Raw genomic sequence first — 68,363 nt, forward strand, 5'->3', positions numbered from 1 at the left:
CAAGTGCTCCCATGATAATTTTTTTTACAGGTAATCTGTGCTAATGCAAAGGCACACAACCTGAAAAAAAAATTATTCACAATTGCTATTAATTGTTCCACGTTGAATCTGGGCTTAGTGCATGGGAAAATCCTGCATTAAGACATGCTAAGCGCAGATTGTAAGCCCTCCAGGAACAGGAAAATACCTACTGTACCTGTATGAAACTGAAAAAGGTGTAAACTCAAGCCTAAATCCCTTCCCCTTATGTATAAATTCTTTCCAACGTTTGTTAAGTTGGAAAGAATAAAACCCCAAAACGTGAGTTGTCATCCTGCCTGCAATACCAAGTGTTCAACAGAAGAGGGCGCTAATGCAATACTGCATGTTGCAAAAGTTTTCATTTTCTACTATCCTAGTTAAATGATAGTTATTTAATAGCCATACAAAACATATCATTACTTTTAGTTACTGAGATCCAGTTGGAGTCACCCTGGGACTATGACAGCCCTGGCCTCCAGGTTTGAGCAGTCGTATTGTCAAGAGAAAGTTTTCATAAACACAGAATACAAGAGATATTTTTCAATCAATCCCTAATCTATCACATTCTATCTGTTTGCACTTAGAAGTAATTACATATGCGTCTTTGGCATCATAGATGGCGTTGAGTGAATTGAACTGAAGTTTTTTGGCTGCATTTATAGATTCTGAAGAAGTGACAGGCAACGGGGCACCTCACAGAGCTGCAAACAATGTTATTTGCCACAGCTAAATGACTGATTATCAAACATATAAATGGCAAGTGACCGACTCACCTGCAAATGCGCAATACAGACTTCCCTCTCTGTCTCGCCCTCGCGTCAAGACGTGATGATGTCAGAGGGCGGAACAGAGAGGAAAACGGAATCGGACTGTCAGACACTGCCGCTGGAGCCTGGAAATGAACATCGCGCGCATCAACTTCCACCCTCCCCCATCCCCGCCGCTGCTCCCGCCCCCCTCCATATCGGGCCCCCTGCACTGACCTGACAGTGCCTCTCACCTCTGTGTGGAAGCGCTGAGGCGCTGTCAGGTCAGTGCAGGGGGCCCGGCACGGAGGGGGGAGGGAGCACCCGTTTTAATGGGCTTAACGGCTAGTTACATATATTTCACAAATTGATATGTGATTTTACTTTTTTGGATGCTTATTTTGGGGCACATTTTGAAACATAGTATTTGCTTTGTGGACACAAACACTGCATATTTGGAGATATATGTTTACAAGTGGAATTACAGGGATATGTGAACACAGTTGCCACTTTAAGCAAAAGCAGCCTTCAGCTCTATTTTGCTATATAAGGTACATATCGTACGCAAGAGTGGAGACACACTGAGTGATTCCGCATTTAACAAAAATATTTTTCATGTGAGATTAACATTACAGTGTTTGACCTTACACATCCCATAGGCGGTATAGAATATCAGAGAGTATTTTTTAAGTGGTTATGATATATTTTCTCCAAATCTGTTTTTCAAGTAATTACAAATGTAACAGACTGCCAAAATGTGCCTTTCATTGCAGTTGCAGTAAGAACCTTCTAGACCCCTGCTCCAGAAAGGTGACATTCAAATCTAAATGGGAGAGAAGTATAACACTCTTAAGGCATCCATGCAGGAAGCCAGATGGCAGAGCCCTATGCAGATGGGCTGAGCATGTGGTGTCCACTGCAAATTTAAACCACATGAAGAAGTAAGATGATCATTTCAAGTGTACGAAACTTGCATGCTAATTGGGGGAAGTCGGCAGGACAAATGCACACAATGCGGCTACTATTAAGATATGTTATTTTACTGTTAACCCAAGTTATTAGTAACTAGGTGTCATTGCATACAATAGGAACTGTGCTGAAATAGCACAAGTTAGTTGTAAAACAACATTTCCTAATGATAGCCCACATTGATAACTTCCCCCCTTAGTGTGAAGAGTTTGAGTCTCAGGTAACCAGAGGTGATATTGTGATGTCATAATGCCTCATTCCACCAATGCCTAAGAGCTGTCCTCATCAGTGATGTCACAATGGCTCGATTGTCCTTTACTTGGCTCACTTCTGATATTGTGATGTCATAATGCCTCATTTCACCAATGCCTAACAGCCGTCCTCATCAGTGATGTCACAGTGGCTTGATTGCCCTAGACTTGGATTATTTTTATTACTTATAGCAGTGATTTTGATTTCTCGAAACATCCTTTTTCTGTAATTGAGGGAAGTTATCAATTTGTGCTACTGTTAGGACGTGTTATTTTACTGTTAACTCCAGTTATTAATGTAACCCTATAGGTTAAAAAAAATTTTCATTTACCTGGCTCAGCAGCTCAGAGCTGAAGGGAGGGTTTCCGCAAGTCACACTGGGGAGCAGGAGCTGGCAAGTTGAAAACAGCAGTGCTGAGCCGGCAAGCAGCCGATGCTTCCTGCGGTGGAGAGACTGGGCCATATGTATGCATGCATAGTCTGGCATAGGGGCAGTAGAGGCAGGTGGCGCTGGGCCTGCCCTGCGTGACTGTGTATGTGCAGAAGTGCCGAGATTTCGGGCCTGAGTAGCATCGGTCCGATTTGCAGAGCAGGGTTGGTGAAAGGAGACGGACAGCCACAGATGAGGGTAGTGCTGGGGAGCACTCTGGAGAGCCTTCCTGAAGTTTTCGGGGGCAGAGTTTGGTGCAGATTGGGTCGACCGGGCGTGCATGCTCACCCAGTGGGGACAGAGGCAGAAGGGGCAGTGTGAGGAAGTCGGCACGCACCTGCCATTCTAGCTTGTGGCAGAGCCCTGCAGTGGTCGTGTGCTGATTAAAATAAAAGAGGTTCAATTCAACTCTGTGAAAGAAAAGGTATGTGGGTGAAAGGATGACAATGTATTTCAATTTAAATCAAAGAACGGATCATATTCAAAATCTGCACTTTAGTCCACAAAAATAAATATGGCGTAGTCCCAGGATACATGATAGACCTCATAGATCTACCAATAAGAAACAGAGTCAGGTCGTCAAGATCATACCAAAACCTACTCTACCCAAATTGCAAAGGACTGAAATACAAAACAACCTACGCATCCGGCTTCTCCTACATAAACGCACAACTACGGAATGGCCTCCCAAAAGCTGTGAAAACAATCCATGACCACCTGAACTTCAGGAAATCAACAGCTGCAAAACGGTCCTGGAACCTACTGCTTGGAGGGGGTATGCCCTGCCTATCCATGTGAGAGTGACCACAGCCCTAGCCTTTCTGGCAACTGGCATATTCCAAACACCTCTACGAGCTGCAGCAGGAATCTGCATCATCCCCACTTTCTTAAGGCCTTTTTGAAAAGGGGGCATCTTTTATACCTGGTTCCCCATACGTGAGGCAGAACTGCAAGAAACCTTGACTGTATTTTATGAGTTGGCCCAATTCCCCTCAGTGCTGGGTGCCATAGATTGAATGCATGTGACCCTCAGGCCATCTGCAGCCTCTGAGGCAGAATACAGAAATGGAAGATCCCATCACTCCCTTAACATATAGGTTGTCTGTAATGCAGCACTGGTGGTAACAACTGTGTGTGCCAACTTTCCCAGATCCTGCCATGATCCCTATATCCTTTGGAATTAAGCGGGAGGGAAGCTTAGGGATATCAAATTAGCTTTTCTTTTTGGGTAGCTAGTCAGGCTATCTCTAAACACCTTAGCTAGGAATGTAGGTTTCTCTCATTAATTTATGTTAAGTCAGGTCAGTAACATAGTAACATAGTAGATGATGGCAGAAAAAGACCTGCACGGTCCATCCAGTCTACCCAACAAGATAACTCATATGTGCCACATTTTGTGTATACCTTACCTTGATTTGTACCTTTCAGGGCACAGACCGTGTAAGTCTGCCCAGCACTATCCCCGCCTCCCACTGTGCCACTTTTTTGTGTATACCTTACCTTGATTTGTACCTGTCTTTTTCAGGGCACAGACTGTACAAGTCTGCGCAGCATTATTCCCCACCCCCCAACCACCAGCCTCGCCTCCCACCACCGGCTCTGGCACAGACCGTATAAGTCTGCCCAGCACTATCCCCGCCCCCCAACCACCAGCCCCGCCTCCCACCACCGGCTCTGGCACAGACCGTATAAGTCTGCCCAGCACTATCCCCGCCTCCCACTACCGGCTCTTGCCACCCAATCTCGGCTAAGCTCCTGAGTAGATACTCAAGAAGATACTCAAGAACTCTGTGATGTGGCAAAGAAGAGCACTGGTACCCAACACAAAGAAAGAAGACGAGAGAAGATTAATAAGAGCTGGAAGAAAGCTAAGTGACAACAATAAAGACTGAAACAGAGGGATAAGTACAGAAAAAAGATGCTGGAACAGAGAAATAGGTAGTTTAGAACTTGTACTTACCTGGTTTCAGGGTTATCCTCCTCTGGAATTCGATGAACCTTGAAAAAATATAATTTTAGCACAAAGTATCAATTCCTAAAAAGAAAAGTAGTCTAGAGGTTTACTCACTTTGGGTGGTGGGGCTAGTTACTACTACTACTACTTAACATTTCTAGAGCGCTACTAGGGTTACGCAGCGCTGTACAATTTAACAAAGAGAGACAGTCCGTGCTCAAAGAGCTTACAATCTAATAGATAAGAGTGAGACAAATATAGGACAATCAAGCCATTGTGACATCACTGATGAGGTTGGCTCTTAGGCATTGGTGGAATGAGGCATTATGACATCACAATCTCAGCTCTGGTTAAATCACTGCTATATGTAATACTACTACTACTACTTAACATTTCTAGAGCGCTACTAGGGTTACGCAGCGCTGTACAAATTAAACAAAGAAGGACGGTCCCTGCTCAAAGGAGCTTACAATCTAAAGAACAAAATGTCAAGTTGGGGCAGTCTAGATTTCCTGAGTAGAGGTGTAGTGGTTAGGTGCCGAAGGTGACATTGAAGAGGTGGGCTTTAAGCAGTAATTTGAAGATGGGCAGGGAGTTCTGGGCAAGACTTCTACGGTCTGTGTCCTGAAAATGGCAGATACAAATCAAGGTAAGGTATACACAAGAAGTAGCACATATGAGTTTATCTTGTTGGGCAGACTGGATGGACCGTGCAGGTCGTTTTCTGCCGTCATCTACTATGTTACTATGTGTAGTTTTATAGAGAAGGGAAACATATGCTCCTGAAATGTTGAAATTGTTTGAAAGATATGATGCTGGCTGAGAACACTGTGGAAAACAAAGTGAGTAAATATGGTTGTAAGCATGCATTAATGTTATAAAATAAAACTTATCTTTATTGTTAAACTCCCTGATTGGCATAGAGTATATTTGGGGAAACACCAAGACAAAAATTAACATCATTCTATTTATAGTGTAATACCTTGTTCCGCCACCAGGGGGCGTACAATAGTAACTAGTTTTCATTGCATAAAATGGGACCTGCGAAAAAATATCGCGAGTTAGTAGTAAAATGAAATGTTGCCTGTATTGATAACTACACACCTAAATGAAGAAGGAGAAAGGGTACTTTTCAATAACTTAAGATAATCCTACAAAACAATGATCGCACTTAAACAATGGATCTAAAACAAGTTTTGGGAAGACCTTTTTACTAAACCACAGTAAAATTTGCAGATCAGGATCAAGTCTCCTCAATGACCAGATCCCCCTTCCTTAGGGTACTCCATGCTTCAGAGGGCATCTTTTCACAAAAGGTGTTTCATACATTAAAATATGCAAAAAATGCCAGTGAATGCAAAAAAATAAAATTCAAATATTTCCGCAATTTTGTGTCTTAACATACAAAGTCCTTTTTGCAAAAATATTCTAAAAAATCAGTATAGTCAGTAGTAAACATTCACATGTAGGTGACTACTACTACTACTACTACTTAGCATTTCTATAGCGCTGCCAGGGTTACGCAGCGCTGTACAAGTTTAAACATGGGGAAGGACAGTCCCTGCTCAAGAGAGCTTACAATCTAAAGGTAAAAACTATGTAGTCAGTGTAGGTATCAGGAATGGGAAGGTGGTTAGGCACCAAAAGCAAGGGAGAAGAGATGGGCCTTGAGTAAGGACTTGAAAATGGGCAGGGAGGGCGCATGGCGTATGGGCTCAGGAAGTCTGTTCCAGGCATAAGGTTTATGAAAATCTTATATTAGTGAACTGTTGAGAAGCAAAATCATGCAAAGTTAGCTCATTAATGTGAACATTTGCAAATACTGGCACCTGAAAAGGCTTGCAGTTTCAATGAGGTGTGGTTATCTTTTCTCTTTGACCACCAGATGATAAAACTTAAAAAAGAGCTACAAGGTCACTGTGCCAGCCCCCCCCCCCCCCCCCCCACCAACACACACACACAAGGCAACAAATCCCTGGTAGGCTGGTCCCCCAAGTTCTTTCCCCAGTCTTACATGAAAATGACAAAAGCACCTCCACTAAACCATATCCCCAATATAATCCCCACTCCATAATACATTTATCCCCAGCACGCCACCAATACCCAATGCTGGCAAGCTTCCAGTAAAGAGGCAGGAGCGATATCTACCAGTTCCTAACCCTGCCGATGCCATCTTGGAAAAGGTGCCAGCTCATCTCTAGTGCAGATTTGCAATTGGAGTTGGGGGGAGAGGGGGGTCCCACCAGGTGCTTCCAAAATGTTTATTTTATAATGGGGAAGCTTACAACGGTGATGTTGCTGGCTGGGGGAATGTGTGCTTTTTTTAATTATTATTGTCACTTGGCATGGAGCTTGGGTGGGGGCCACTGGCCCACTAGACATTTCTTTTCCTAATGGAGGAGCTGCACAGCCCCCTTTAAGTTAAATCTGCCACTGCACAAAAGGGACAGTATTAAAAAAAATGTATTATTATTATTTTAACACACACACGCTGTGGCAATATTATGTGGGCAAATTTCTCAGGCTATTTAGCTATGTTGGCAATGAATGGAGCTTTTATTTCCATCTGTAGCTAAACTTTGTGCAGAATGGCTGCTAGTCTACAAAGTGGTTCGTGGCTTTTACTACATCAACCTCTTATCTTATAGATAGTGTGAATATTCAATGAAATGTTATTGTAAATCTGCAGCATTTTTATGATGCTGTTAGTTAAAGTGCAAAAGAGAGAATGAAGCCCAGTGCAAAGTCGGATTTTCCTTGCCCCACAGGGCTCCCACTTCATTATCACAGGGTGCTTGATTGCTTGCACTCACAGCACACCCGCTGTAATCTTTATGACAACTCAAGTGCAATATTACAGAGATTACAAGGTCAACACATTTGCACTGCATGGAGAGTAAATGAAATGTGAAATCTCTGAGCAGATGCTGCTCTACCTTTCTTTGGCAAAGATTGAAAAGTGAGATCAAGCACCGATTGCCCTATTGGCCAAGATATATGCCAGAAAGGGAGCCTAATTTGGGGAAAGAGAACATACCTACTAAGCCCATTTATTTGTTTCAGTGGCGTAGCCACAGGTGGGCCTGGGTGGGCCGGGGCCCACCCACTTAGGGCTCAGGCCCACCCAACAGTAGCACATGTTTAGCAGTAGCTAGTGGGGATTCCAAGCTCCGCCAGCTGAAGACTTCCCCCAGATGGTAATGAAAATGGTGTGCTCCACGGTACTGGCACCTGCGAATGCTCTGTTTTCAGCGCATGCCTGCTGAAGACTGCCAAGGTAGAGAGAAGCTTTTTTTTTTTTGTTACATTTCTACCCCGCGCTTTCCCACTCACGGCAGGCTCAATGCAGCAGGCAATGGAGGGTTAAGTGACTTGCCCAGAGTCACAAGGAGCTGCCTGTGCCTGCAGTGGGAATCAAACTCAGTTCCTCAGTTCCCCAGGACCAAAGTCTGCCACCCTAACCACTAGGCCACTCCTCCACAAAACATTTGGTGTCCACCCGCTTCTTGCCTAGGCCCACCCAAAATCTGCTGTCTGGCTACGCCCCTGATTTGTTTATTTGTTATGGAAAGTTGCTTCACAAACAACCTGATAGTGTGGTTGAGTCCTTTTGATTAGAAGTATTTGTTACGGAAGCCACACTAAGTGCAATTTACCCAGGTAAATTACTTTTAAAAAGTTACCTCCTCCCTTTTGTCAATGCAAACAGAGTTTTTCAGTGTGTCACCCACACAAACGGCAACTCTATAAACAGCTAAGCACCACCCCCCCCGGATTCTATATAAGGCGCAAATAGCGCACATTAAATTGTGCGCGCGCCACCAATTTACATAATTAGGGAACAAGCCAATTAGTGATAATTGGCCGATAACAACCAATTATCACTAACTGGCAATAATTGGAATGCATGCGTGCTTTTTAGGCGTATTCTAAAAAAAGGCATGCGTAAATTCCAACGCACATAGCTGAAAAGGGGGCACAGCTATGGGAGGAGTGTGGGCGTGTCAGGGGTGTCAATTGCATTTATGCATGTTGTTATATTATTCTGGGGAATGCGCATACATTTAGGCGTGGGTATTTACACCAGGTTTTCAGTGGTGTAACTGGCTGCACCTAAATGTATACAGGTTCCCCCAGCCGATGCGGTATTCTATAACCCATGTCTTAACATAGACGTGGTTTATAGAATAGAGCTAGGTGCGTTATTCCAAGGCAGACTTATACGGTCTGTGCCAGAGCTGGTGGTTGGGAGGAGGGGCTGGTGGTTGGGAGGTGGGGATAGTGCTGGGCAGACTTATTCGGTCTGTGCCCTGAAGAGCACAGGTACAAATCAAAGTAGGGTATACACAAAAAGCAGCAAATATGAGTTATCTTGTTGGGCAGACTGGATGGATCGTGCAGGTCTTTTTCTGCCATCATCTACTATGTTACTATGTTACAACCAGGGATAAGCAGTGACTTTTACAAGTCTACCTAGATAATAACTAGTTACAGACATTTTTCTCTGGGAATGTGTCTAAATCCCTTTTAAACCCAGCTATGTAAGAGCTAGGACCCATTCCACAGCTACATTGTTCACACCAAGTAAAAATGGAAAAAAAAATGCTTCTTCCATTTGTTTTAACTCTACTCCCTGTTAGTACAAAAGGAATGGTTATTTACTAGGGACTAGCAGATTCTCCATGGAACCATCAAAATGGCAGAAGAATCCTGTTTCCTGTCAGCCAGTCAACCATAAGTACATATAAGTACTGGGACAGGCCAAAGGTCCATCAAGCCCAGTATCCTGTTTCCAACAGTGGCCAATCTAGGTCACAAATACCTGGCAACATCCTCAAAAGTTCAATACATTTTATTCTGCTTATCCCAGAAATAAGCAGTGGATTTTCCCCATGTCATTTTAATAATGGTCTTTAGGAAGCCGTCCAGACCCTTTTAAAACCCCGCTAAGCTAACCACCTTTACCACATTCTCTGGCAACAAATTCCACAGTTTAATTACACGTTGAGTGAAGAAACCTTTTCTCCGATTCGTATTAAATTTACTACTTTGTAGCTTCATTACATGACCCCTAGTCCTAGTATTTCTGGAAAGAGTAAACAAACGATTCACGTCTACCCGCTCCACTCCACTCATTATTTTATAGACCTCTATCGTATCTTCCCTCAGTCGTCTTTTCGCCAAGCCGAAGAGACCCAGCCGCCTTGGCCTTTCCTCATAGGGAAGTCGTCCCATCCCCTTTATCATTTTCGTCGCCCTTCTCTAATTCCACTATATCTTTTTTGAGATGCGGCGACCAGTAATTGAACACAATATTCGAGGAACTGTCAATGCACATCATAGTCTTTCTCTTTGCAAGCTATTTCCTTTCCTAGCAGGCAGGAATTCGTTTACATGATTTTAACCTTTCCATATGTGTTAGTATTTAGCGTGTGCATGGTGGCACAGAAACTATTCATTATTCCCACATTCCTTGGTGGTTTTACTTCCTGTTCCGGGGCAGAGGGAGCATGAAAACGAAGAGCCGGCAGGCGCGCGGCACCCCCCCCAGCGGCGTGCACCCGGGGGGGTTCTTTCGCCGGGGGATCGGGGGTTCTTTCGCCAGGGGGGGCGTCACGCTGTTCCGGGGGGGCGCTGCACCCAGGGGCGGGGCGCATCGGCGATCCACCCCGGGTGTCAGCCCCCCTAGGAACGCCACTGGGGGAGACAGCAGGGTTGGGGGGGGGAGGCCATAGGAAAACAAAAAACTAGCCCGTTGTTATGGGCTTAACGGCTAGTCTGGCATAAGGAAAAACTCTGTGGAAATAAAATTGCATTTGGGAAATTATTTAGCCAGGGGTTCTTTTGAGACCTAATCGTTGTCTTCCTTTAAACCTGGCTGTTTGAGAATAGTTCATGATTTCTCCTACTATTTCATTTCATTCCTTCCCGCTGCACTACCATATCATGTCAATTCTTGTAAACAAAAAAAATAAAATCTTCACTTTTCAATACTGCTTTTAAATGCCAGTTGTTGGTACTCTCAAGGCTGATTAGTGGCAGTTGCAAGGCCCAGAGCAATCAGCCAGAAGACAGCCCTAATGATAACGCTGCCTATGTACAGTGCTACTGGATATCAATATTCTCGCTAATTTTACCAGCTCATGTGTACACGTTTTCAGCCTCGATTCAAATGTGTAGAGTACAGCCTATGTTCACAATAAAGTTTAGCAAACTCGGAGGAGCAGGCGCGCGCCGCGGCACCCACCCCAGCAGCGTGCACCCAGGGGAGGTGTCATCTAGCGGGGGGCACTCCCTTTCTGACACATACTTGCAAGGCTTAGAGGGAACACCTCTTGCTATACATGGTACTGCGCAATGGCGATCAGCTAGAAATGCTCTCTGCATCAAAGTGCTTGAAACAATGGGAGATAAGTTACTTGTCAAGGCCACAAGCTGTGCCAGTGAAGAATGTGGGGTTTGAGCTCTGGTTTCTCTGATTATTTATGTTCCCTCCCGAATGCATTTCCTCCCAAGGACTTTCACTAACTACACCCTCTCCAAAAGACATTACAGGGTGTGATACCCGCAAGCGAGCCTTCTCCGGAGTAGCCCCCACTCTCTGGAATGCATTGCCTGAAAGGCTCCGCTTAACACAAGACTATCTGTACTTCAGGAAGCAGGTGAAAGCTTGGCTCTTCAACCAAGCCTTTAACGGAAGAAGTAACTAACTTGTTAGTCTCACTCACACACACAAGGATTGAATCGGGCTGCACATACTGCAGCGGGACATGTTTATCCACTCCAACCCCAGCTGACCTCACGTGCAACTTTCTTCAAATCAATCGCCTTACTTTCTAATTCTTCCTACTTTCTTACTCATCTATATGTTACAACTTTGCCTTACCCTTCACTACCAATTATAATGTTCCAGTACATACTGTGTTGACATTGTAAGTAGTAGACTATCCTGCTTATAATCGAACGAGAAAAACGCCCAAGTTCCGACCTAAATCGGGAGATGGACGTTTATCTCACAAAAACGAATAAAGCGGTATAATCGAAAGCCGATTTTTGGACGTTTTCAACTGCACTCCGTCGCGGATGTGGACAAAGTTGATGGGGGCGTGTCAGAGGTGTGGCGAGGCGGAACTGGGGCGTGGTTATCTGCCGAACAAAGATGGGCGCATTTCACCGATAATGGGAAAAAAGTATGCGTTTTTAGCTAGAATTTAGGACACTTTTCCTGGACCCTGTTTTTTCACGAATAAGGCCCCAAAAAGTGCCCTAAATGACCAGATGACCACTGGAGGGAATCGGGGATGACCTCCCCTGACTCCCCCAGTGGTCACTAACCCCCTCCCACCACAAAAAATGATGTTTCACAACTTTTTATTTTCACCCTCAAATGTCATACCCAGCTCCCTGGCAGCAGTATGCAGGTCACTGGAGGAGTTGTTAGGGGGTGCAGTGGACTTCAGGCAGGTGGACCAGGCCCATCCCCCCTACCTGTTACAATTGTGCTGCTTAATGCTTATTAGTCGTCCAACCCCCCCAAACCCACTGTACCCACATGTAGGTGCCCCCCCTTCACCCCTTAGGGCTATAGTAATGGTGTAGACTTGTGGGCAGGGGTTTTGAGGGGGATTTGGGGGGCTCAACACACAAGGGAAGGGTGCTATGCACCTGGGAGCTCTTTTACCTGTTTTTTGGTTTTGTAAAAGTGCCCCCTAGGGTGCCCGGTTGATGTCCTGGCATGTGAGGGGGACCAGTGCACTACGAATCCTGGCCCCTCCCACGAATAACTGTCTTGGATTTATTCGTTTTTGAGCTGGGCGCTTTCATTTTCCATTATCGCTGAAAAACAAAAACGCCCAGCTCACACATTGCTGAATAAAACATGGGCGTCTATTTTTTCCCAAAATACGGTTCGGTCCGCCCCTTCACGGACCCGTTCTCGGAGATAAACGCCCATGGAGATAGGCGTTTTCGTTCAATTATGCCCCTCAATGCCATACTTTGTATTGTTGTTCAAATATTTTTACTGCTCTAATTGCCTACTGCTCATGTTTGATCTATTCTTACTGTACACCGCGAATTCCTTCAAAAAGGCGGTAAATAAATCGTAATAAATAAAAAAACAGATGGCTCTTTTTTCATATCAGACCACCTGTATTTGGAATAGTCTGCCTTTAAGTATTAGGGTACAATCTTCCTTTTAGAGACATATTTTTTTAAAAATTTTCTAACCATTCAGCCGACAGCGGTCAACAGTTTTTTTAAACACTGCCCATCACCAGCTAATTTAGCTGTGGAAATTCAGTGCCAGGCGATGTGCAGGCACCAGCACTGAACATCCAAGGCTAAATTGTGCCCCAGTGCCTGCCGGAGCTTATGTGGGTCCTGGACAATATTCAGCTGAATATCGCAGCAGCCATTTTCTCAAGCCAGCCGCAAGAGGCAGGAGCGAGGGGGCTTCACTCCTGCCCCCACCAGGGAGCAATGATAAGCCCGGGTAGCAATGTGGGCCCTGTTGTATTTGACTTCCTCTGGGGGTTCGCAATAGGGGTTATCAGTCAGCTCCTGAGGGGACAGCTATGGTCACCTATATTGAGAAGAGAGAAGATATTAGAGAATGTACACCCATCTCTTGTTGTGTGTTGACAGTTCCTACAAGTGCGTTCTGTGCTATCTTCCAGACCACTGGACCCACACTAGCCACACACCCATGGAGTAAAGAGACAGCTGTGGTTGATGATTAGAAGGGTGTACAGGTTTATTTATTTGTTGCATTTGTACCCCACATTTTCCCACCTATTTGCAGGCTCAATGTGGCTTACATAGTACCGTCAAAGGCGTTTGCCCAGTCCCTGGATAACAAATACAAAGTTGTACAGTGATCGTATGAGGTATAAGTGGAGGGTCGGAATGGATGAAGATTGCGTGATGTCCTGTTCGATCATAGTCATGCTGTGTTGGTAGGTGAAGAGGATTACGTAGGGTAGGCCTTTTTGAAGAGGTAGGTTTTCAGTGGTTTCCTGAAGTTCAAGTGGTCGTGGATTGTTTTCACAGCTTTTGGGAGCCCATTCCATGGTTGTAGTTTACACCTCACCTGGTAGCCATCCCCCTCTGATTTCTCCACTCTAAAAGGCATCGTGGATGGCAGAGCGTAAAAGGATATAGGGATCATGGCAGGATCTGGGAAAGTTGGCACACACAGTTGTTACCACCAGTGCTGCATTACAGACAACCTATATGTTAAGGGAGTGATGGGATCTTCCATTTCTGTATTCTGCCTCAGAGGCTGCAGATGGCCTGAGGGTCACATGCATTCAATCTATGGCACCCAGCACTGAGGGGGATTGGGCCAACTCATAAAATACAGTCAAGGTTTCTTGCAGTTCTGCCTCACGTATGGGGAACCAGGTGTAAAAGATGCCCCCTTTTCAAAAAGGCCTTAAGAAAGTGGGGATGTTGCGGATTCCTGCTGCAGCTCCTAAGAGGTGTTTGGAATATGCCAGTTGCCAGAAAGGCTAGGGCTGTGGTCACTCTCACATGGATAGGCAAGGCATACCCCCTCCAAGCAGTAGGTTCCAGGACCTCTTGCAGCTGTTCACTGAGGTGCAGTACGGTCTCTTTAGTAAAGCAGTAGCTAGCTACACATCCTTCATTAGTCAAGTCCAGGAACCTGGGACTGGGTCTGTACACCCTCTGCACCTTCTCTCAGCCTCTCCCTCTTCCTCAGTCTCCTCCTTCCCTTGAGTTCCATTAAGCAGCCAATGAAGAGCTCAGCCATTATTCTCAGCTGCAATCATAAACACACAAATAATGGGACAGCAACATTCACACAAACACATCAAAGATAGTCACAAGTAGATGCAGCACCATACACACTAGCACACTAAGAATGAGACACAAACACACCAACATGCATACATGGTGGTGGGAAGAACAAGAGGGGAATAGGGACAGCAGATATTGGGAGGGAAGGGAGGAACAGAAGTGGAGGACATAAAGGTGAGAAGGGAGCAGCAGGGCCAGAATTTAAATGAAATGGATACGACATAGGGCCAGATAACACACCAAGATCGCAAAATATCACCAGAAGCACCACAGAGCAAGCAAACACACTCTCTGGAGTGGAGGAGTAGCCTAGTGGTTAGTGCAGTGGACTTTGATCCTGGGGAACTGAGTTCAATTCCCACTGCAGCTCCTTGTGACACTCTGGGCAAGTCACTTAACCCTCCATTGCCCCTGGTACCAAATAACATAGTAACATAGTAGATGACGGCAGAAAAAGACCTGCACGGTCCATCCAGTCTGCCCAACAAGTACCTGATATATGTAAACCACTTTGAATGTAGCTGCAAAAATCTCAGAAAGGCAGCATATCAAGTCCCATTTCCCTATTTGAAGATTCTACATGGAATGTTGCTAGTGGAGGAGTAGCCTAGTGGTTAGTGCAGTGGACTTTGATCCTGGGGAACTGAGTTCAATTCCCACTGCAGCTCCTTGTGACTCTGGGCAAGTCACATAAACCTCCATTGCCCCTGGTACAAAATAAGTACCTGAATGTATGTAAACCGCTTTGAATGTAGTTGCAAAAACCTCCGAAAGGTGGTATATCATTTCCCTTTCCCATTTCCCCTAAAGACATTGATTACACTTGTGCACTAATCATAGCACCCTACAGAAATCAGCAACTGACATTAGGCATCATCTTTATAACTTCTATCGGGTGGAAGAAAGCGAAACAGATTAAAAAAAAAAAAAAAAAAAGTCATTAAGTCTTCGTATTTCAACTCTCAACTGCATTAGCTACATTGACCATCATTCTCATTCCCACAGCAGCAAAGACACGAAGAAAAGAAACCAACCAGCAGATGAACACATCAACCTCTCTTAAGTCCCGCACGCGCACAGAAAACTCCGCCCCCCACGCAGGCGACGCAGCCCTCTGCACCCCTCCCCCCCTCTTCCCTCCAGCACGCGCACAGAAAACTCCGCCCCCCACGCAGGCGACGCAGCCCTCTGCACCCCTCTCTTCCCTCCAGCACGCGCTTCCCCCTCGCGCAGACACGTGGCCGACTCCAGCCAATCCCAACCGAGTCTGGATCGAGTTCAACTCCGACCGCAAAGCGCTGCTGAGGTAAATTTGCGGCTGTCGCTTTTTCGGGCCACACGAACGCCGCCGGGCTAGTTTGGGCCACGGAAGGCGCCGTAGTTTGCGTGTGAGAGAGAAGCGGAGCCGGTGCGCTGGCGGGTCGTCGTCGTCCCACCTTTTCCGGGAGAAGGAGAGGTATCGTACCATGCCGGTGGGGTCCGTCGGACGAGGCTGCAGAAGCGGGCACCGCCGAGGAGGGGCAGCACGGGGGCCGAGCCGGGCTCCGGCTTTGAATGGTGCTTGGCGGGCGCTGCGTGACGTGTTTAGTCCTCTCTCCGCGCGGCCTCAGGCCTCCCACCAACCTCGCGCTCAAGTTTGAAGGTAAAGCGGGAGGGGGAGGGGTTTAAAAGGGGGCTGTTTGAGTACTAGAAGCGGCCACCGCCATTGATTCCTCCCTTCACCAGGAAGACAAAATAAAGAGAATTATATATAGCCACCGTCCTCCCCCCCCCCCCCCCTTTCAAGAGCAGGAATCAGCAGTTAGCCCACCCCAACGCCTTCAAACACTGCAGTTTCTATACATCAAATGTTTTTAATAGCAAAAAAAAGGTGCCGGTACTCAAATGCTAAGGCCACCCTTCAGGGGTGGGCTGATCACTGAGGGACCCACCCTAGAATAGCCAGGCCCCCCCGCAACCAGTCACCCAATCTATGACAAGGCAGAATTGGTGTGTAAAGCCTGAGCTCTTTCATTAAAACTTGGGGACCATGGGTCGATTTTAGCAGACGACGGAAAAGGTGCCGGTACTCAAATGCGAGGTCACCCTTCAGGGGTGGGGTGATCACTGAGGCCCCCCACAACCAGTCACAGAATCTATGACTAGGCAGAATTGGTGTGTAGAGCCTGAGCTCTTTCATGAAAACTTGGGGACCATGGGTCGATTTTAGCAGACGACGGAAAAGGTGCCGGTACTCAAATGCAAGGTCACCCTTCAGGGGTGGGGTGATCACTGAGGCCCCCCACAACCAGTCACAGAATCTATGACTAGGCAGAATTGGTGTGTAGAGCCTGAGCTCTTTCATTAAAACTTCGGGACCATGGGTCGATTTTAGCAGACAATGGAAAAGGTGCCGGTACTCAAATGCGAGGCCACCCTTCAGGGGTGGGGTGATCACCGAGGGACCCACCATACAACAGCCAGGCCCCCTGCAACCAGTCACAGAATCTATGACAAGGCAGAATTGGTGTGTAGAGCCTGAGCTCTTTCATTAAAACTTGGGGACCATGGGTCGATTTTAGCAGACAACGGAAAAGGTGCCGGTACTCAAATGCGAGGCCACCCTTCAGGGGTGGGGTGATCACTGAGGGACCCACCCCACAATAGCCAGGCCCCCTGCAACCAGTCACACAATCTATGACAAGGCAGAATTGGTGTGTAGAGCCTGAGCTCTTTCATTAAAACTTGGGGACCATGGGTCGATTTTAGCAGACAACGGAAAAGGTGCCGGTACTCAAATGCGAGGTCACCCTTCAGGGGTGGGGTGATCACTGAGGCCCCCCGCAACCAGTCACAGAATCTATGACAAGGCAGAATTGGTGTGTAGAGCCTGAGCTCTTTCATTAAAACTTGGGGACCATGGGTCGATTTTAGCAGACAATGGAAAAGGTGCCGGTACTCAAATGCCAGGCCACCCTTCAGGGGTGGGGTGATCACTGAGGGACCCACCCTAGAATAGCCAGGCCCCCTGCAACCAGTCACAGAATCTATGACAAGGCAGAATTGGTGTGTAGAGCCTGAGCTCTTTCATTAAAACTTGGGGACCATGGGTCGATTTTAGCAGACAATGGAAAAGGTGCCGGTACTCAAATGCGAGGTCACCCTTCAGGGGTGGGGTGATCACTGAGGCCCCCCGCAACCAGTCACAGAATCTATGACAAGGCAGAATTGGTGGGTAGAGCCTGAGCTCTTTCATTTAAAGCTTGGGGTCCGTGGGTCGATTTTAGCAGACAATGGAAAAGCTGCCGGTACTCAGTACCCCCCCAAGTACCCCCTCAAAAAAAGCCCTAATATATCTGTCTTTACATTTGAAATCTACAACATGTAAACATCTGTTTGAACACCAAAAACAAGGGATCTGTAACTATTTCCCTTCCCCACTCTCCAACTCTCTTCCTTCCTACCTCCCCCCCCCCCAAAAAAACCCCAAAAAAGACAGTCAAAAAGAACCTAGTGAAATATCCCCTTACCACTAGAATCCAAAATATACAGACATGTGGTCTCCCTAGAAATCAAAATCTGCAGCAAACCCTACTTCCCCTACCACCACCATAAAGGTACTGTGTGGCATCATATTCATTCCTCCTTTCACCTCGAAATACTAACTTGGTAGGTATCAAATTATCTCTGGCTTCCACTTTTCAAGGCTTTTCTTTCTGCAACTCAAGTTTTATAAGCTTTTTAAAAGCGATTTAACTAGCAACTTTTTCAGTAATAATTCAAGGTTTCCAAGTTTATTCAAAGATTTGAAATTCCGCTTGAGAGAGAGAATCTGTCAAAGTAGTTTAGGATAGCTAAAAAATATACTTCAAGAAAAGAACTACAGTAAAAATAGGAAAGGGAGTATACAAACAGCAGAATGAGTTACATTCAGGTATTTCCACATCCCTGAAGACAATGGAAGGTAAAGTGACTTGCACAAGATTACAAGGTGCAAGAATGGTATTTGGAATTGGGATTTCCTGGTTGTCAGCCTCCTGCTCCAACCACTAGTTTACTCCACTGCCACCATGTTTGTTTTTTCGTTGTTTTTTTAAATTCTTTTTGCTAAGTGTTCATCTGTTCTAAGATTATAGATGTATCTATTCTGAGACTGCAGACATAATCAGTACACACTGAGGAATTCTAACATAAATGTCTTATTTTTCACTCAAGTTTTCAGCAAAGGGCCTTATTCTACTCAATCTTACATTTAGTAAACCAGAGCCTAAATGGTAATTCCATAAGCTAGTTGCTCACATTCATTTGGAGGATTGGTCTAATGGTCAGTGCAGCAGGTTGTGGACCAGGGTTGAGATGCTGGGGGATTAGGTTCAATTCCCTTTGCAGCGCCTTGTGACTCTGGGCAAGTCACTTAGCTCTCCATTGCCCCAGGTGCAATATACTGCTTAGATTATGAGCCCATTAGGGACAGTGTACCTGCAAAGAAATTGTAAACCACTTAGGTGTAGGTGGTATGTAAATACTTAAATAACATAAATTTATGTGCATAGGTGCACACTTAATGCATGCAATTGCTAGTATGGTGCCTAAGTGCTATTTTACAAATATCTGCTTAACTTACATGGTGCTTATTTGCCAGAGGGCATATATAGGGATAGAGAATGGGTGGGGTTGCACTTAAGTGCATAACTTACAGAAGACTGTTTTACGTGCATCCCTGCTGCACTTGTACCATTTCTGTGACTGGCGTAAGGGTAAGCTCCTAAATTTTAGGGGTGTTGATTGCTGGGAATATTAGTTGTGTAATGGAACCTAGACACCTAGGTTCATTTATAAAATAGACTCCTATTGTGTGCCCTCCAGGTGCTCAGGGGTCCTTCTGCTAAAGGATTGCCGCATGGTAGTTCCACCCTGCAGCGTGCGACATTTCCGGTGCTAGCAGAAATATTTTACCTCGGTGGATGGTGGGAAGTGCTCCTTCCCCCCACCTCCCCCCCCCCCCCCCCCATTTGTTTTCTTGGTCTTTTTATCCAATCTGGTAAAAGGGGCCCTGGCGCTTTTATTTTTTGACTGTACACCTTAGAAAAAGAATGATCATCTTCTTCCCCTACAGAAGAAAGTGGAGTACAGCGGAGAAACACATGATGGAAGAGGAAAACTGCAAAGCTTGTGTAGTCTTCCTCATCTCCTTTACTGTTTGAATCGTGGCTTTTTAAAATCCTGTTAGTTCTGCAGCCCACCATCTCCACTCGGAGATTGTTCATACTTTTCAAGCAAATGCTTTCTTACTTTACTCTTGATAAAGTAGTACAGTAGCCTTGTTAGTCCACTTTACTGACCTCACCTGAGGAAGGAATTTTTGGCTTCCAAAAGCCACTCAAAAATGTATTGTTAATTCAATAAAAAGGTATCCTTTTTTTGTGGTTTTTATTTTTACTTTACTCTTGAATTTATTCCCCTCATTCTAGATCATCTTATTTGCTATTAACATTTAATAGAAATAAAGATCACCAAACCAGGGCTAGTTGAGTAAGTTTCTGACTAATTTGAGAGTTAAGCTTCCTTCACCAGATCTTTGTGGAATGATCTGTCACAAATGCATTACCTCAGTTCAGAAATAAGGTGAAAGTGTGTGCACAAGCTATAACTTGATGTTTCATTTTTTGAATTTTCTATGGAAAAGAAAATAAGACGATACCTTTTTTATTGGACATAACTTAATACATTTCTTGATTAGCTTTCGAAGGTTGCCCTTCTTCGTCAGATCGGAAATAAGCAAATGTGTTAGCAGATAGTATATATAAGAGAAACATCAAAGCATTGCTTTGACAGTCTGACAGAGTGGGAGGGTGGGGGTATGCATGAGGACATCAATTATCTATTGATAACCTTTAAGAGTGGACTAACACGGCTACCACACCTCTCCCCTTAACAGTAAAATAACACATCTCTTAATGGTAGTCCATGTTGATAACGACCCCCTTACTGTAAAGAGTTGCAGTCTCAGGTAACCAGAGCTGATATTGTGATGTCATAATGGCTCATTCCACCAATGCCTAAGAGCCAACCTCATCAGTGATGTCACAATGGCTTACTTACCTCACTTTTATTACATATAGCAGTAATCTCAATTTTTAGATTAATTTCCCCCTTAACAGTTATCAATAGAAATCAAACAAAATAAAACATGGAAAAGAAAATAAGATGATACCTTTTTTATTGGACATAACTTAATACATTTCTTGATTAGCTTTCGAAGGTTGCCCTTCTTCCTCAGATCGGAAATAAGCAAATGTGTTAGCAGATAGTATATATGAGAGAAACATTAAAGCATTACTTTGACAGTCTGACAGAGTGGGAGGGTGGGGGTATGCATGGGGACATCAAAGCATTGCCAACCTATTGATAACCTTTAAGAGTGGACTAACACGGCTACCACACCGCTCTACTTTGGAATTTTCTGAAATTCTTGATTTTTGGGTATGTTTTGGTTCTTTTGACACATTCAGTTTAATTTTAATACACATTAACTTAACACATGCAATTCAACTTAACACCTATTAATTTGTATATTAACATAATTAAATTGATTTTGTATACACTAAGGGCTCTGTTTACAAAGCCGCGCTAGCGGCGCAGTACTGCCGACATAACCCATTCATTTTGAGTGGGCTGTGTTGGCAATTTATTTTATTTTTATTTTAGTTACATTTGTACCCCGCGCTTTCCCACTCATGGCAGGCTCAATGCGGCTTACATATACAGGTACTTATATTTGTACCTGGGGCAATGGAGGGTTAAGTGACTTGCCCAGAGTCACAAGGAGCTGCCTGTGCCTGAAGTGGGAATCAAACTCAGTTCCTCAGTTTCCCAGGACCAAAGTCCACCACCCTAACCACTAGGCCACTCCTCCACTCAGCTTTGTAAACGGGTAAAACTTTAAGATGTCCCTAACAAATGCACATCTCAAATAAAGGTACTCCACTTGTCACCCATTTGAAAACAGAAAAACAGGTTGCATGTTATTATACGTAACCATGCTACTGTAGTTCTGAGATGTTTTTGATTTTGAATTCTTGTTTTGCTGCATTTTATGGGCTTGAACTAAACGTTCTCCCAAGAAGGATATGTGTAGGAACAGCTGAGCTTTTCTTTTTTTTTATCAGCCAGTTTCTTCCCATTGCTGTGTACGTCGGGTCATTCAGAACCAGGATTGAGATCCGGTACAATCGGCCTCCATTTGCAGCTACCCAGAGATTTTTACCTTATTTTATATTCTCCCACTTACCTGGTTTAATCATTGCAGCGATCATCCTGGGTTAGGACTCCTTCTGAAACCCTTCAGTCATAGGCCTTGAATCCAGCCACTGAATTCCTCAGTGGGAAGAAGTTATAGTCAAGGTTGGGATTGATTGCCCCCCTTCGCAGAATCCTCAACAATGCCGGGGAGCGGAAGACTCAGCTTGGGATCAAGCTGGGGACCTTCCATATGGCAGTAGACAGCACTTGGATATAACAAAAGAGAGGGAACGAAGTACAAACTAAAGTTCAAACAAAAAAAAAAAACCAGCGCCACGGGCCCGTGTCGGGTCTTTTTGTCAAGGCTCATTCGTTAAAGAACTGTGTTCCATTTTTAAAGGCCCGTGGTGCTGTTTTTTGTTTTTTTGAGTAGACAGCACTTGCCATCTAAGCCACCAATCTGGCAGGAATAGATTTTAAGGTGATGTGACTGAATTCCGAGTGGCATAGTCACTAGGAGGGAAGGCAACATTGGGTAAAATAACCCATCTTAAAAGTAGCCCATGTTGTACTATTTAACACTGTGACTTGTTGAATAAAATGGGACCCTGTGCTAGTGGTTAAATAACTCATCTTAAAAATATCCCACACTGATCAGTTCTCCCCTTAATGTCTTGTTCAGAGTCCCAGCTGTGTTTAGGCAGAATTATTTGCATGAACATCTGCCACTTTAGTATGAGTTCACCTAGTTGCTGTAATTTTATAATGTGTATTTAGTAGTGTCTGAACTTTTTTCTTTTTTTTTTTTCCTTTTTTTGGGCTTTTGTAGCCATCTTTCTAGATCAGAATGTGGCACAAAAATGAAAGAACATAAAAGAACTTTTCAACAGAAAAGAAGTGCGCTGCTGTTCCTCTCTAAAAAATGGATGATTGGAGATGGGGTGCTGCAAAATATTGCTTTCAGCAAAGATTTTGTTTTTTACTGACTAAGAAAAAGAGGCATAGTTCGAAGTCTGCAGTGATCTGGAAACAGAGCAAGTCTCACAGGTGTTCCCAGTGCAGATGGAAGGTGTGTTTACTCCGAAGAAAAAGGAAAAATACCAGAGTGCATTTACACGCAAGAAAGCAGCAACAGTTGATCGTAAGAAAGGGTGCTTTTCATAAGAAAACACAAAAAGAGAGAACATTTTTGCCATTTGCATTCAAAAGAGTTTTTCTGAAGGACAAAAGAATAGCAGCAAAAGAATCGGATCCTGCAGCCTTTTTGTGTGCTGGGAAAGAATGTTTGGACGAAGTAACTCAGTTACAGACAAAAGGTGCTGAGGGACCTCCAGAGGATGGCGAGCAGTGCATTGCTACATTATCAGTAAAGAGAAACTGTTACACACCAGTTTCGGAAGATGAAGTAAACGATCTCTTGGCAACTTTGCATAATCAAAAAAAGAACCACCACCATGCTTTAAAGCGATACAGCACCCGTGTCCCTTCGCATATTGAAAAGAAGTTTAACTGGCATTCCAGAAAAAGAGTATTTTCATTTATGATGCATAAAAAGCTGTCTTTAATTAGGTTTTGGCACTGGGTGTTAAAATTACAAAATTTTAAATCAAGAAGCAGAAAACTTAAATCAAAGAAAGTTACTCTAACTTGGATCCAGAAAGTGACCAGCAACCATCAGGGAAACTGCAGAGGAAATTCTGAAAGGAAAGTCTGCAATCTGACTTGTCTGGAATCTAAAGTTAACAATCTTGCTGGGAATCTGTCTCTCTCATCAAATATGAATAATACATCTGCAGTGTCGGGGCCTGTAAGTGGAAATAAAATGCATGCACCTGTTAAATTACAAAAGAATGAAGGGCAACTTGAAGAGAGCATACCCAGCAATCAGAATGTAAAGAAGTGTCAGCCCCTGGGAAAAACAGCTTCTCGATGGAAGGGAGCAGCAGCACTGACCGGGGAGGAAGTGGACCAAGCTCCTACTGTAAATAATTGCCCTGAGCTTTGCACTGCAGTCACTGGAAAAGAGATTGTGGCTACTAGTAAAGAGGACGCTGAACCGAATCAGATTACAGGCAGTGATGAAATAATGCTGTTGGCGTCCAGTAAAGTAGCCCTTACGAATGATCATGTTTCTGGCGGTGGACCTATTGCTATAGAGCCTGTACCTCTAGGCAACACCTCATGTCAAATGGATGTAGCTGGATCCACAAATTCGGACATTTTTAGTACAGAATTGTTGGATCATCCTTACTGTAAAAGTCCCTTTAATGCGCCTGTGTCAGAAGGCCCAGAAGTCAGATTGGATAAGCAAAAGGGAAGAGTGAAAAATGGACAGAAAATAATCTCTCAAGTCCCAGATGAGCAGTTGGCATCTTGTATAGCTGGTATATTTTTGTGCTTGTTATAAAGCTCCTTAAGTATTAAATCTTGTGTTACTGCTAACTGTTATCCCCAAGTAGAATCGTAAAGTATTCAGCCACATCTATGTAGGAACTGTATATCATTACTGAGTTGTCATGAGCTTAAGAACTGTGAACGCTCCTAAAATGTCTTTGAGCCACAAAACGCCAGCTTTTAAAGAAGAGAGTGGCTTTTACATAATTTCACACGAGTACTAGAGTGATGTGGTAGCCGTGTTAGTCCACTTTTAAAGGTAATCAATAGAAATAAAACATGGAAAAGAAAATAAGATGATACCTTTTTCATTGGGCTAACTTAATACATGTTTTGATCAGCTTTCGAAGGTAACCCTTCTTTCTGATCTGAAGAAGGGTTACTTTCGAAAGCTAAAATATATCGTTAGTCTAATTAAAAAAAAGGTATCATTTTCTTTTCTATGTTTTATTTTATTTCTATTGATTACATGTGTAACTAGTAAACAGTTTGGTATATTTCAAGTAAGCGGGCCTATTAATGGGATTGTGAAGTAATGTAGGGGCCTGTTAAAAATCCTTTTTTAAAAAAGTATTCTTATACAACTAGAGCATCTGGCCTATCTTCCATTCATTAACACAAGTTACATAGAAACATTCCCCCGGATTCTATATATTGCGCCTAGAAATCCGTGCCAAAATCTAGGCGTATTCTGTAACAATGTGTGTAACTTAATTAGCTTAAGCTAATCAGTGTTGTTAACAGCACTTAACAAGCAAAAATGAGCACTAATTGGCAATAATTAGAATTTTCTGCGCACAGTTTGCGAAGTGTATTCTGTAATGAATTGCACCTAAATTCTAATGCACGCGCAGTCGAAAAGTGACATGGTTATGGGTGGGGAATGGGTGTTTCGTGGGCATTCCAAAATTTACACACGCATTTATAGAATATGGCTCAGTGCATGTAAATCTACATGCGGGGATTTAGGCCATGTTTTCATTGGCCTACATGGGCGCACATAGTTTTAGGCGCTAGGATTTCCACCTAAGCGTATTCTATATACCGCGCCTCTATCTAGGTGTCACTTATAGAACATGCTTAAGCGGAACTCCTTTTTTTCGCAGATTTATTAGGTGCGATATATAAAATCTGGCCCATTGTGAATAGCAGTAGGTGGTTGGACCAAAAACACCCAAGTCAAAACACATGAGAGAAACGGAGGATCCCGATATGGAAAAAGGATGGAATAAAAGCAAATTTAAATGACTTCCACACTAACAGGGCACAGAGGGGAACAGGTACAGCTCTGGCTGCCTTGGGCAGACTGGATGGACCACACAGTTCGTCTTCCATCATTCACTGTATTACTATAGGGCTCATTTTTGAAAGAGAAAAATGTCCCAAAAGTGTCATAAAGCACTATTTGGAGGAATTTCTTCTCAAAGCATCCAAATCTGTATTCTCAAAACCTATTTTGCAGAAGTTTTATCTATGCAATTTGTCTGCAGTTCGTGCAAATCACAAGGAGTGTGTTGGGCGTTTTGAAGGAGGGATTAGGGTGGGTTAGGGTGTGCCTAGCACTTGGCTGTTTTACAGCCATAATGGAACAAAGCCAAAACATGTAGGGCAAAAACTTCAACGTTTTGATGTAGACCTGCTTTTACAAATGAATAAGACTCAAAAAGATGCCCTAAATGACTGGATAACCACTAAAGGGATTCAGGGATGACCCCCTCAAAAATATGAATAAAAATAGTATTCAAAAGCTTCTGACAGCTTCTGATGTTATAGCCAAGTCAGTTGGAGTAGCATACAGGTCTCTGGGGTAATGTAGTGGTGGGTGCAGTGCACTGTAGACAGTTGGACCGAGGCCTATACCTCCCTTTACCAGTTATACTTATGGTGGAAACTGTGAGCCCTCCAAAACTCACTAAAAACCTACTGTAGCCACATATAGGTGCCCCCTTCATGCATAAGGGCTATTGTAGTGGTGTACGATTGGGGGTAATGGGTATTGGAAGGCTCAGCAAATAAGATAAGGGAGCATTTATATGAAGTCCACAACAGTTCCCCCTTGCTCTTGATGTCCGGAGGATCAGTCTGCTAAAAATGCTGCCCTCTCCTACATCCCAATGGCTTGACTTTGTGCGTTTTTAACTTGTGGGCTTTTTTTTTTTTTAATGGCCTAAAAAGATAAACGCAGAAAGCACAAAACCTTGTTTGAAATGGTATTTTTGGGAAAAAAAAAAAGACATTTTTCTGAAAATGGTTACGTTTGCTGTTCGCATTTGGGACATCTAGCGCAAAAAGTCTAAAGGCCAACTTAGACATCATATCAAAAATGCCCCCCCCCCCCCCCCCCCCCCCCCCCCAATGTATGTTACTATGATGGAACAGAAAGACCAGCATGGTCCATCTATTCTGCCCAGGAAGGTGGTTAGGGTTGTAACTGCTGCTCAGCAGGTTATTCCTTTGTGTTTCTTTGAAGTGTGAAAGTAATTGACTCTTTCCCATGCCAGCATAACTTTGTGCGTAAGAGATGATTAATGTTAGTATTTACAGTGCTATAGGTATTACAAAACTTGCTGTTTTCTTATTGTTAGGAAGTCTTGTAGAAGTCGAGCGATTTTCAGTAACATTGGTTGTGTTTTCTTATACTTGTGGATTTTCATAAATTAAAATGGCAGATAACCCAAATATAACATCTAAGCCCAGGAAAGAGGGTGGTAAAACTGTGAAAGCTGAATACTCTCCAGGAATAAAAGTATGCACTATTACCACTTACCAAACAGCAAGTTTAAGCAGAATAAATGTGAAGCTGGCTGAAGTATAGCAATTCAAACCAGAAGTCTATGCAACCCCGTTACCTTAAATCTTGTTGCTCCAACAAAATACATTTTTGTTGCCAGACTTTGTAATCCACTGTACCAAGCCAGAATTTTATTTTGCTGTGTGAAGGATGTAATTTAGTTGGTTACGGGGCCCTTTTACTAAGCCATGGTAGGGCTAACATGCACGTAGCGTGTGCTAAATCGACGCTACCACCAGGATAGCTCAGGTGCCCTGCGGTAGCTTTGAAGTTAATTTGCACTGTTTCCTGTACTACAAAATCATTTTCTACTGTTGGGGGGGGGGGTCCCGGCTGTAATTGACATTAATGCATTCTGTCTGATTACTGCAAGAATAGCACTTGAGCCTTTACTGCCAAGTAAATAGGTGGCATTTAAGGACTCGGGCAGTAAATTGCCACGTGCTACTTTTAATATTAGCACATGGCCATTTACTGCCCCTTTAAAACAAGGCTTTTTTTTTTTACCTGCCATGGTAAAAAAAATTGCCCAGCGTGCGCTAATTTCAAGTGTCCAAACTAGTGCAGGCCACTTTTTACCTCCCATAGAAATTGGCTATAAGTTTTGTTTTGTTTGTTTGTTTTTGTTGTTGTTTGAATGAGCAAGGTTTGAAAAAAATACTATTGACATCTCTGGGCCAATAATAACTACCTAGCCATATATACAGATAGCAGTTCAGTAACTGGCTTTCCATTTTATAGTCTATATCTAGGTAAGAAATAAACTTTCACAGTAGTAGTTTGGTATATCCCGGATGAATAGAAATTATCCCAGTTGTCTCTACCACCAATAATCAGCCATTCCCTTGCCAGCTGCTGCTGTACCTTGTGGTACGTTTTCTGCATTTTGAATCTTAAAAACATAGATACTGGCTAGATGGACCATTGGTCTTACCCGATATAGCTAGTCTTGTTTCCAACAGTGGCTAATCCAGGTCACAAGCACCTGGCAGAAACCCAGATAGCAAGGTTCCAGGGCAAGCAGTGGCTTTCCCATGTCTGTCTCAACAGCAGACTATTATTTATTTATAGTCTAGAGAGAATCCACAAAAGTGGAGAACTCAATAGATCCCACGAGGCGTGAAGTGAAAAATAAAAAAGGTGGGAATATAAGCCAGGCTATCCAAAGAATGGAACCAAATTATCTTTAAAATAAGCAGAATTTAATAATTTTCAAACAAATGATAATATAACAATCGCACATTAAAAATGACTTGACACAATGTTGTGTTTCAGCCGGATAGGCCTACATCAGGAGTCTATAAACATAAACAAACAATAAGTAAACAAATTATGCATAAAAATAAACAAATTATGCATAAAAATAATATACAGCAAATGATATACTGAAAGAGGAACATATATAGACTATCAAAAAGATCAAAATAATCGCCATATAAATGCAAATAGTAAAATTCTATTAACATGAAACCAATTAAAAACTATATATATATATATGCCAAATAATATGCTAAACGAATATACAAAAAAAAGGAACAATAAATAAGAAAAGGAGCAAAAAAATTGAAACCAAAGAGCAAATTAAAATATACATACATGGGGATAAAGGACGTGTGAAAAAATGAATGAAAAGAACTAACCTTTTAATCAAGGTGAACAATGAATTTAACACATCAAAGGAATCTCAAATCACGAATAAAAGATTCCAAGGATAAAAGGTCTGCAGACAAGACCTTAAAAATGGTCTGTGGAAGGCAGAGAAAAAAAATTACATATAAGCACATATGTAGTTGAAAGCATAATGTGCATGGATAACAAACACAAGAGAATAGTCCGTATGATCACATGTGTGGTTAACATTCACGAGGAAATATATGTTTAACCGTTTAGTCGCGCCAAACAATTAAAATAAATGAATAGGAGAAAGCCTAACAAAAAGAAAGAGTCATGTGATCTACCTATATAGCCATTTTGCAGCACTGGTCCGTGATTGAAACATAAGACTAGCTAAAAGTTTGTACCCCGCGCTTTCCCGCTCAATGCAGCTTACATAGTAACAAGAGAATACAATCTGTAATATCAAAATCAACAAAGGAGGTATATGGTAGGACAAATGAACAAAGGGGTAAATGGGATAAAAGAGGTATGAGAGAAAAGATAGGGATAGGTAAGGAAGTGGAGCAATAAAGAAGAGGTAGAGAAGAGCATGGAGCGTAACTATGCACTGAGTGAAAAAATATTTCCTCCTATTTCTTTTTAAGTTTCCATGTAACTTCATTGAGCGTCCCCTAGTCTTTGTATTTTTTTTTTTTTTTTTGAAAGAGTAAAAAAATCGATTCACTCGGGGTTTTGTAGACTTCAGTCATATCCCCCGTCAGCCATCTCTTTTCCAAGCTGAAGAGTCCTTACCTCTTTAGCCTTCCCTCATATTCAAGGAGTTTATACCCTTTATCATTTTGGTTGCTCTTCTTTGAACCTTTCCTAATTCTGCTATATCTTTTTTTTAAATACTGCAACCAGAATTTAATGGAGGACTCTAGCTGAGGTCACACCATGGAGTGATACAGAGGCATTATAGTATTCTTAGTTTTATTTACCATCCATTTCCTAATAATTCCTAGCATACTGTTTGCATTTTTGGCTACCACTGCACCGCGGGAGGTGGTGGAAATGAAAACGGTAATGGAATTCAAACATGCGTGGGATAAGCATAAAGGAAGCCTGAGCAGAAGGAATGGATCCTCAGGAGCTTAGTCAAGATCGGGAGGCGGGGCAGACTTATACGGTCTGTGCCAGAGCCGGTGGTGGGAGGCAGGGATAGTGCTGGGCAGACTTATACGGTCTGTGCCAGAGCCGGTGGTTGGGAGGCGGGGCTGGTGGTTGGGAGGAGGGGATAGTGCTGGGCAGACTTATACGGTCTGTGCCCTGAAGAGCACAGGTACAAATCAAAGTAGGGTATACACAAAAAGTAGCACATATAAGTTATCTTGTTGGGCAGATTGGATGGACCGTGCAGGTCTTTTTCTGCCGTCATCTACTATGTTACTATGTTGCACTGGGCAAAAGATGTCTGTGTATTGTCTACAATGTCACTTAAGGGCTTTTTCTTTGGTGCTGACACCCAAGGTGGATCCTAGCATCAGGTAACTATGATTTGGATTGTTCTTCCCAATGCCCATCACTTTGCATTTGTCCACATTAAATTTCATCTGCCATTGGGATGCCCAATTTTCCAGTTTCCTAAGGTCTTACTGAAATTTTTCGCAGTTCGCATGTGTTTTAACAACCTTGTGTAGTCTTGTAATCTGCAGGCTTAATCACCGCACTTGTTCCAATTTTCAGATCATTTATAAATGTTATATAGCACTGGTCATAGTCGAGATCCCTGCATCACTCCATTATCCACCTTCCTGCATTGAGAGAAATGGCCATTTAACCCTACCCTCTGTTTTCTGTGCAATAACTAATTCGTAATCCACAACAGAACATTGCCTCCTATCCTATGACTTTTTAATTTTCTCAGGAGTCTCTCATGAGGAACTTTGTCAAAAGCTTTCTGAAAATCTAGGTACCCTACATCAACCTTTATCAACATGTTTATTCACACCTTCAAGGAAATGAAGGAAAATTGAGGCAAGACTTCCCTTGACTGAAACCATGCTGACTCTGTCCCATTAAACCGTGTTTATCTGTGTGTTCCGTAATTTTATTTATTTATTTTATTTTTATTCTTTATAATAGTTTCCACTATTTTACCCAGCACTGATGTCTGGCTTAATGGTCTTTTAATTTCCTGGATCACCCCTAGAAACAATTTTAATAATTGGCGTTGCATTGGCCACCCAATCATTAGGTACTATGGATAATTTTAATGACAGGTTACAGATATAAGCAATTTCATGTTTGAGTTCTTTCAAAGTGAAAACTTACTTTCCGCAGCACAGGTTTCAGAAGCCTATTCAATATGTTCAGTTTAGTGCTTTCCTTACGTTGCAGCCAGAATCTTAGACATGCTAGGCCTTTTGTGGACCTCAGTGGAACCAAGTCACAGACTTTATTTTCCAAGATATACCCATCTGCCTCTTTTTCTTCAAGCCATGTTGCAGTGATGGACCACAGACGCTAAGCTACTTATTTAGAGAAAGGAGGGATGGGACTTGATATCCCGCCTTTCTGTGGTTACAATCAAAGCAGTTTACGTATTAAATACAATAGAGGGTTAAGTGACTTTCCCAGAGTCACAAGCAGCTGCAGTGGGAATTTAACCTGGTTCCCTAGGATTGAAGTCTACTGCACTAACCACTAGGCTCTTCCCGTTTGAACCCACATGACCATCTGATGCTTGCCTAATAACTGCCTACATACCAACCAAATAACCGTACTCCAATACATGTACCATCTTTAAGAGCTAGAACTTCGGGTGTCCTCTGTCAGATCACATCTTAGTGCTCTGTCAGCCTGTTATGTCCCGATATCAGACTCTGGCTTCCCATTGCCTCTCTGTATTCAGTCCAGAAGGCTCCAGTTCTTGTGGGATCTGAATGTCCTTTGCTTGCAAGAGACTTCCATTTGAACCAGTGAAATGCAAATCTTGAAGAACCGAGCATGGACTTTCCTAGTGGCAGTAACTTTGGCTAAAAGAATTGGTAAACTTCAAGCCTGATACTGTCTTATATTAAGGTAGTCCTACAGACTCATCCTAAGTTCCTTTCCTCATTAATGAGGAAGTAGCATTGCCTGCCTTCTTTGCTGAAATCTCATAAGCAACAGTGTGAGAAGACCTTTGTACTTTAAACGGGCTCTTTCTTACTATATGAAAAGGACAGTGTTCAAAGTCTGCACAGCTTTTCTTCTCCTTCAGTGCAACAGACTTGGGGGCCTTTCAGTGGCAAAGCATACACTAGCTAAATGGCTAGTGTTCTGTTCTATTCAAACTAGTGTCCTCTTAAACCAGTACAATCACTATCACACACCACTGCCTAGATTAGTCTTCAGAAACAGTGCATTGGTCAAGTGGTACTGACCTGTTTTTGTGATCTGTTTAACTAATGCAGCATCATTGTGGATGAGTTTCTCTTTGGCATTTGAGATATTTGGTCTTTCTATATGATAGCATACCTCCCTTTTTATATTTGGTTACATTGGTTACCAGTTGAGACTAGACTGCGAGGGTCAAAAATTTACATCAGGCGTAGATGCTGTTCAAAAACACCATCCTGGAAACCCAGGCCAAATATATTCCACGTATTAAAAAAGGAGGACGGAAGACCAAATGACAGCCGGCGTGGTTAAATAGTGAGGTGAAGGAAGCTATTAGAGCTAAAAGAAAATCCTTCAGAAAATGGAAGAAGGAACCGACTGAAAATAATAAGAAACGGCATAAGGAATGTCAAGTCAAATGCAAAGCGCTGATAAGGAAGGCTAATAGGGACTAAAAGATTGCGTTGGAGTAAAAGGGGCAATCAGGGAAGGGGAAGCCGTAGCGGAGAGATTAAATGAATTCTTTGCTTCGGTCTTCACCGAGGAAGATTTAGGAGTGATACCGGTGCCGGAAATGGTATTCGAAGCTGACGAGTCGGAGAAACTTGATGAATTCTCTGTAAGCCTGGAGGATGTAATGGGGCAGTTCTACAAACTGAAGAGTAGCGAATCTCCTGGACGGGATGTTATTCATTCCAGAGTACTGATAGAACTGCAAAATGAGCTTGCAGAGCTATTGTTAGAAATATGTAATTTATCCTTAAAATCGAGTGTGGTACCGGAAGACTAGAGGGTGGCCAATGTAACGCCGATTTAAAAAAAAAAAGGTTCCAGAGGAGATCCGGGAAATTATAGACTGGTGAGTCTGACATTGGTGCCGGGCAAAATGGTAGAGACTATTATTAACAAAATTACAGAGCGTATTCAAAAGCATGGATTAATGAGATAAAGTCAACCTGGATTTAGTGAAGGGAAATCTTGCCTCACCAATCTACTTCATTTCTTTGAAGGTTGTGAACAAACATGTGGATAGAGGTGAGCCTGTTGATATTGTGTATCTGGATTTTCAGAAGGCGTTTGACAAAGTACCTTATGAAAGACTCCAGAAGAAATTGAAGAGTCATGGGATAGGAGGTAGTGTTCTATTGTGGATTAAAAACTGGTTAAAAGATATAAAACAGAGAATAGGCTTAAATGGTTATTATTCTCAATGGAGAAGGGTAGTTAGTGGGGTTCCCCAGGGGTCTGTGCTGGGACAGCTGCTTTTTAACATATTTATAAATGACTTAATGGGAGTAACTAGTGAGGTAATTAAGTTTGCTGATGACACAAAGTTATTCAAAGTCGTTAAATCGCGGGAGGATTGTGAAAAATTACAAGAGGACCTTGGGAGACTGGGTGTCTAAATGGCAGATGACGTTTAATGTGAGGAAGTGCAAAGTGATGCATGTGGGAAAGAGGAACCCGAATTATAGTTACGTCATGCAAGGTTCCACGTTAGGAGTCACGGACCAAGAAAGGGATCTAGGTGTCGTCGTCGATGATACGTTGAAACCTTCTGCTCAGTGTGCTGGTGCGGCTAAGAAAGCAAATGGAATGTTAGGTATTATTAGGAAAGGAATGGAAAACAAAAATGAGGATGTTATAATGCCTTTGTATTGCTCCATGGTGCGACCACACCTCGAATATTGTGTTCAATTCTGATCGCCGTATCTCAAAAAAGATATAGTGGAATTAGAAAAGGTGCAGAGAAGGGCGATGAAAATGATAAAGGAGATGGGACGACTTCCCTATGAGGAAAGGCTAAAGCAGCTAGGGCTCTTCAGCTTGGAGAAAAAGCGGCTGAGGGGAGATATGATAGAGGTCTATAAAATAATGAGTGGAGTTGAACGGGTAGATGTGAAGCGTCTGTTCATGCTTTCCAAAAATACTAAGACTAGGGGGCATGCGATGAAGCTACAATGTAGTAAATTTAAATCGAATCGGAGAAAAGTTTTCTTCACTCAACGTGTAATTAAACTCTGGAATTCGTTGCCAGTGAATGTGGTAAAGGCAGTTAGCTTAGTGGAGTTTAAAAAAGGTTTGGACAGCTTCCTAAAGGAAAAGTCCATAGACCGTTATTAAATGGACTTGGGAAAAATCCACTATTTCTGGGTTAAGCAGTATAAAATGTTTTGTACTTTTTGGGATCTTGCCAGGTATTTGTGATCTGGATTGGCCACTGTTGGAAACAGGACGCTGGGCTTGATGGACCTTTGATCTTTCCCAGTATGGCAAGACTTATGTACTTATGACTCATTTTAAAACATGTTTATTTAAAGTATTATAAACATAGTAACATAGTAGATGACGGCAGAAAAAGACCTGCACGGTCCTTCCAGTCTGCCCAACAAGACAACTCATATGTGCTACTTTTTGTGTATACCCTACTTTGATTTGTACCTGTGCTCTTCCGGGCACAGACCGTATAAGTCTGCCCCGCCTCCCACCACCGGCTCTGGCACAGACCGTATAAGTCTGCCCAGCACTATCCTCGCCTCCCAACCACCAGTCCCGCTTCCCACCACCGGCTCTGGCACAGACCGTATAAGTCTGCCCAGCACTATCCCCGCCTCCCAACCACCAGCCCCACCTCCCGATCTTGACTAAGCTCCTGAGGATCCATTCCTTCTGCACAGGATTCCTTTAAAGTATGTTTAAGAAATTTTAGAACTGTAATGCAAACTGGAGTGACCCTGAGCTCGGCAGTCGCCAGCTTGCATACCTGATTCAATCCTGCTTATCAACAGGAAAAATAGAGTTGCTTACCTGTAATATGTGTTCTCCATAGATAGCAGGGTTAATCAGGTACACAGTCCTATCTGTCTCCTTGAGAGTTCATAGTGAGCTTTAAACTGGGGGGACTGCTGCATGCATAAAGCATGAGCCATCCAATTAGATAGACCTTTAGCTTATAGTGTGGGGAGTCCTTCAATCTTCAATTCTGTATATTTTGTAGATTGATGAATTTAAGTGAGTAAAGCATGAGCCAGGCATACTTAACTTTACACTACTTTACTGATAGTTTTAAGTCGTCTGTGCTTCCTATTTTGAGGTATATGCTTTATTATATAATCTATAGCTGTGATGTAATATCCTAATGCGCTTCCCCTTTCCCCATGTCTTTTCATTATGTCCTAGTATGCAATTGCTAGATTTTCTCTGTAAACTGGTTTGATTTCCTTGGCAAAAGGCAGTCAAATTAACAAACCTTAAACCATCAGGTGATGTCACCCACTTGTGTGTGTGGGTTCTAATTCTGCAGTCTGCAGAGAACATCTGTTACAGTGAAGCAACTTAGCTTTTCTTAATGCATGATTTTTTTATATCTCTTGTTCACTGTTTTTTAAAGGATTCCTCTCAGAGGTTATGAAGAAATATGGGAGTTTAATTCCACTTTGCGAAAAAGATGTGCTTGCAAGATTAAGAGAGGTCTTTGATGAAGATTTTTCTGGCAGGTTTGTAAATTCTAAACTAATGTTTACCGTATATACTCAAATATAAAAGTTGGGGGAGGGGGCTAAAAAGAGGGCCTGCTGGCATTCCTCCAGTTCCCTCCTCTGGTGTCCAGTATTATTGTCATCCCTCCTCCACCACCTTGTTCTCCTGAACAGATGCCCCCCCCCCCCCCCCCCCAAGGGCTACTGTTTCTCCTAGTGGTGTAGTTAGTGGAGAGTCAAGGCAGGAGCTGTTCTCGTGCGCCTCTGCTGTCTTCCTCATTGAAATGGCTGCTGTGACTTCAGCAGCAACCTTTCAAGATTACTACTGGAGGTCATGTCAGTTATTTTGTGATTGGAGCAGCTACTTGTGTGTGTTAAGCCTGTAAAACTGCTTTAATTTTTGAAGTGCATTTCTCTAGTTTGGCCAGCAGGTAGTGCATGTTAGCTTTTAAGGTGTTAAAAAGAACTGACCTTTCCTTCTTTAGTTAACACAGGTAAAGGAAATGCCTGCAGTGATGTAACCAGCTATTTTAAAACCTTGTTGTTCTGGGCTCTGGTTGTCCCAAGAGCTCATTTTCATTTGGATTTTACTGGCTTTTTCCCCGAGCCTTAGCCGGGAAGAAAAGAGTGTAGGATCTCTTTGCTGAGGCTCTGTGAACAATATATGTCCTGATCTTCCCAGGTACTTTGTAGAAAGTAAACAAATGTTATAGTTGATCTATATTTCAGTTACCTGTTATTTGCTGATTACACTTATATTTTGTTCAATATTTTTTTAAAGACGATAAACGCTATTCAGTTTCTTGCCTCTGCTGTCTGGACTGATAGAGAATTCCGGTGGCTTGTGTGTTGGGTCTGTGAGTGCTTTCTGGGAACTGTGGGACCACTGGGAGTGTGTCCCCAGTAACCTAGAAATCACTGGGGATAATTTGAGAGTGGGAGACTCACCCAGAGGCGGTTGGGACCCAGTTGGTTGGAGGAGGGTGCTACTATAGATCACAAGCAGCAGGTGTTTCATGACACTTCTGATTACATGAATATTCATTTTCTTATCTACTATTCTGTACAAAAAGGTTAACCTCTCTAAGATGAGGCATTTAGGGTCATAGCAGCGCGGGCTACTGTTAATCCATGTTGGGTTTACCACTATTTCATGCTATTTTAGCACAGATCCTATTTTATACAGTGAGACGTAATTACTAATAGAAGCTTGAGGAAAGTGATCTGTAAATGTAACATAACATCAGCAACTGACATTCAATAGAAATTTTGTTTTTGAGGTGCTTTTTCTTTGATTCTTTCATTTCCTCTTGTTTGAACAAGCCTCTGCACCAGGAATATTTTATGTTCTGAGCAACCTGCATATTGGAGATGGTGAAACGTTTTCCAGTATTATAAATGAAGTTTTAACGTAGCTTAAGGAATAAGACTGAAGCTTGTATTTACTTTTAACCTTTAATACATTTCAGAAAATCATTTATTACCAAGGAAATAACAAGATATCGAGCAAAACATCCAAAACCACCTGTGTGCAATTTCCAGGTCTTATATAATAAGCATATGCTTGATATGGATGATCTGGCTACTCTGGATGGTCAGAACTGGCTAAACGATCAGGTAGGAAACAGGGGACTAGTCATAGAAGACAAGTTTCGCATTTGTTGTATAAATTCAGAGCTGAAAAGCAGAAATCCGAAGGACTTCATTCATTATGTAGTAAATTAAAACTTTCAGCAGAACCATTCACCAAGATCCACTGATCAGAAAAGTCCAAATTTGCTAACCAGATTGAAAAGTTTAGGTGTTAAAGTCAATGAAGTTTCACTTAATTTTACAAAGCCTCTAAAAGGCTATTTCTTAATCATTTGCAACAGAGAAAAATCTATTATAACAGGCAACTGATGAGAAATTGTTCAATGTTTTTTTTAGTGCCACACAAAAAAGGAGTGGGAATGACAAGTGTGATGAGCCAGGATGAGTGGTCAAATTCTTTATTCAACACAAAATGAATAAGCCCTATATGAAACATATATAGTAGCACTTGCTTGTAGATGCAACACAATAAAAACACTTAAGTACATAAATGTTGCCGTACTGGGACAGACCGAAGCTCCATCAAGCCCAGTATCCTGTTTCCAACAGTGGCTAATCCAGGTCACAAGTACTTGGCAAGATCCCAAAACAGTACAATACATTTTAGGCTGCTTATCCCCGAAATAAGTAGTGGATTTTCCAAAGTCCATTTTAATAATGACTTATGGACTTTTCTTTTAGGAAGCTAGCCAAACCTTTTTTTTTTTTAAACCCCGCTAAGCTAACTGCTTTAACCTCATTCTCTGGCAATGAATTCCAGAGCTTAATTACACATTGAGTGAAGAAATATTTTCTCTGATTCGTTTTAAATTTACTACTTTGTAGCTTCATTGTGTGCCCTCTAGTCCTAGTATTTTTGGAAAGGGTAAACATCTACCCATTCCACTCTACTTTTATATACCTGTATCATATCTTACCCTCGGCCATCTTTTTTCCATCCTGAAGAGCCCAGGCTTGTTTCAGCCCTTCCTCATAGGGAAGTCGTCCCATCCCCTTTATCATTTTCGTTTCCCTTCTCTGTACCTTTTCTAATTCCACTATATCTTTTTTGAGATGAGGTGGCCGGAATTGCACACAGTATTCAAGGTGCGATACAAAGGCATTATAACATCCTTGTTTTTATTTTCCATTCCTTTCCTAATAATACCTAACATTCTATATGCTTTCTTTGCTGCCGCAGCACACTGAGCAAAGGGTTTCATAGTATCGTCAGCGATGACTCCTAGATCCTTTTCCTGGTCGGTGACTTCTAATGTGGAACCTTGCATCACGTAGCTGTACTTCGGGTTCCTCTTTCCCACATGCATCACTTTGCATTTGCTCACATTAAACATCATCTGCCATTTGGATTCCCTAGTCTCCTAAGGTTGTCTTGCAATTTTTCACAATCCTCTTGCGATTTAACAACTTTCAATAACTTTTGTGTCATCAAATTTAATTACCTCACTAGTTATTCCCATATGTAGGTCATTTATAAATATGTTAAAAAGCAGGATTCCCAACACAGACCCCAACGGAACCCCACTATCTACCCTTCGCCATTCAAAATACTGACCATTTAACCCTACTCTCTGTTTTTAATCCACAATAGAACACTATCGCTTATCTCATGACTTTCCAATTTCCTCTGGAGTCTTTCATGAGGTTCTTTGTCAAATGCCTTTTGAAAAATCCAGATATACAATATCGACCGGCTCACCTTTATCCACATGTTTGTTCACCCCTTTAAAGAAATGTAGTAGATTGGTGAGGCAAGATTTCCCTTTGCTAAATCCACTTGTCTCATTAAGCCATGCTTCAGTTTGAAGAAAGGCAGAGTTGAGTGTACATAAGTAATGCCATACTGGGAAAAGACCAAGGGTCCATCGAGCCCAGCATCCTGTCCACGACAGCGGCCAATCCAGGCCAAGGGCACCTAGCAAGCTTCCCAAACGTACAAACATTCTATACATGTTATTCCTGGAATTGTGGATTTTTCCCAAGTCCATTTAGTAGCGGTTTATGGACTTGTCCTTTAGGAAACCGTTCAACCCCTTTTTAAACTCTGCTAAGCTAACCGCCTTCACCACTTTCTCCAGCAACAAATTCCAGAGTTTAATTATACGTTGGGTGAATAAAAATTTTCTCCGATTTTTTTAAAATTTAGTACACTGTAGTTTCATCGCATGCCCCCTAGTCCTAGTATTTTTGGAAAGCGTGAACAGACACTTCACATCCACTCCACTCATTATTTTATACACCTCTATCATGTCTCCCCTCAGCCGTCTCTTCTCCAAGTGTATAAAGATAAGGTTCCTTTTTATGTTGTGTGTATCTGTATGTATGATATATGTATAAAATAACATAAAAGGGAACACAGACACACGTAATGTATGGATGTTCAAATTGGATTATACCATTTCTTTTAATAATTATAACAGTCAGAATATTCTGGTGGACCCAGGAGTTATCTGGGTTTGAACATATTTTGTATCTTATGTATTTTATCTTTTCTCCAGTGTTTGAATAAAGGAGGAGCATATGCTTTTGCATATCTGAATAATACTAGGAAGGTATTCCTTTCCTGGTCAATTGGGCAGACTGTGGATGTACAGTTGGTTTGTATCTGCTGTCATCTGCTAGGTTACTGTGTCACGGTGTAGAAGTGAATTGCTTTTTTTTTTTTCCCCCACTCTTTCAAAAAGTACAAAGACCAGGGGACACTCAGTGAAGTTACATGGAAATACTTTAAAAACAAATAGGAGGAAGTTTTTTCATTCAACAAGTAGTTAAGCTCTGGAACTTGTTGCCAGAGGATGCGGTAATAGCGGTTAGCGTATCTAGGTTTAAAAAAAATGTTTGAACAAGTTCCTGGAGGAAAGTCCAAGTCTGTTACTCAGACAGACATGGGGAAGCCACTACTTGCCCTGGGATCGGCAGTATGGAATATTGCTACTATTTGAGTTTGTGCCAGGTACTTGTGACCTGGATTAGCCACTGTTGGAAACAGGATACTGTGCTAGATGGACCATTGGTCTGACCCAGTATGGCTATTATGTTCTTGGCTATGTTCTGCTAATATAAGTTTCATATTAGCTGCCTAGAATTTCAGAAATTCAGTGTAATATTTGAGTGTTTCATGATTCTTTGCAGGTTATTAACATGTATGGTGAACTCATAATGGATGCAGACCCTGGCAAAGTAAGTTTTTTTTTTTTTTTTTTGGGGGGGGGGTTAATTTTGTGTGCATTTTTATTGTGTGATTAAATGACTTTTTCTGTTTCTTTTAAAACATTGAAATACAATATTGAGAGTAACTAGGTGATTCCTACCCCTCCCCCCCCCCCCAAAAAAAAGGGCTGAGAGAACAGATCTAATTTTATCAAGCGTCTCTCTCTCCCTCTCCTCCCTTTTCCACCAAAGGCAGAAGGTGAGAGGAAAGCACTGAACACTTGTTATGATGCGCTGTTCAAGTGAGGTAGGGCCTAAACCAGAAAAACTTTTAATATAACAAAATTCCTAAGAGGGGAAGTAGAGGAAAGCAAAAACAAGCTTGCTAGACTAAAATAAATGTATTCGAATACACTTAGCTACAGTTGTTACTGCTTAGAATGTTGTCACAACTGATCCACCATTACGCGAGCTTGAGAGTAACTGTTAATGTTTCACAATGACGTTAGTAACTGCTTACTACGTTATTTAACATATTTATCTGTATATCAAAATATTTGTGTAGTACAATAAGCATGCATAATCCAATTACACAAATACATACCTCCCCTCGTCCTCTTTTACAAAGCTGCGCTAGCAGCTGCCAGTGTGGTAATGCAGACGCAGCCCATTCAAAGAGTGTCTGCACTGCACGGCTTTCTAAAAAGGTGGGGGGGGGGGGGGGTTATTAACCCAGCCAAAAACAAGCTGGTGTGTGATCTTACAGAAAAGTGTTGGTGTCTCAGCAGGATTTATTGTTTGTAAAAAAAAAAAAAAAAAAAATTAGTTGGGAATTTGTGTGGACACTGTTAGGTTTGACACTGAGCACCACTTTTCGTTAAACAGCAGACCGATGGTGTTAGTATGCCGATGTTAACACTGTAGTGCAACTTTAAAGTTACTCATAGCATGGTCGTTAATGTTGCCACTACCCGACAACTGACTGTCTTGCTGTTCAGTTTTTTTTTTCTAGTAGTATTTCTTACACTGGTAACAAGTGTGTTTGAATATTTTTATTTTAGTAAGCTGGGTTTTCTTAACGTCTATTTTAATGAGAGGAGGTGTGTTTTTCACTGCTGGACTGGAGGCATTACTGGGGACTTGGGCCTGTATGGTCTTGTCTTGAGACTTTAATAAGTCAACAATTACAATCTTCGTCTTTTCCTCCCAACCTCAGAAAACAGTACTGTAGAAACAGGACACTAGTGTCAACCGAGATCCTTCCAATTTAAAAAAAAAACTGTCCTTGCACCACACTGGAAGGGCCAAGGGGACACACCATATTGGTGGATTCGTACACAGTGATGTGCTGTTGCTAATTTCTTTTTTTCGAGGGTGTTCACCAGTTCTGTTGCATTCAGAGAAGCACTTCTTGTTTTCACAAAAATGAAGATCCTTCCAGCAGCTCTTTCCCTATAAGAAAAATAAATTGTATGTAATCCAAAAAGTATACATGGCGATGCTTATGTACTTTTTCAAGTCCTGCCTAAAAGCCCACCTCTTTGACACTGCTTTTGACTCCTAACCACTACTTACTTGCCCTGTACCCTACCTCTTATTGTTCTGTCTGTTTACCTGTCTTACTTAGATTGTGAGCTCTTTGAGCATGAACTGTCTTTTGTGTATGGTGTACAGCGCTGCGTATGCCTTGTAGCGCTATAGAAGTGATAAGTAGTAGTAGTAGTATTAGTACTTATATAGCAACACAGAAAATTATATTCTAGTTATGGGATTTTTGTCAGATAACTGAAACCTTTTACTGGCTTAGCATAGAAAGTATCTAAAAAATAATTCTTCACGAGCATGAGAAATATTCGCCTCTTCAGCTGTTGGATGTAAAGCAGGGCCGCCGAGAGACTGGGCCGGGCCTGGGGCAAGGCTGCCCCCCCCCCCCCCCCCCAAGGTCGTTGCCATCCACCACCAGGCCAGGCCCCCCTGAATTCAAATCATAGCGCCTCACCTCAGTCTTGCTCCGTGTGAAAGAAGCGCAGCAGCGGCAGTCTGCAGATTGCCTCCCTTCGGGCCTTCCCTCCCTGTGTCCCGCCGAGGGAAGGGAATGCCCGAAGGGAGACGATCTGCAGACTGCCGCTGCTGCGCTTCTTTCACACGGGGCGAGATCGAGGTGAGGCGCTATGATTTGAATTCAGGGGGGCCCGGCCCGGTGATGGAGGGGACTGCGGCGCCGGGCCCCCCTTGGAGGACCAGGCCCAGGGACTATTGTCCCCCCTGCCCCCCCCTCGGCGGCCCTGATATAAAGGAGGGACCCTGATCATCCTAATAGTGCAGGTACTATATCCTGTAAATAAAAAATCCTAGAATGCAGAGAATTCCGTTTAGTACTGTAGCTGTGCAGCAACTAGATCGCTACGTTTGCATATTCTAATGATAAGAACGTAAAATAAAATGCTTTTTCTACCTTTGTTATAAATGTTGTTTTTTTTTTGGGGGGGGGGGGTGATGGCTGATAGACATCAGAGTCATTATGGTCCAATGCATGAAGAATGGATTCACCTGCTGATATTTTGGCTGCTGGGCAGGGGTTAGAAATGAACATTAGGTTTTAGTGGGTGCTGAGGAAACAACTGCGCTCACTAATTTGTAGAATTTATGTGGCAGAGGAGGAAAGGGGGTGGGAGGTGGGACAAAGGACTGTATACAGCAGTTGACATTTATTAGGGCTGTTTTTACTTGAGTGTTTGTTTTAAATGGTTGGTTGTAATGAGCAGGGCTATATTTGGATTTTATATCTGGATTTTCAAAAGGCGTTCGACAAAGAACCTCATGAAAGACTCCAGAGGAAATTGGAAAGTCATGAGATAAGCGGTAGTGTTCTATTGTGGATTAAAAACGGAGAGTAGGGTTAAATGGTCAGTATTCTCAATGGAGAAGGGTAGATAGTGTGGGGAGGTGGTGTATCGGTGTCTCTAATTTCCTCTTCATTTCTCATGTCCGAACTTCTTTTTCAGGTTTTGCATATTTTTGTTCTGTATCCTTAACTTCTACCTCCTTTTATCCTTTCATTTTCTTCATTTCTTTTTTATCCGTAAAACTCTTACATCATATCACTCGGATCTGGATCTCATTCCCCCTTCCTCCTTTCATATCTGACCCTCCAGTTTTTCCTGTTCCAGCACTTCAGGTCATCTCTCTCCAAGGGTTGCTTCTATCTCGTATCTCTTCCTGTGATCTCCTGCCTCTCATCCCCACACTGACTTTCTCACCTTTCACTTTCACCTTATTTGTTAAACCAACCATCAAGAAATAAAATAAGCAGGTCACAAGAAAAAGGAAAACTTGGGATCACACACACAAGACTGGCCTATGTTGAGTTGTTAAATATTCTATTTTTCTGACTTCATGATAGGAGTAGTTCATGCATTAATTTAAAAATATACATTTCTCAACTGTTTCCCTTTTACTTTCCTCCGCTCATTCTTCCATCCTTTCTCTCTCCTTTTATTCCTTAAACTTTTCCTATTACTTCCCCCCCCCCCCCCCTTTCTGATATACAAAGATAACATGAACTGACACATGCAGCAGTGGCCTCCTCCAGTTGGGTTCAGGCTCCCAAAGTCTGTTGGTTTGGTTGGTGGGGGTCCCCAAGCCCCACAAGCAGAAATTTTCCTGCGGCAATATTCACCGCCATGCTGCTTCTCCCCTCCCTCGCACACATGTTTGATTTTAATAAAGTTGATTATGTGCGAACTTCGTGCATACTCAATTTCACTAAAACCGAGCATGCGTGCCAGGGCGGGAAAATAGGGCAAATAGCACGGCGCTGAGTATCACCACAAGAAGTCTTCTGCTAGTGGGGCTTAGGGAGCCCAGCCCACTTTGGACTCAAACCCTCCCCCCCTCCCCCAATCAAGTACCGCAGAGTGTATGTGTGCATTACTAGCTACACAATGCAGAAAGGGGCTGAGCACATGAGTTAATGACCTCATTACCATACATTTTAATATGGCATTAAGTATTACTCTGCATTGCACAGAAGGAAATGGCTTTTAACGTGAGAAATTGCCAGGTCCAGGGTTGCATAGAAGGGTTGGTCAAGAGACTTTTGTGCCAATTTTGGGGATTTAAATATGTTTTCTGCAACTTTGACAGATGGTAACAGCTCGTATGCACATGTCCAATGTGCCAGAACACATCTGTAACTGCAGTTCTGCACATAAATAGCCTTTCAAAAACTTATAATATTTGTGCTGAACAGGCACAGGTGTGTTCTGGCACTTAGCTTTTTTCGAACATGTGCATAGTGAGCCGCCCTCCCTGCAGAACCTTTGTGTGCTTTTCTGTCTGGCAGGCTTCCCCCAGTTAGCACGCAAGATCTGTGCAATCGAAATTAGGATCTCATTAATTTACTCTAGATCCATTTTAATTTTACAGTAAAACCTGTGTGCTCAGCTTTACCATGTGACTTTCTCCTCGACACCTCTGTGATCACACTTGCCCCAAGTCATCCCCTTTCTACCACAGTGTTCTCTCGGGCATATCCTGTACCTTAACCTGGCATGTTCTTGTGACCTCGGACAACCCAGGTTTGCATTGCTGGTTTTATGGAACTAGGGGAAATAGTGCATTCACACACACCCCTTTTGCTCACCAGCATTTAACTTCTCTTGTGCCATCCATCCTTTCTTCCCCCCTCCCAACATACTCCCTCTTGCACCATTCCCACTTAAGTATTCATCTTCTCTCCTTACCTTCCTTACCTTGTCTAACATTCATCCCCTCACCACCACTCATATTCACGTCGCTCTCCCTTTCAGCATTTATTACATACGATTCATGCTCCAGTATGTCACCTCTCTCCTCACCACTCTACTCTCAAACTGAATCATGAGATAACAGGCTATGATTATGTCTGCTTCGGTGGCGCCCCTAATTTTTTTTCCCAAACGTGGCCAGCTGGAGTTGGCAGGAGGTTGTAGCAGACATTACAGAGAAGAAATGAATTGCTGTGCTCCCTTCTGTAGCCTCTTCCTTTCCCCCCCCCACACACACTGTGTGGCAGGAAAGGGCATGAACGGTGAACAGAGCAGCTGTTTCTGGCCCTGTCATTCAGGGCACTGGCCAGTAAATTCAGAGGCACAAGCCCTGTGTACCCATGGCTAGCGCAACCCCTGCTTATGCCAGTGTTCAGCATCGTTTCCAAATGTGAAAGAACTGCTTACTGAGTAACTAACTTGGGACCACAGCTGCCATTGAGTTTTAGGTCTATCAGGCAACTTGGCTCACCTTTAAATAAAAGCCTAGTCTGTCGTGGCTACTTTTGTGAGGGCAAATACTTAGTGGTTAATAATCCTGAAAAGAGAAACACATGCATGAAATTCACCACATCATTCCACGTGGTAGGGTTCATGCATCCTCTTTTAATAAATGCAGTATTGTGCATCTAGCTGACGATGGATGTCTGTAACCTATATTTTTGTATCTCTTGGGCTTTGTTCTCCAGTAGCCTCCTACTGATGTCGGGCAGTAATGTTGATCCATCCTTTCTCTTTATGATGGAGCTGACCTGCTTCTGTCACACTTCAGCTTTTGAAATAATGGCATTATTTTGTGACTAGTAAGAAAGGCCCGTTTCTGTGAGCAATGAAACGGGCGCTAGCATCGGGAGGGCGCAGGACAGCAGCGTGGGGAGGGTGCAGGCGGGTAGTTTTGTTTTGGCGGGCGGCAGCTTCGGGGTCCTGGCGGATCAGGTGTTTGGACGGCACTCCTCCCCCTGTGTAGCTCGGTGTTTGTCACTGTGCGTCGGGTGGGGGTGGGGGTGGAGGCCCTGTGTAGTCCGCTGTTTCTCGCAGTGGGTCGGGGGGGGGGGGTAGCGTCGGAGGGCGGTGGAACTGGCGATTGGCTGTGTCATAGCCCCGCCCTCCACGTCATCACATTGTGACGCGATTCGGGGCATACACTCATGGGATCTTGCAACTACAAATTTGCATTTAGAACGTTGGGGTTCTGAATTATGTGTGGATGGGGCGTGGCTGAGGGCGGATCTATGAGTGAGAGTGAGTGGTGCTGACAGCCTAGAAGACTACAGGGCTTCAGTGTTTCCCTGCCACACAGTGAGGTTCTGAACATTGGAGGTGAGAATTATGTATATAGATATCATGGCTTGTTTTTCCTTGTTGTATTATTTCTGTATCTTTCTGTATTCAGTTTTAATATGCTTATTACTGTGTAAAATCTTACACGATCTGTTGCCAGCACAAATCTGTTACTGTGCTACCTTAGCTTGCACTTTGCAGTCTGTTCCTTTTAAAAAAAAAAAAAAAAAAAAAATTTCCTGTGCAAATGTTCCTTTTCTGTAGACGAGCCTAGGCTGTGGAATACCTCACCAGCTAGCTCGTGGCTGGATGAGAGCTTCCGTTCCTTGCAAAAGGTCAAAACCTCTTTGTTTTTGCACTCAATGTTCTGCAACTGGTTGCTGCTGTGCTAAAATGCATCTGCTGTGGTTTTATATTAAAAATTAATGTTTTCTTGGTCATCGCTTAGAATAAGTAGAATAGAAAGGGATCAAATATTTTTATTTCATTCCTAGATGAAACAAACCAAGTTTTTGCATTCCTGTTCCATGCTGCATCAGTAACAATGTTTGAATGACTTACTGCAGAATAGTTTAAGCATGCCTGAATAATCTGATCTCTTTTCTTGTCCCTGAAATTCTGAACAATTTGATTTTATCACTATGTGAGATTATGTGGACAATCTTAGACTTCCTCGAGCTTATTTAAGCCATATTTACTACTACTACTATTAAACATTTCTATAGCGCTACTAGACTTACGCAGCGCTGTACAAATTAACATGAAAAGACAGTCCCTGCTCAACAGAGCTTAAAATCTAAATTGGACAGACGAACAGACAGCTAGGGGTGGGGAAATTGCAGTGGTAGGGGTGATAAATGAGGGTGTTAAGTAAGAGAGTCATGGTTAGGAGTCGAAAGCAGTAGCCAAGAGGTGGGCTTTAAGCCTAGATTTGAAAACAGTCAGAGACTGAGCCTGACGTACCGGCTCAGGGAGTCTATTCCAGGCATAGGGAGCAGCGAGATAGAAGAACGGAGCCGGGAGTTAGCAGTGGGGGAGAAGGGGGACGACAGGAGATATTTACCCAGCGAACGGAGTTCACGGGGAGGAGTGTAGGGAGAGATGAGAGCGGAGAGGTACTGAGGAGCTGCGGAGTGGATGCACTTGTATTAAATATTTAATAGAGAACTAGTTTTTCCTCAGATCTTGAGAACTAGTGTTTCAGTCTTAGCTGTGTAGCAGTTTTTGGCTGTACTGCTGTGTTAATATCTGTACTCTGTTTTTGCATTTTTGACTTTAGGTTCACTTCTTTAACAGCTTTTTTCACAGACAGCTGGTAACCAAAGGATACAACGGTGTAAAAAGATGGACTAAAAAGGTATTTTTTTTTTATTCTTTTTTTTTTTGGGGGGGGGGGGGGGGAGCCTGATGGTTCCCAAACTGAGGCAAGACTCCCAAATGGGGTTACAGAACAGAGGTGTTTGCTGTGGATAGGTTTGGGGAGGAGAAAAGTTTATTAGAGAGGGGAAGGGGATTGGAGGTCTGCTATTTTGTTTATATTATTTAGGGTCATGTGAATTTTTAAATGTTAAAATGGATCATTTGATAAAGCTCTTTTGGGCTTCTAGCTCAGGCAGTCATACCTGGAATTCAGTGCCGTGGGGCTTCTTTAGCATTAGCTAGGAATTTTTCCTTTTGCCCCGTTTTTTTCTCTCATGACAACTTGACCAGGTTAAGAGGAGGCCTCAGCAGGGAACTTAGTTCTGCCACTAGATGTCACCAGTGGATGAATCCATCCCTCTGAAGCTTGTGAAAAGACTGGTCAGGCCTGGAAGAGGCAGGAATCCATCCCAGTTTCTTTTACATGGTGGCCTGTAGCACTTCCTCTGAGCCGCCTGCCCAGTCCTTTCAAATATTTCTTAAAAACAGTATATGTAAAACATTCTTTATTTGTGTTTAATGTGGGAAAACAGTACAAGCAAAAAATAGGAAAGACGAGAACCATAAAGATATATAAGTGTTTTCAGCAAATGTACTATTGAAATTAGTAGGTCCAAATAAGTTATTCAGAAATTTGTGATATTCCGAGAACATTTGTTTTGGTTATCAGCTATGATGACTATTTATTTGTGTCTAATAAAAATGCGATGTTGTAAGCTGTTTAGTAGTTCAGATTTGCCACATATAAATGCTATTGAACAGAGGCAAATCAGAGAGCAATAATAGCATATAAATTCAGGACACTATATAGCATATAAATTCAGGACACTATATAAGCTTATGTGCCTCCTTTAAAAAAAAAAACAACTCACCAACCTACAAGAACAGTTTATATAAACATAATGTGTATTTTTGGGTATTCCACACAGAATTGCTAATTATAATTCAACCCTCTATGCTAGAACTGTAACGTAGCAAACTGCCAACCTTCTCCTGGGTAGGAAAGATTCCTGTGTAGTGTCTTATCAATTTTAGGGTAAAAAGAGGGCAAAAGATGTGCATTTCAGTAGCTGTTGATGGATTTGTACGGAGTTAGATGTGTGGCAGCTTACTGTCGCAAGTGTTAAGAACATTTCTTGTGTAACGTGTTGTTTCAGGTGGATTTGTTTAAAAAGACCCTCCTATTAATTCCCATTCATCTGGAAGTCCACTGGTCCCTCATTACTGTGAACATCCCCAATCGGCTTATTTCATTTTATGATTCCCAAGGCATCCATTTTAAATTTTGTGTGGAGGTAAGCGACTGCATTTCAAGCCTTTGGAATTTCACACCTCTTGTTCATAAGAAGACAGAATTAAAAAGAAAAAAAAAGACAGCTGGTTGAATGGTTGCTTTGCAAAGCTTGTGTGTGGCACGGATTTGCCTAATGAAATAACTTTGTGTTTTACCTGACATTCTTCTGAAAGCTGAAGTTTCTAATCTGATATTTTCCAGAGAAAGGAAAATGGTAAAACTAGAGGACATGAATTGAGGTTGGGGGGGTGGTAGGCCCTTAGTAGCAATGTCAGAAAATTTCTTTTTCACGGACAGGAGGGTGGTTGATGTCTGGAATGCCCTCCCGAAGAAGGTGGTGGAGAAAGAAAACTGTGGCAGAATTCAAAAGGTGTGGGATGAACCTAGAGGATCTCTAATTTGAAAATGAATGGTATAAAAAACAAAACTTAGAGTCGCATATGTGTTGGCACGTCAAGTGGTTAGATGGCAACTCTGCTGCATCAACTAAGACCGGAGCTGGACTGGCTTGTACGGTCTGAGTGCCGCATATAGCAGTCTGTTTAGGATGGGCTGGAGAGAGCTTCGACAGAAACTCCAGTAGTTTGGAATGTAAGGACAGGGCCAGGCAGACTTTTACGGTCTGTGTCCCGCAAATGACAAGACAGGTTTGGGTAGGCTTTTACATCCAGTAGTTGGAACATAAGGACAGAGCCGGTCTGTCCCAGAAACAACAAAGAAAGACCATGATCAAGTATATAATATCACGTTCATTGTTTTAATCTAGAATTGAGAATGGTCTTTATCTGCTGTCTGTTATTTTCTGGTTATTTTCTGTTTTATTTTTGAAGTTTAAGAGGGACAAGGAGAGAAGTTGTCATTATGCAAGTTTCACCCGTAGAAAACCTTTTATAAGATCGTAAGACTTGCCATCCTGGGTCAGACCAGAGTCCATTGAGCCTAGCATCCTGTCTAATAGTTGCCAAATAACTAAGATCCAAAAAAAAAAGATCCATTACTCCCAAGGACACAGCTAATGATGCTTTATGGACTTTCCCTCCATGAATTTAGCCAAACCTTATTTTTAAATCAGACATGCTAACTGTGTTGACCACATCATCAGTAAATTCCACAGCTTAATTTGGTTATAAATGTGTGTTTATTTATGCGCATTTATACCCCGCTTTTTTCCACATGTATGCAGACTCAAAGTGGCTAGTGTCATGAAATGTCCCTCTAGCTTTTTCTATTTTTGTAGTGCAACAGGATGTATATAGCACAATATAGTGGTGGTGATAATTCAAGTGTAATAAGCCCCTTCCCCTTAGTTTACAATCTAAATGGGTAGTTGAGGCAATGAGAATAAAAGTGATTGCCCAAGGTCACAAGAACTGTTTGGAGAATGGGATCTGAGTACTGGGTTTCTTGCTTCTCAGCCCATTGCTCAAACTGATACCCAGGTGTTCAGTTTTCCTTTCATGAGGTGGAGACATGCAGAAATGCCCATTAGTGGGTGCTATGTCTTTCTTCCTTTTTCAAGTTAATTCCTTTCGGTAAAAGCCATGTTTCTGAAGTACATTCTGCAGGTTCAAATGGGCAGGTATCACTTGGCCTTGGCATCCATTGGCCACCTACTGATGACAACTGGTGCCAAAATGATTTTTTTTTAATGGCTACTACTGTCTCACTATGCAGCGTGGCCTGTTTTCCCTGTGTGAAACTGGGCGTTTGATTCTGAAGCAGCGTTGCTGAAAGTGTGAAATCCACTGGTAGCCATAGCACTGAACGGGTCTGCAGTTTTATCAGCAGGTGGCTAAATGACCACTAGACAACTACCTTTTATTCTAACAAACTGTAAATCTATAAATAATAAAGAGAAGACCTTGGTTCAACTGTTGAATAAGCAGCCATAGAGCAGGTACTAAAGTATAAATGCAGTGCAGTCCTGTGGGATAAAGAACAGGGCTATTATGGAGGAGATTCTGTTCACAGGGCCTTTGTGTGGATAAATGGCTGCCTCTTTCCATCATTGTGCTGAACTCAAAGCTTTAAGAAGTGTAACTTGACTCCTTGCTCTGTGTCCTGTAATGGAATGTATACCCAAATATACAATATTTTGTATCTTGCATTTGTAATGTTGACAGAATGTGGGGCTCATTTTCAAAAGAGAAAAAGGCGTTTAAAAAGTGGCCTAAACCAGCAGATGCGTTTTCTCATCAAAATGTCCAAATCGATATTTTCGAAACCCATTTTCCAGATGGTTTTCTATGTGGTTCATCTTCAGAGTGGCCAAATCCCAAGGGGGCATGTTGAGGGTGGGATTTGAGCATTCCTGAGACTTGAACGTTTTTCAGGCATAATGGAACAAAACAAAAACGTCCAGTACTAAAACTAAAATGTTTAGAGCTAGACATGTTGTTAACGATTAAGCCACAAGAAAGTGCCCTAAATGACCACTGGAGGAATAAAGGAATGACCCCCCCCCCCCCCCCCCCCCCCAAAAAAAAAATGTGAAAGTACATACCAGCCTAAGGTGTTATGGCTAATCCTATTAGAACAGCAAGCAGTTCCCTGGAGTAACCTAGTGGTTGGTGCAGTGTTGAGAAGGGGGACCCAGGCCTATAATCCACTCTGTTACACTTGTGGTGGAACGTGTGAGCCCTCCCAAAACCTAGTGTACCCACAATAGGTGACCCTGCAGCCATAAGGGCTATTGTAGTGGTGTACAGTAGATTTTGGGTGGGTTTTGGAGGACTCACTACAATATAAGGGAGTAACAGTGAGAGTTTGTACCTGGGAGCTTTTAGGTGAAGTCCTGCAGTACCCCCTAGGGTACCCCACTGCTCTGCTGGGATGTCTCTGTGGCCAGTCTACTAAGAATGTTGGCTCCTCCTACATCCCAGTGGCTTGATTTTATAGGTTTTTCATTTTTTTTTTTTTTTTTTCCAAAAATGGACCAAAAAGATAAACCCACGGAGTACAAAAACATCTAGCAAAAGGCCATTAAAAAAATTTTTTTTTGCCATTTCAAAAATCACTATATTTGCCACTTGGATTCTGGATGTTTTGAGCAAATCGAAAATGCCCCCGCCACATCAGTTAAACTGGTATTCCAGGTGTGAGCGCTTCTGTCATGGGGAAGCAATGAAAGGCAGCCTAACAGGGCAATCGCCACTTCTTCAGGAAGATGTTTGTATATTAAAACACATGGACAGAAAAAGCTCATGAAGTGTATTTTCTTCTTTTAGAACATCCGAAAGTATTTACTAACAGAAGCGAGAGAGAAGAACCACCCAGACTTCCTTCAGGTTTGGCAAACAGCTGTTACAAAGGTATCAGAAATGCTCTGCAGTTACTACCCTTGTTCCCTCTACACACGATTTTCTGCCGTTTGACAAAAGAAATAAGGGTTTGCTTTCTAAATAACGTAACCCTCTGCTATGCAGGAGCTAAATGTTGAAGGGCTTGAGTGTGGCGCTGGTACAGCCACTGTTTAGAAATAACTAATGGAGTAGGTAACACACAGGTTTTGAACTGCAGATTCAGGTTCTGCTGGAATGCTCTCAAAGCCAGTGTTCAAAGTACTTAAAATATACATTTACTTTTACTTAATAGTTAAGTGAAAGTATAATGAAGAACACATTAAAAATTGACTAAGTGAAAGTAAAAAGTTTATTGCCTAATATAATACTTTTTAAGTAAAAGTACACAACTACAATGAATGTATCTATTGTTTAATGCTTTTATCCCAACAACTTTATTGCCCTACAATTCAATCCACTTTGCTTTTAGTAAAACTACATTTGTGAAAATGACTGTCACTTATGCGAGTGTGCTCGTGAGTCATTAATCCAGGGCAATTTAAAAGGTTGCACTTACTGGAAGTGGATTAGCTTGATAAAAAGTTCCTTTAACTCGGGCCAGGTTGCAGTATTACTGATTTGTCTTCTGGGTCTACAGTTTTTAATCAAGAGAATCTCTCGAAAACTTGGCTTTTATATAGCAAAGAATACTCCATCATCATTGTCATTATCAGCACTAGAAGTAGTGCTGTCTGATTCATCACTTGCATCTTTGCTTTCATCTTTGTCGTTATTGTCATTCTGTCCAATTACAAAGGTGGTTTTCACAAAGTTGGAATCATTCTCTTCTGATAATTTTTTGTGTGATGGCCTACTCTTAATATCTTTGAGAACTGATGCAAGAATGTCAAGGCCAGAAAAGCAGACTACTTCTCTAAAGATAGTCACCTCAATGTGAATTTTTTCCATGGGATGACCAGCAATCTGTTCTCCAAGAATTGCTAAAAAGCTTCAGCTTCATCTCCGCTTTAGTGACCCAACTCATCACTATTCTGTTTGGCTTGAGTCTAGTAACCAATTCAATAAACACAGGCAACTCCACTGCTCTCATAGGCAATATTCACTGAACAGCAAAATTTAAGATGAGGTGATCCTCTTCCTGGTTTTGCTGTTTAATTTTCTTTACGATGAAGTTGTAATTTATAGCTCGCTTCCACTTTTACTTTTTACTTTTAACTGCAAGCATCTGTAACTGAGTAAAAGTAAAAATTGGTGAAATTATTACTTCAGTAAAAGTAATCCTGTACTTCTTTACAAGTAAAAGTAACTAGTTACATTTACTTAAGGGCCCTTTTACAAAGGCGCGCTGAAAAATGGCCTTGCGGTAGTGTAGACGCATATTTTGGGCGCGTGCAGAATCGTTTTTCAGCGCACCTGTAAAAAATACCTTTTTTAAAAATTTTGCTGAAAATGAACGTGCGGCAAAATGAAAATTGCCGCGCGTCCATTTTGGGTCTGAGACTTTAACCGCCAGCCATTGACGTAGCAGTCTCACGCATTAACCGGTAATGACCTACGCGTGTCAAGTGCCTCTTGACGCGTGCCCAATACACGTGTCCAAAAATAAGTTATTTTCGGACACACATATCGGACATATGCCAAAAATGAAATTACCACAAGCCATTTTGCCGTGCATAGATGCTTACGCAGCTTAGTAAAAGGGCCCCTTAGTTAATATACAACACTGCCACTGCTCAAAGCTTTATCTCCACTGTAACCTATGACATAAATAATGCACAAACTTTAGAATAGATTACATAAAATACAAACGAGGTGGGCAGCGTAACTAATCAAATTCTGCTTTCTGCCCTCAAATGAAAATCAAGTCTCTCTTATAAATGAATTTTATTGTGGTTTTTATACATTCCGCATGTGCTTTTTCACTGGTGAAGGTTTCCTTATACAGTGGCGTAGCAAGGGGGGGCGGGAGGGGCGGTCCGCCCCGGGTGTAAGCCCAGGGGGTGGTGCTCCCTGCCAGCTCCCCCCCCCTCGGCGAATCGACACCCCCCCCCCCCCCCCCCGACCAGCTTCCGCACCCTACCTTTAAAAAGAATATCCGGAGGCGAGGCGCAGCGCCTGCCCTGCACGTAAAGGGAATGTGGACCGTCGGGCCTTCCCTCGCTCTATCTGTCCCGCCCTCCGCTGACGCAACTTCCTATTTCCGCAAGGGCGGGACAGACAGAGCGAGAGAAGGCCCGCCGGTCCACATTCCCTTTACGTGCAGGGCAGGCGCGAGGCACTGCGCCTCGCCTCCCGATATTCTTTTTAAAGGTAGAGTGCGGGGGGGGGGGAGGGGGTGTCATCGTACTGTACCCGGGGGGGGGGGGGTGCAACGGCGAACCGCCCCCCCCGGGTGGCAGCCCCCCCTGCTATGCCACTGTCCTTATACCAGTCTTATTGTTTGTAAGGCCTAAGGGCCTAAATCTGGCTCTTTGATTCTGTCTTCCCCCCCCCCCCCCCCCCACCCTACTTTTCTGCAGCAGCATTTTGCTGGTGTCTCCTCTAAACAGCTGTTCTGTGACTATTGGAAAGCAAAGCAGCGATGGCTTAAGGAAGGGTATCCGTGAGCCAAATATATTTTAAATACATTTATTATAAATGTATTTTTAATTTTCTATTTATACTAAGTCATTACTTGACAGTATATGTATCTCAAAATTACCTCCTTTAGCCCATCTATGCTATGAATAGCATCCTCTCAGTTCTAATTGAGTTCATTATTGGTTTTCTTCAGTAAGTTTCTAAAAATTGCAAAGCACTAGGGATTTATACTGAGCACATTCTTTTTTTTTTATTTTTCTTTTGAAGTGCATTCCACAACAGAAAAATGACAGCGACTGTGGAGTATTTATGCTCCAGGTAAGACAGTACAGAACTAATCTTTTCTTTGGTAATGTGTGATTATAGGTGGGTCGTCTTTTATAATTGGGTTCCTTCTATCCCTTTCTTGTTTTAGTACTGCAAGTGCCTCGCCTTAGACCAGCCCTTTCAGTTCTCGCAAGATGATATGCCCCGAGTGAGGAAGAGGATTTACAAGGAGTTGTGTGAATGCCGACTAATAGACTAATCCTCCCGGACTTGTGAAAGAATTCAAGCTCATCGTCTCATACTTGAATTTCTGAATGCTTCCATTGCTTTCACTTTCAGATGGTTAGGTGCAGCATCTCTGATTACCTCACCTTCCTTATTTTTTAAGAGCCAAGCTGTTTTGGGCAGCTGGAACCCCCACCCTGTGCCCCATGTCTGCTTACCTTTGCTTACTCTTGTGTTTTCCTGGTATTTAATATTTATTACATTACATAAGCATGCATATAAGCAAAAAGCATGCAGTAAAGGGGGAAATTTACATTAAACTAGTTCACCTTTTGACATGTAGATAGAAATAATGAACGGCAGGTGTAAATTTTGTGTAACTATAAGACGTGCCAGCCCTTTTTTTTTTTTCTCTGATGTATTAACGCTTCAGCTGTGGAAGTTCATGCAGAGGCTTTGGATTTAGGACTAAGGGAAACATGTTTGGATTTAGGGATCCTTTTAAAAAGCTGCTGTAAATTTTGGATTAGGACTAAGGGAAACATGTTTGGATTTAGGGATCCTTTTACAAAGCTGCTGTAAAAAGTGGCCTGTGATTTGTGTGAAAATTGCTGCACGCCAAGGCCACTTTTACTGCAGCAAGAGTTTCCATTCTTTTATAAATGGAAATCATAAATGACTGTGCGCTACTAAAAATAAATAAAATAAAAATATCTATATAGGTGTGTGGTGATTTTACTGCCTGAGCCCTTATCACCTCCTATTTAGAAGGCGTTTCAGGCTAACGCGGCGGTAATTGGACAGCGTGTGCTGATGGCAGATTACTCCAGGTACACCTGCTCCCCACCTTCTGTACTTGAAAAGAGAAAAATATTTTCTGCTGCGTGAAACGCTGCGCAGCAAACACAGAACTACTGCAGGGCGCCATCTGCCAGTGCTGTTTTGCAGCACGCTTACCCGCATGGTACCTACCGCACCTTTGTCAGAGGGCCCCTTAATGAAGAGTAGGTTTCATGTTTTGTTCTGCTTTTTCTTCATATTGGCAGTCTGTGAACTGCTATCAGATTGGAGGCCTGGGAGCCCTGAGTGATGCTCCAAAACTTCCTAAAATCATACACAGTGGAGACCTTGTTTATAGCATGACTTTCCTGTTTAAATGCTTTTTTTGTTTTCTTTTTTTTCTCTAAAAACAAAGTAAACTATACACTCTACTGTGATGACTTATGGATGGGTGTTCAGAATTTGAATTGTACAACATGGCCAACCTCACTGCTGGTAATAACATTATAATGACTCGTAAAATAAGTATTTATTTTTCTGATGAGCTAACTAAGGGTCAGTTTTCAACTGAGTCAGGTGCCAGACTGTGGGAGTTAATGCATGTAAATTGGCACCTTTGAAAATTGGATAGGGCTGTTAGCTTAAATCTAGGTACCTAAAACATGGACAGGCAGCTTGCACGATCATTCAGCACTAGCTTCCTAACTTGACTGGCTCAATTTAGGCACACCTATAGCAAGTCGAAATCGGGCTGGCCAGATACTTCTACCCTAATTTTATGACACATTGATAGGATTTCAGTTCGCTCCTGCTTACAGTGAATGTTCAGTCTCCCATTGCCCTCCCCCCTCCCCCTACAAGGAAAACTTAAATGCACCATAGTGTCCTTCTGATTTCTGCCCCTAATCTGAATTACAAGTGCAGTTACTGATAGGAGGGGCAGATAACTCTTCTAATGCCTCCATGCTTAAATAAAAAGGAGGGGGTTCTCTGCTTCCATCCCGCCTCCTTTCTAAAGTCTGAAAACAAACTGAGCCAGGCGATTGTTGTAGGCTGTCCTTTCCCAATTTGAGAGCTCATAGTATGGAAATCTTGAAAACCTTACTGACTGGGTTGAGAAGTGCTGTTCTCTCTCTCTACTCCTCCCTTAAGGATACACTGGTAGTAGGTTCCAGTTGCTGCTGCGTTTCAGCCAGAAAACTACTGCTGCAATGGTTGGACTAAAGGAAAGAGTAGAGATGAGGAGAAAAACCTTGTATCTACATGAATTAAAAGACTTTTCCCTACCTCTGAAGTCCAAGAAGCAGGAGGCAGTCACTTAGAGGAAGGAGAGACTAGCCTCAAGAGCAAAGATATAAAAATGTTCCTTCTGTGATCTCGGTACAAGACCGTTGTAGCTAAAACTTTGTAGAGACTATTGCCATGAATTGGATTTAGTTTTTAGTAATTCCTTTTTAATTTTACTCCTAACTAGTTATAGGTTGGGGGGGGGGAAATTTAGTAATACTAACATGTTACTCTGAGCAGCACATTAATGGAGGAAGGGCCCCATTTGTTTGAGATTTAGGGCAATTCTTTTGTTGAGGTCTTACAATACCTTGGGTTCTGTGTTTAGTCAAGCAAGGAAAGTGATTGACCCCTAGTGCATTTGAAGGTGATTTTTCCTTTGCAGAACCTGTTCATTCCAATATGTACCCTGCCTTCTATCTCGATCATTGTTTCCTTTTGTTACATAGAAAAAGAAGCTATTGCCACAGACAAGCCATTTCTGGAGTTAAAAAAAAAAAAGGAATAGGTTCCTTTTACAGGGCTCCATCAATTCAACTGCCTTTTCTTTTAAAGCAGAAGAGGGAAGATAAGTGGTTTCTCATGATTTCATATCCACTATGTGTGCATTGAAAATATAGAAAAGAGTAGGATTAGCACATATTTGAAATTGGAAGCTGTTTGCAAAGCTGGATCAGTTGTCAGTCATGCAAGAGGTGATATTAAAAGGAAAATGTCCCTTTCCATTTCTTACATAAATATCTTTTTTATTTACAAATAATAAAAAGTGGCTATTACAGGGTCTGCAGTATTTGAAAAGCACTACTGTTAGTCCCTATTGTACAAGTCTCCTAAGACCTGTTACCTGAAAGTCTCAGTATCTTGGCAGTTAACCTTGACATATCAGCACACCTGAAGTCTCTTTCTTTTCTGATATTTTCTTTATTGAATAACAACAATGTACTCACAGTCAGTGTTCAGAAAGATTGCCTCATGGCACAGAGACTTTGTGATTCTGACGGTTGCTTCAGTGGATGGAGACAGAAATCTGAGAAACCCAGCTTTGCTGAACAGGTGAAAAAAAAAAACAGCTGGGTTTATATGAGAGGATCAGAGCTGGTCTGCTGGAAATGTTATATTAACATAAAGCTATGTCCAAGGTTAAAAGAAAAATGTTCTTGTCAGAGCATTTAACAGGGCATGAGTTGACAAAGTAAAATGAAGACAGAATCATAGAAAGGGAGAAAGAGAGAGGGCCAGAAAGTAGGGCACACACAAGCCCAGAGGAGAAGGTAAAGACCAATAGAAGCAGAGCTTGTCAATGAGGAGGGGGGGGGGGGGGGAGGGTGCTTGCATTACCATAAACTACACATGACCTAGCAGTGAAATAATTACATTAACCAATTCCAGGGTTCCACTGTAACTTATGCAAGGCTGTCAAAAGACAGAACACCTATCCAATGAAAAAACAAAATGACCCAGTTTTGGATTTGGCTTCATTTAAATAAAATCTGTCAAGATGTTTAGCAACATAGTAAATGTTGGCAGATAAAGACCTGTACTGTCCATCCAGTCTGTCCAAAAGGAGTCCAACATTGTATCTGTCGCTCTGTACAGGTTCCACTTCTTCAAGTGACATTTTCCTTTACTATTACCTTTTCATAAATGGTCATTTTAATCATCTATCCTTTTGGCTAGTGTGCATACAGAATGAATTATGTTTCTTTAATGTTCTGTGCTGTAGTTCCTTCTCACAGTTGAAGTTATTGTACCTGGAGCAGTGTCACGCATGAAAGAGTGCATGTTACTGGATAAATCAAGACCACTTGTGCTCTCATCACTGACATGGTCACTCATTCTTTATAATTTTGTGATCACTGAGACTGTAGCGGTAAGAGCTTTAGAGGAATTGAATAGGAAGCCAATGTTTTTCTACAGACAAACGGGCAGTGCAGATACACTTGTGTACCATCATCCACCATTGCCTGTGTGCTGGAGCTCTGCTCAGGTTTGAAAGGCAGTATCTTGAGTCCAAATCCACATAAACATTAATGATGGGTCTTTTGACTTGTTTGGGCAGGTGCAAGGATTCTTACATTGTATGGAAAGTGCCACCGCTCCTCTGTCTTTTTTTCATCCACATACCTAGCCTGTCACGTGAGAAATAAGAGGTGAGGAAGGTTTACGTCATTAGAAAGAGCTGGATTCCAGTTTCAGAACCCCCTCACTCCAGCGGCATGGCTACCATGTGTGCTGCAGCAGTATTGACTTCACTCATAGGCCTACCTCTACTACTGCCCGGGAATGCCACTTAACTTCTATCAGCAGTGAGTGAAGCTGCTGTAAATACTCCATAGCAAACAAAAAAGAAATGAAAATGGTCATAGCTGGAGATGTGTGCCGCCCCACCCTGCTCTGCTGACCTTCACAGCTGCATTTACTAGCATCCCACAACCAGATTCACAGAGGACATATGAAGATAAACCTAGCTCTTCAGCCCAACCCCTTAATTTCTACCCACCTTAAGGCAGATTGGGAGCCATACAGCAGCAGGGGGATGAAGCTGATAAACAAAACAAAAAAATAACTAAGCAAAAGCAGCCTCAGAGGCCCTTATCTTGGAGGGCTTCAAGCACCCCCTGACCCTGGAACACTCTTTGGATGTTCCGACAGCAAAGATAAGTAGGACCTGGACTGTGCCCCTGCTTCCCCCCAGAAACAGTGTCCACCTTGCTGACGCTAGTAGTGCCTTCTACAATTTCTGCTGCCCTGCTACAAGGTACAGCAACACACCTTCCTCCACCTCTAGTCTTCCCCATGCCTTCCTGGGTAGAAGAACTTGACAGGTTCAGCTGGGATTCCACTGGCCCTAGAAGGCAAAACACAGTCCATATTTCCCTATCCTAATTCCTTACTGTCATCTCTAGCTAATCCAGACAAAGTCATGTGAAACGCGTTAACTGACAAGGACGCTGCTTTCCCTTGATCAGATCTGATTCCTCCAAAACCAGGGGACTTTTCCTATCCAAGCTTTCTACAGCATATCTTGAAGGCCTTAGAACTGACCACACAAATTCCAGATGACAAGCAGGTACCAAATTATGCAATGAGCTTCCTTCTATGATTATGTATTCTAATAGCCTTATTTGGAAATTATTGAAACCATGGCTCTTTGTGAAGTTTTTATTGTAAGGATTATGATGAATTAAGCTTCTTGTTTGAATTGCGTTACTAGAGGTTCTTAATTGCATTCTCCAAGTATGCCTGCTTTCTTATATAAACCCCATAGAACCTTAAAAGGTGTTTGAGGTATAGAAATATATTCTTTTTAGATAGGCTTGAAAATTCTAACCCTAATCTATTCTCCAGACCAGCTCCACGTCTAACAAGGTCATAGACCTCAAGGTGCATCAGATGATCCTGCAGGATCATCAACTGCGTATCTGGCAGATGCAACTCTCCATATTAGCTATCTCCAGCAAACTGGAATTCAGGTACAAGGTTCCTAGTGTGCCCAGGTCATGATTAGCCCCAATTGCCTCACCAGTCATCAAGAGATCAAGACCATCATGTTCCCAGTTCTTCCCACCTAGCAGAAATCAAAGATGGTTGACTCAGTAGGCAGAAAAGCTTATCAAGGAGGGATGCTTGTATTAAAATTGTGGTGCATCAATTGCAGATACTCCACTCTCCTCATTGGTTCTTTATTTGGAGAAGTCATCAGATATATTGAACAAATTTCTTTTTCTTTAGTCCAATGACACAATGATTTAAAACCTAGAACAAATTAGTACTGTAACTGATGAAACATAGTAAAATAGTAGATGACGGCAGAAAAAGACCTGCACAGTCCATCCAGTCTGCCCAACAAGATAAACTCATATGTGTATACCTTACCTTGATTTGTACCTGCCTTTTTCAGGGCACAGATCGTACAAGTCTGCCCAGCAGTATTTCCCGCCTCCCAACCACCAATCCCGCCTCCCATCACCGGCTCTGGCACAGACCGTATAAGTCTGCCCTCCACTATCCTCGCCTCCCAACCACCAACCTCTCTTCCCCCACCTGCTCCACCACCACTTCGTCTGTGTACATCCGTATTATTTATTTATTTGTAGAGGAGGAGTGGCCTAGTGGTTAGGGTGGTGAACTCTGGTCCTGAGGAACTGAGTTTGATTCCCACTTCAGGCACAGCTCCTTGTGACTCTGGGCAAGTCACTTAACCCTCCATTGCCCCAGGTACAAATAAGTACCTGTATATGTAAGCTGTGTTGAGCCTGCCATAAGTGGGAAAGTGCGGGTTACAAGTGTAAATAAAATAAATTTATACCCCCGCTCGATAGCAGGTTCAGTGCGGCTTACAAGGTATGGTACACAGTACTCCAGTATCTTTCACACTATGTTTGTCAATTAAAATTCAATGCGAAGAAATGCAAAGTGATGCACTTAGGGAGTAGAAACCCACGAGAGGCGTATGTGTTAGGCGGTGAGAGTCTGCTAGGTACGGACGGGGAGAGGGTTCTTGGGGTGATAGTATCTGAGGATCTGAAGGCGATGAAACACTGTGACAAGGCGGTGGCCGTAGCTAGAAAGTTGCTAGGCTGTATAGAGAGAGGTGTGACCAGCAGAAGAAAAGAGGTGTTGATGCCCCTGTACAAGTCAATGGTGAGGCCCCACCTGGAGTATTGTGTTCAGTTTTGGAGGCCATATCTTGTTAAGGATGTAAAAAGAATTGAAGCGGTGCAAAGAAAAGCTACAAGGATGGTATGGGATTTGTGTTACAAGACGTATGAGGAGAGACTTGCTGACCTGAACATGTATACCCTGGAGGAAAGGAGAAACGGGTGATATGATACAGACGTTCAAATATTTGAAAGGTATTAATCCGCAAACGAACCTTTTCCGGAGATGGGAAGGTGGTAGAACGAGAGGACATGAAATGAGATTGAAGGGGGGGCAGTCTCAAGAAAAATGTCAGGAAGTATTTTTTCACGGAGAGGGTGGTGGATGCTTGGAATGCCCTCCTGCGGGAGGTGGTGGAGATGAAAACGGTAACGGAATTCAAATGTGTGGGATAAACATAAAGGAATCCGGTTCAGAAGGAAGGGATCCTCAGGAGCTTAGCCTAGATTGGGTGGCAGAGCCGGTGGTTGGGAGGCGGGGCTAGTGCTGGGCAGACTTATACGGACTGTGCTGGGGCTGGTGGGTGGGAGGCGGGGATAGTGCTGGGCAGATTTATATGGTCTGTGCCAGAGCCGGTGGTAGGAGGCAGGGCTGGTGGTTGGGAGGTGGGAATAGTACTGGGCGGACTTATACGGTCCGCGCCCTGAAAAAGACAGGTACAAATCAAGGTAAGGTATACACAAAAACTAGCACGTATGAGTTTATCTTGTTGGGCAGACTGGATGGACCGTGCAGGTCTTTTTCTGCCGTCATCTACTATGTTACTCTGTAGTATCACAGAGCTAACCCAGTTATATAGAGTTGGACAGTAGGAGAGACGTGGTGTATGGGTGGTGCTAGTGGTGTGGATTAGGTTCGCATGCTTGAAAATATAAGTGAGATTAAACGAAAATGCTTCCAACAATAAACGACAACGAGGATGCAGCAGCTCACAGGTTCGATTGCTTTGTTTTGCGTGAACTAGATGACGACTGCGCGGGGAATAGGAAACAGCGACTAACCAAATCGGCTTCAACTTTTTGACGTCGCCCCGCCTCCTGCGTTCTTCAACCTCCTTGGCCTATACCAAGATATCCTTGGGGAGGGGGGGCTGGGGAAAGGTTAGAGAGCGAGAAAAGGGGGCGGTGATCTAAAAGGTGGAGAGGCGTTTTATTGGCTGAGACGCTACTTCCGCTACCTAGCCTTGAGTTTTTACAGTCGATTGCCGAATCATCGCCCCGCCCTGTGGCAAGCCGATGTGTGCGTGACCGCGGCCGTTGCGTTACGTAACGGACTCGGTCAGAAGGTCTTATGACGCGCCCAGCGCAGGGACGGGGAAGATGGTGCTCCGGCGGCTGCTCTTCTCGCTGCTGAATAACCGGCAGCTGATCGAGAAATTGGCCGAGTCGCGGCCTATCCGGCGGGCGGCGCAGATCACCGCCTTCGCCCTGACCAAGGCCCAGATCACGGGGACCGACGCGGCGCGACGACTCCTGGCCTCCGACGCGCTGCGTCAGCTCAAGCAGGAAGTGGCCAACCGAACCCCGGGCTCCGACACCCTGCGCCACATCGAAGCGGCCGAACTAGGCCGCAGGATGAACAGGGTGGGCCGGACCTTCGTCAAGGAGGTGCGGGAGGGCCTGGAGGCCATGAAGCAGCAGCAGAACCGAGGGGACAAGTGAGGCCTTTTGGCAAGAAAAGCTCCGTGTTTTAATCTCACGACACAACTTCATTTTGCCTTAACCAGAAGGGTTTCAGTGAATAAAATGCATTTACCAGCGGTGACCTCTGCGCTCAACTTGTCTGCATAGGAATGATACCTACTAAAAATGCAAATATATGGACTTCCAAGACTACTTAATAATACTCTACCGCCTGGGAATGAAAAAAAATGAAGACAAAGACACCCTATGTAAATCAATGTAGGGTGTTTTTTTGAGGGGGTACTTGGAGGTACTGAGTACCGGCACCTTTTCCTTTGTCTGCAAAAGTTGACCCGTGGAACCCAAGTTTTAATGAAAGAGCTCAGGCTCTACACACCAATTCTGGCTTGTCATAGATTCTGTGACTGGTTGCAGGGGGCCTGGCTATTGTGGGGTGGGTCCCTCAGTGATCACCCCACCCCTGAAGGGTAGCCTAGCATTTGAGTACTGGCACCTTTTCCATCGTCTGCTAAAATCGACCCATGGTCCCCAAGTTTTAATGAAAGAGCTCAGGCTCGACCCACCAATTCTGCCTTGTCATAGATTCTGTGACTGGTTGCAGGGGGCCTGGCTATTGTGGGATGGGTTCCTCAGTGATCACCCCACACCTGAAAGGTGGCCTACTAGCATTTGAGTACCCGCACCTTTTTTGCTAGAAAAACACACAGTATAAATGTATTGCTGGAAATCAGCTGAGCTTTTATTAGGGGACAAAGGTCAATAAACAAGGAATTGGTACAGGCAGTCACTTACAAGTACAAAACAAGTACTTGCATATAATGTGTAAAATGGCTTTGATTGTAGCCACAGCAAGGCGGCCTTATCAAATCCCACCCCCTTGCCCTTTTATGCAGAGACTAGGCACAACTTAAATATCTTGACCTGTTCTTTCAGTGGTAAACAAAAACCTGAACGTTTGTTTGAAGACCTGTAGTACACTTTTCTGTATAATGTTCAAAGGTTTCAGTTTATCAAACCATTTGGTCACGTGCAGAAGGGATAACAATGATGATCTGGTCAAGTAACTTGATTAAAGTTGCAGTAACCTGTTCTGTCTTTTGGTCAGTTTAAGTGAATTATTAAAGGCCTTATTCACTTGCTACTAGAACGCGACAGTCACTTGTTGAAGGGTGGTTTTAGACCTAGGTATTAATGGTCTTTAAAAAAGTTGCATTTTATCTAGAGAAAACAGAGCATAGGTGTTGTTCGTTTATTAAGAGGACCTTTTACTAAACCACAGTAGGCTCTAAGTGTGCAGTGCACGCCCAAATGAGACTACCACCAGGCCAGCACACCCTCCTGGTGGCAAGTTCAGATTTGGTGCATACCCATAATGTGTGGACAAATTATTTATTTTCTCGTACACATGCCAGTTCCAGCAGTAATGGGCACTTGGCACTTGCCAACCAGTCACTGCATGTATAGTGTGTGAGCCTTTAATGCTAGATCAAGGGGTGGTGTTAAGGGCACAGGCCAGTTTTGGGCGCACGCTGGTTTCATTTTTACTGCATGCTTTTTTCCCATCCTATTTTTAAAAAAAAGCCATTTTTGTACATGTGATAAAAACTGGCTCGACACGTGCCTACACAACAGCAGGCCACACTTCTTACCGTGGCTTAGTAATAGGGCCCCTAAAATGCTCGATACCCCACCATTTCTGAATAGAGGCCGTGGCAGCTAACAAAAACATTACAAGTGAATTGTGAAAAGAAAGCCAAAGATAGATAGGAAAGGAAAAGACCAGGCAACAGAGAAACAATCATACATGTTTAATGAGTGCTAGACCCTTCTGTTTTTCAACTCCTAAATCTATAAGAGTAGCAACAACTTTCACTTTGGTATTTTCAAGGTCTTGTTAAGCAGTATATTATTTCTTCTTTTGTCCAGCTGGTGGATCATCAAGTTTAAGTGCTTATGTATTATATTTTCATATCCTGCCAGAACATTGTTCTCTTTCTTATAAATCAGGTGTTAGTCTTGTGTATGGAAGTAGACTAGAGCTTAATGTTTGTGTTCTGAAGTCTTTACAACCCTCCCTTTGACACCTCTATTTTTTCTGCTGTCTGACCCCAACTCCTACTATGTATAGTAAATCAGAGACATATTCAATCAGTTATAGAAACATAGGCTATTTATTTATGTACAAAATTAGGACTTAATATATTTGAAGTTTGAACAAAAAATGCTGTCCACTGAAAATATGCAACACAATATTATGCACTTTATATAGACCTTGGCCTCAGAAAAAAACACACCTCAGTTAGATCCTCCACGGAGGCTCTTAAATCAGATCTAATTATTTTCAGAGCAGAGAACAACCGCTCAACACTAACTTGGGTCGTGGCAAAGCAGTAACCACCAGGGTAACATCTAGGATATAATTTATATATTTGTCCTGGATGTAAAGTACTGGTAAATATAAGTATAAAATGATAAACTTACCATCTGTTGTTTTTATTTTGAAGCAGGAGTTGGTACATTTTACCAACGCCACAACTTAGATGCTGTAGCCCTGTTTATAAAATATCCAGCTACTTTCACCCCCTTCCTAAATTCTTGTGCCTGCTGATTAGTCTAATTTTCTAAAGATCATAATTGTGCCCCCTTCCCCTCCCTGCTTGAAGGAAAAAAAAAGCCCTGGCATCTTTCCTCTAGAGGGGTCCTGTATCTATCTAATACAAGAGCAGAGAAAATAAACAGAAGATGGGTATAGACATGTTTTCAAGTGCAAGAAAAACAGAAGAGGATGTGTGGACATCTTTTTATATATTTTTTTGAGTGCAAGTATTTTTGTTGCACCTCTGACATTTGATAAATCAAATACATTGACTAGGCTGCCATTGTAGTAAAAGAATTAGTACTTTTCTGCAAACATAACAGTACAGCAAAGAAATAGCCTGTAATTTCCCATGTTTCCCTGTCACCATTTTTATGGCAAGGAACAAACTGTTTCTTGAACACTACTGCAAAGAAAAGTTACAGTTCTGTCAAAGTACTTGACTCTGCCTCATTATGCTCACTGGCCATTAGGACATGCAGTAAACACCACCTTTATGCAGGGGCAGACTCAGGAAAAATGTTAGGAAGTATTTTTTCAGAGAGAGAGGTGGACACTTGGAATTTCCTCCTGCAGGAGGTTGTGGAGATGAAAATGGTAACGGAATTCAAAAATGTGTGGGATAAACACAAAGGGAATCCTGTTCAGAAGGAGATTGGGTAGCAACAGCGGTAATTGGGAAACAAAGCTAGTGCTGGGCAGACTTCCATGGTCTGTGCCCTGAAAATGGCAAGGACAAAGCAAGGTCAGGTATACGTATAAAGTAGAACATACGAGCTTATCTTGTTGGGCAGACTGGATGGACTGTACAGGTCTTTATCTGCTGTCATCTATGTTGACTTCTGATGCTGGTGTATTTACCCCCCCCCCCCCCCCCTTCTGATAGCTCCTTTTCATAATAGATTTATGCCAGTAGGATTAATGAAATTTGACTTTTGTAATAAAGATCATGTTAGATTTCCTTACTGGGGAGGGAATTTTATAAGGAGCAATCATTATGTGGTAGGAAATTGGGGTCTTTTCTAGAAAGGCAAATGAAATATTTAAATACTGTGATTAAAGCTGTAAAGTTATTAACAATGGCAGCAACTTGCAAACAGGGTTCCATCTGTGCATTCTATGGAAAGCAGAAATAGTATAAACACGTGAGGGCAAATAACAGGAAGAAAGCCAAGATCTGCTGCATGAACAGTTGGTGGAGACAGAAGCGATGGTAGGAGGCTTCATATGACTAACCAGAAGAATATGGAAAAATGTTTGAGCATTGGTGAATAAATCAGCAAGAATATTGCATCAGCCCAGAGTTTTTTCTTCACGTAAATTAATATTCCATATCATTTTTCTTGAAACACAGAGTAATTGTTCTTAAGTCAAACTTCAGGATTTAAATTAATTTCAGAAAACAAGCGTTTAGATGACATTTCTGAGAATTTCCTGCTGTGAAAGAGTAAGGAAAAAAGGTTAGAAATTGAATTGTAAGGCTGAAAGATGATCAGAACCGCTGTGTGGAGAGTGATGAGATAAAAACAGACATGCTAAACATGCATCTCAGTGTTAACGGAAGAAAAGCCTGGCATATGTATGGGAATGGAGTAGATATCACATCATTCACAGAAGAAAGTGTTTATGAACAATTTGAAAACTAAAAATGGACAAAGCTGTGCGGCTGGGAACGAGATACATCTCAGGATATCGTGGGTGCTTACAGGAGTTCTGGCAGGTCTTAAAGATTTAATACACCCTTAGAGATGGGAGAGGATCTGCAGGATTGGAGAACAGTGGTTGTTTCTGTCCACAAAAATAGTGACAAGACGTGGGAAACCACAGGCCAATAAACCTTACTTTGGTGGTTGGAAAAGTAAAGGAGACACTGCTGAAGAAAAGGATAGTGAACGTTCTAGAATCCAACAGGTTGCAAGATCCAAAGCAACATGGTTTTGCCAAAGGAAGGGCAAACTGCAGAACAGGGGTGGACCAAAGAAATTCCAACAAGAGGGAGCTAGAGGTAGCCAATCATAACGTTAAAGGCTTAGTTGTTTTCATTGGCTTTTTCTATTAGCTTGGGGGAATATTTGTTGATTGTTATTGCTTTTTAAAATGAGTGTTCTGAGTGCTATGTGCTTTCCTATTTTTATTGTAGTTTTTTCTTTTATATATATTTTATTGTAAACTGCTTTGATATAGAATTATATAAAGTGGTCTATTAAATTTAATAAACTATAAACTTAGTTTATAAAAGAAAGACCAACAATGATGCTTAGAGGAAATAAATATCACAATGTCCAGGTGTATCCAAAAACAGTGGACAGATAAAAAGGGTCTGATTAAAATATTGTAGATAACACTTAACGAGTATCACCACACCATCAAAAAGCACGTTTTGCTGGTGATACTTGTTAGTGTTGGATTACCGATAT

At 42.6% G+C, this 68,363-nt stretch overlaps 2 protein-coding genes across 2 annotated transcripts; both read left to right on the forward strand.

The window, feature by feature from the left end:
- The first annotated feature begins 15,473 nt into the window (after positions 1-15,473).
- SENP5 (SUMO specific peptidase 5) lies at positions 15,474-55,697 on the forward strand. The gene is given in 11 exon segments (XM_030216546.1): positions 15,474-15,836; positions 22,245-22,360; positions 22,363-23,799; positions 34,972-35,077; positions 36,529-36,676; positions 39,785-39,832; positions 47,171-47,248; positions 48,468-48,605; positions 51,832-51,915; positions 54,754-54,804; positions 54,902-55,697. Coding segments are annotated over 10 exon segments (2,286 nt in total). The 5' UTR covers positions 15,474-15,836; positions 22,245-22,275; the 3' UTR covers positions 55,013-55,697.
- A 7,212-nt stretch (positions 55,698-62,909) lies between these two features.
- NCBP2AS2 (NCBP2 antisense 2 (head to head)) lies at positions 62,910-63,761 on the forward strand. The gene has a single exon (XM_030216578.1). It carries the CDS (start codon positions 63,027-63,029, stop codon positions 63,366-63,368), a length of 342 nt encoding a protein of 113 aa, XP_030072438.1. The 5' UTR covers positions 62,910-63,026; the 3' UTR covers positions 63,369-63,761.
- Positions 63,762-68,363: the final 4,602 nt, after the last annotated feature.

Source organism: Microcaecilia unicolor, chromosome 10 (assembly GCF_901765095.1).
Source record: "Microcaecilia unicolor chromosome 10, aMicUni1.1, whole genome shotgun sequence".
Classification (NCBI taxonomy): Eukaryota; Metazoa; Chordata; class Amphibia; order Gymnophiona; family Siphonopidae; genus Microcaecilia; species Microcaecilia unicolor.

Coding starts and splice junctions, on each gene's coding strand:
- NCBP2AS2 (XM_030216578.1), top strand. CDS start 63,027: ATGGTGCTCCGGCGGCTGCTCTTCTCGCTGCTGAATAACCGGCAGCTG.